Source organism: Lutra lutra, chromosome 1 (genome assembly GCF_902655055.1).
Source record: "Lutra lutra chromosome 1, mLutLut1.2, whole genome shotgun sequence".
NCBI classification, from domain to species: Eukaryota; Metazoa; Chordata; class Mammalia; order Carnivora; family Mustelidae; genus Lutra; species Lutra lutra.
The window spans coordinates 119,746,443-119,818,531 of NC_062278.1; the positions used below are offsets into that span (position 1 = coordinate 119,746,443).

The 72,089-nt window shown below is 40.7% G+C and overlaps 1 protein-coding gene across 2 annotated transcripts; it reads left to right on the forward strand.

The window, feature by feature from the left end:
- The first annotated feature begins 30,707 nt into the window (after positions 1-30,707).
- TFRC (transferrin receptor) lies at positions 30,708-59,773 on the forward strand. Of its 2 annotated transcripts, none has more exons than XM_047734276.1 (19): positions 30,708-30,823; positions 37,779-37,837; positions 38,408-38,618; positions 39,624-39,837; positions 41,032-41,181; positions 41,357-41,459; positions 43,402-43,515; positions 44,190-44,288; positions 44,664-44,803; positions 46,443-46,600; positions 47,562-47,681; positions 49,576-49,661; positions 50,242-50,305; positions 51,460-51,527; positions 52,983-53,041; positions 53,254-53,335; positions 54,834-55,055; positions 55,987-56,127; positions 56,716-59,773. In XM_047734276.1, exons 2-19 carry the CDS (start codon positions 37,802-37,804, stop codon positions 56,956-56,958), a joined length of 2,310 nt encoding a protein of 769 aa, XP_047590232.1. In that variant the 5' UTR covers positions 30,708-30,823; positions 37,779-37,801; the 3' UTR covers positions 56,959-59,773. The 2 variants fall into 2 exon arrangements, with proteins under 2 accessions (XP_047590232.1, XP_047590222.1); XM_047734266.1 differs by having other exon boundaries at positions 30,709-30,823; positions 41,354-41,459.
- Positions 59,774-72,089: the final 12,316 nt, after the last annotated feature.

Genomic DNA, 72,089 nt, shown 5'->3' on the forward strand with positions numbered 1-72,089 from the left:
ACCCCTCTTCAAGGGAACTCACTGGACCTCAGTTCGTGCATTTGTACATTATGGTGGGGGGGGGCGGATAAGATTGAGCACTAAGGATCTTTCTTCCTAAGTGGGCAAATGAATATAATTATGGACATAAATCTGAAGGTTTTCTTTTTTTTTTAAGATTTTATTTATTTATTTGACAGAGATCCCAAGCAGGCAGAGAAGCAGGGAAGCAGGCTCCCTGCTGAGCAAGGAACATGACTCAGGGCTCCATCCCAGGACCCTGGGATCATGACCTGACCTGAAGGCAGAGGCTTTAATCCCCTGAGCCACCCAGGCATCCCTGAAAGTTTTTTTTTAAACAACCAACAACAACAAAGTGAGATAGAGGCACTGCTGACCATTAAATTCTTAAAAAAGAAAGACCATGTTGATATGTAATAAAGTATGTAGTGCAGAGGAATGACTGATATGCTCTTCTACTTAAGGAGTAACACATTTGGGAGCATATACAAGAGTGAATGAATATTTGCTTCTGGTAAGAGTCAAAGCAAATAATAACGTTAAATTATGTCAAAATAAAACCAATGTGATCTCGATAACTAGAGTAGTTTTATGCATGGAACTTTGTAACTGTCATGAACAGTGTCAGTTGGAAATCTAGAACATCTCTTATCTGACAACAGATTATCGTGACAAGCTTGGTCAACAGACCCAAGACCAGGACACCTGGGTGGTTCAGCTGGTTAGGTGGCTGCCAGCGGCTCAGGTCATTCCTGGGATCGGGCCCCGAGTCAGTCTCCCTGCTCCATGGGGAGACTACTTCTTCCCTTCCTTATATTTCTGCCCCTTCCCCTGCTCATGCTCAGTCTCTCTCTCTCAAATACGTAAATATTTTTTTTAAACAACAGACCCAAGACCATGTCTCTCTAAAAATAAAGAAAGCTAAAACTGGCCACATAGATCACAGGACCAGAGGAAACAGCCGTTCCCAGTGAGAAGAGAGCTTCTCTTGGCTGCTCCTCCACTTACCAGCACCTGCTCTGCACCCCAATAACACACATTGGAGAGAATTTTGCCCAATTGAATTACTATTAATATGACTATGGCCCCCAAAGTAGTAAAATACACATTTATTTATTTATTTATTTATTTATTTATTTATTTATTTTTTAAAGATTTTATTTATTTATTTGACAGAGAGAAATCACAAGTAAGCAGAGAGGCAGGCAGAGAGAGAGGTGGAAGCAGGCTCCCTGCTGAGCAGAAAGCCTGATGTGGGGCTCGATCCCAGGACCTGGGATCATGACCTGAGCCGAAGGCAGCGGCCCAACCCACTGAGCCACCCAGGCGCCCCTCACATTTATTTATTTTTTAAAGAAGATTTTATTTATTTATTTGACAGAGAGAGGACAGGAGAGCACAGGCAGGGGGAGCAGTAGGCAGAGGAAGAGGGAGAAGCATCCCCACCCCCTCTTTGAGCAGGTAGCCTGATGCAGGGCTTGATCCCAGGACCCTGGGATCATGACCTGAGCCGAAGGCAGTTGCTTAACCAACTGAGCCTCCCAGGCTGCCCCTAAAGTACACATTTAAAAGATGTGTTGGCACTTTGTATGTGTACTCAGTTACAAACAGCATCAAGGACTTCTGAGGACCCTCCTTGAAAATATAGAATAGTCCTTCCTGAGTTCCATAGATTTACATGCATTCTTTCTAATCTCTGCAGCTGAATCAGTGACCTGCAAGTTACCCAGGAGTATGGGCATTAGTTCTCCTAGTGTTTTCAAGGCCTGAGCTTCACTTCACAACCTGGCATTTGACCCCTGTGTGTTTCCTTCTTTCCTTAAATCCCGGCAGTTAGGGCTCCATTAAGGAACTCATTATTACTAAAATTTAAAATTTGGGAGCAGCTGGCTGGCTCAGTAGGTGGAGCACATAACTCGTGGTCTCGGAGTTGTGAGTTCAAGCCCCACATTAGGTGTACAGATGACTTAAAAATAAAAAAAATCCAGATGTCTGGGTGGCTCAGTCTTTAAGCAACTGCCTTCCGCTCAGGTCATGATCCCACAGTCCTGGGATCGGCTCCCCGCGCAGCAGAAACCCTGCTCCTCCTGCTCCTCCTACTTATGTTCTGGCTCTTTCTGGGTCTTTCTCTCTGTCAAATAAATAAATAAAATCTTTAAAAAATAAAAATAAATAAACAAATAATCTTTAAAAAATATTTTAAAATTTTGATTAGTCTTGAAGATTTTTGCCCCTTTTTTTACTCAGCACAACCAGTGGGTTTTTCCTTTTTGCTTAACTTGAGATGTCAGGGCAAAAACAAAAACTCAGTTTTTACTAAGGAGCCTTACAGAATGAAGCAACTTTAATGGCAAATACTTCTGAGAAGCGTGATTTGGATTGTTCCTCTTCTGTGGTTTGTGGGATTATTAAAAAATTTTTTTCACTTGGGTAGGAGCGGAGGAAACATTAGGACTTTTGTATTTTTTCCCCGTCTCTAGCTTTGATCATTTTCTACAGATTACCGAGTCTGAAGGAGATGGTGTCCTATAGGGGACCCAGGAGGGTTCATGGCCAGTGTGAAGACAAACCCCTTAGACTGTCACAGACGGGGACATTTAATAATCAAACCATGCAGCTGTTGGAGGAAGGGGGTCCGGGAAGAAGACTAAGACAAAGATTTGCACATGGGACGTCATTAAAGATGTCCTCACAACTAACATCTGCAGGGAAGGGAGGGAAGGCAGCAGGGTGGGGAGACGTTGGCCTGGGCCACAGCTGGAGCACAGGCCTCAGCCAGTCCTACAACGAGAAGCTTCTGGAGCTGGGTGACCCTTTCCATGGGGATGACATGAGGCAGGTCTTTTCAGGCATGGGTAATCTCCAGAGAGAGACTTCCCTTGTCCTGAGTCCATTCTACCAAGCACCCTTCTGATTACACTTCCATTACCTCTGTAGTGTTTTTTGTTTGTTTGTTTGCTTGTGTTTTGATAGGAAAAGAATGTTCTGCGTAGCTGCACAGGGAAAGGTCTGGACTAGCTCAGAGTTTTATCTTTATTTTTATTTATTTATTTTTTAAAGATTATGTATTTATTTATTTATTTGACAGACAGAGATCACAAGTAGACAGAGAGGCAGGCAGAGAGAGAGGAGGAAGCAGGCTCCCTGCTGTGTAGAGAACCTGATGCGGGGCTCCATCCCAGGACCCTGGGATCATGACCTGAGCCAAAAGCAGAGGCTTTAACCCACTGAGCCACCCAGGCGCCCCGAGTTTTATCTTTATACTTGTTTTACCCCTATGTCATTCCAAAACAAGGATTTGTGGTGGCCATGGAGGTAAATACAACTTTTAAATTACTATATTAGCTACCACTTATTTAGTCCTACTCTAGGCTGTGTACCAAGCTAATTATTTCACATATTTTATTAACCCTCAGAACAACCCTGTGAACTAGGTCCTATTATCTTATAGGTGAGGACAACTGTTGCAGGTAGGGTGTCTGGGAAACAGACCAAGAGGGAGATATGCACACAGGAAGTTTATTGAAAAGGTCCTTGGGATTAGTACCTGCAGGGGGCGGGCAGCAGGATGGGGAGAGACTGGTGAACCACAACACAGAAGGTTGGACTGGTTCCGAGTCTGTTGTTTTAACCATTTGGTCCTATGGAGGATGAGGTGGACATAAAAAATGCACGCCTTACAGTCCTGCACAGTCACTGGCAGAGTGCCCCAGAATTGATTCTAACTTCCTGGGGCTATGTCAGAGAAAGAAACACAATCAGGCACCAGATTCCCAGCAGCACCCCTGTGGTAAAAGCAAACCCACAATGGAAGAAGTCAGAAGAGTGGTTATGTTTGTGGGAAGGCTACTTACTGACTGAGAGGTGGCGGGCAGGAGACTGTTCTGTGTTGTGAATCAGGAGCTGATTACACAAGTTCAAGTATGCATGAGCATTTTAATAGTCCTACACAGAAGGTCTGTGAAGTTTAGTATATGTATGTTATACTTGAGTAAAAAAAAAAAAAAAAGATAAAAAATCTGATTGACCCAGTTGATCAGAACAAAGTCAGTTTTTTCTGGTCCTGAAGCCCTAGCAAAATTCCCAGAGCCTCAAAAGATAGCCATTGTGTGAGAAGTGTTGAAGGCCATCTTCCTTCACAGCTCCTATGATAAGCTCAATCAGTATTGTTTCATGTGACTTTCCATTATTGTCCCTCAGTGAAGGCAGGGGCATGATGCTAAAAATTTAGTGGCAGTGCTACCAACCACCAGACCTGCAGGTAGCTCAGCTCCAGGGAGACCCACCCACAATGTTGTAAAAAGCACAGACCCCATCAGCCAAGGCTCCTCTTCCCCATTCTGTCTCTCTCTGTGGAAGAAGGGGGCTTTTGGCTGAGGAGGAAGGAAAGGCTCCACTCCAGTCCATAGCTCCACAGTGGTTGTGCCATGGTGGAGTGGGTGGGAGAGGACTAGGAAGCCCCCAAGTAGGCTGTGGCCTGTGTGGTTGCCAGGCAGAGACACTCCAGACCCGATAACCTACTCTTCTGCCATTCCAGTGAACCTTGAGTATTAGCCAGCTGGTCAACCATGCAGCCCTCAGGTCTTGTGCTTCATCTGAACCAAAGCCAACGTGGGCTCTGGAGTCAGTTGACCTGGATTTAAATTCTACCTTGTACACCTTACTCATTGGGCAAATTCCTAACCACTCTAAGTTTTCTCAGCTGTATGTTGGGCGTGATGATTACATGAGTACTTACCTTACCGCATCGTTGTGAGAATTGACTGACACGATGTACACGCAGTCCATGACAGAGTGTATGTGTTCAGCATGAGTTGGTTATTTGCAAGAATCTATAATCTGCATTATGATCAGCATAAGAGAATGATATGCCTCATTGTGTAGCAGAAATACACATAATATGGAAGTGAGAAAGCCAGGGTTTGTTTTTAAATAAATAATTGCTTTCTTTTTTCATGGTTAAAAAAATGTGGTGGAGGGAAACAGGAAGATGTTGGTCAAAGGGTACAGAATTTCAGTTCTGCAAGATGAATAAGCCCTGGAAATCTAATGTGCAGCAATATGACTATGGTTAGTAAGATTGTTTCATATATTTGAGAATTGCTAAGAGGGTAGAACAGAAGTATTTTCACTACCAAAAGAAGATGGCAACTACTGGAGGAGAGAGATATATTATGTAGCTTAATTGTGGAAACTATCTCACAGTGTATATGTATATCAAATTGTACTCCCTAAATATATGCAATTTTGAGTTGTCAGCTACACCTCAATAAAGCTGGAAAAAAATGATGGGCTTTTTTTTTTTTTTTCCACTGTTCAAAGGACTACACATTCATTAAAAAGCATTTAATGAAAAAGAAAAAAAAGTTTTAAAAATTACCTGCCATTCAGCAGACTTATTCACAGAGACCTGGCAGGTCAGAAAGAACTGGCATGATATATTCAGAGCACTAAATGAGAAAAACATGCAGCCAAGAATACTATATCCAGCTAGGTTATCATTGAAAATAGAAGGAGAGATAAAAAGCTTCCAGGACAAACAAAAACTAAAAGAGTTGTAAACACCAAACCAGCTCTACAGGAAATATTGAAAGCATCCTCTAAGCAAAGAGAGAGTCTAAAGTAGTAGACCAGAAAGGAACAGAGACAATATACAGTAACAGTCACCTTACAGGCAATACAATGGCACTCAACTCATATCTCTCAATAGTTACCCTGAATGTAAATGGGCTAAATGCCCCAATCAAAAGACACAGGGTATTAGAATGGATGAAAAAACAAAACCCATCAATATGCTGCTACAAGAAACTCATTTTAGACCCAAAGACACCTCCAGATTTAAAGTGAGGGGGTAGAAAACCATTTACCATGCTTATGGACATCAAAAGAAAGCTGGAGTGGCAATCCTTATATCAGATAAATTAGATTTTAGACCAAAGGCTATAATAAGAGATGAGGAAGGACATTATATCATACTCAAAGAGTCCATCCACAAGAATATATAACAATTTTAAATATCTATGCCCCAACATGGGAGCAGCCAACTACATAAACCAATTAATAACAAAATCAAAGAAACAGATTGACAATAATACAATAATAGTAGGGGACTTTAACACCCCCCCCCCCCACTGAAATGGACAGATCATCCAAGCAAAAGATCAACTAGGAAATAAAGGTCTTAAATGACACACTGGATCAGATGGACATCACACATCTATTCAGAACATTCCATCCCAAAGCAACAGAATACACATTCTTCTCTAGTGCACATGGAATGTTCTCCAGAATAGATCACATCCTGGGTCACAAATCAGGTCTCAATCAGTACCAAAAGATTGGGATCATTCCCTGCATGTTTGCAGACCACAATGCTCTGAAGCTAGAACTCAGTCACAGGAGGAAATTTGGAAAGAACCCAAATACATGGAGGCTAAAGAGTATCCTACTAAAGAATGAATGGGTCAACCAGGAAATTAAAGAAGAATTGAAAAAATTCATGGAAACAAATGATAATGAAAACACAACTGTTCAAAATCTGTGGGACATAGCAAAGGTGGTCCTGAGAGGAAAATATATAGTGATACAAGCCTTTCTCGAGAAACAAGAAAGATCTCAAATACACAACTTAACCCTACACCTAAAGAAGCTGGAGAAAGAACAACAAAGAAAGCCTAAACCCAGCAGGAGAAGAGAAATCATAAAGATCAGAGCAGAAATCAATGAAATAGAAACAAACAAACAAATAAACAAACAAAAAATAGAACAAATCAACAAAACTAAGAGCTGAAAGAATTAATAAGATTGATAAACCCCTGGCAGACTTATCAAAAAAAAACCCAAAAAACAGAAAGGACCCAAATAAATAAAACCATGAATGAAAGTGGAGAGGTCACAACCAACACCAAAGAAATACAAACAATTATAAGAACATATTATGAGCAACTCTACGCCAGCAAATTTGACAAACTGGAAGAAATGGATGCATTCCTAGAGACATAAAACCTACCAAAACTGAGCCAGGAAGAAATAGAAAACCCGAACAGACCCATAACCAGTAAAGAGATAGCAGTTATCAAAAATCTCCCAACAAACAAGAGCCCAGGGCCAGACGGATTCTCAGGGGAATTCTACCAAACATTTAAAGAAGAATTCCTATTCTTCTGAAACCGTTCCAAAAAATAGAAATGGAAGGAAAACTTCCAAACTCATTTTATGAAGGCAGCATTACCTTGATCCCAAAACCAGACAAGACCCCATCAAAAAAGAGAGTTAAAGACCAATATCCTTGATGAACACAGATATGAAAATTCTCACCAAAATACTAGCCAATAGAATCCACAGTACATTAAAAGGAGTATTCACGGGCACCTGGGTGGCTCAGTTGGTTAAGCATCTGCTTTCGGCTCAGGTCACGATCCTGGCGTCCAGGGATTGAATCCCACATCGGGCTCCCTGCTCAGCAGGGAGTCTGCTTCTCCCTCTGACCCTTACCCCTCTCATGCTCTCTCCCTTTCTCTCTCTCTCTCTCTCTCTCTCTCAGTCTCTCTCCAATAAATAAATAAATAAATAAATATTAAAAAAAAAAAAAAAAAGGAGTATTCACCACGACCAAGTGGGATTTATTCCTGGGCTGCAAGGTTGGTTCGACATCCATAAATCAATCAGTGTGGAACAATACATTAATAAAAGAAAGAACAAGAACCCTATGATACTCTCAATAGATGCTAAAAAAAGCATTTGACAAAGCACAGCATCCTTTCTTGATCAAAACTCTTCAAAGTGTAGGAATAGAGGATTCATACCTCAATATCATCAAAGCCATCTATGAAAAACCCACAATGAATATCATTCTCATGGAGAAAAACTGAGAGCTTTTCCGCTAAGGTCAGGAACACGACAAGGATGTCCATTATCACCACTGCTATTCAACATAGTACTAGAAGTCCTAGCCTCAGCAATCAGACAACAAAAAGAAATTAAAGGCATCCAAATCGGCAAAGAAGAAGTCAAACTATCACTCTTTGCAGATAATATGATACTTTATGTGGAAAACCCAAAAGACTCCACTCCGAATCTGCTAGTACTTGTACAGGAATTCAGTAAAGTGTCAGGATATCAAATCAATGCACAGAAATCAGTTGCAATTCTATACACCAACAACAAGACAGAAGAAAGAGAAATTAAGGAATTAACCTCATTTACAATTACACCCAAAACCATAAGATACCTAGGAATAAACCTAACCAAAGAGGCAAAGAATCTCTACTTAGAAAGCTATATAAAGTACTCATGAAAGAAATTGAGGAAGACACAAAGAAATGGAAAAATGTTCCATGCTCATGGATTGGAAGAACAAATATTATGAAAATATCTATGCTACCTAAAGCAATCTACACATTTAATGCAATCCCTATCAAAATACCATCCATTTTTCCCAAAGAAATGGAACAAATAATCCTAAAATTCATTTGGAACCAGAAAAGAACTCAAATAGCCAGAAGAATGTTGAAAAAGAAAGCCAAAGTTGGTGGCATCACAATTCCAGACTTCAAGCTCTATTACAAAGCTGTCATCATCAAGACAGCATGATACTGGCACAAAAACAGACACATAGATCAATGGAACAGAATAGAGAGCCCAGAAATAGACCCTCAACTCTATGGTCAACTCATCTTTGACAAAGCAGGAAAAAATGTCCAATGGAAAAAAGACAGCCTCTTCAACAAATGGTGTTGGGAAAATTTGACAGCCACACGCAGAAAAATGAAACTGGATCACTTCCTTACATCACACATGAAAATAGACTCAAAATGGATGAAAGACCTCAATGTGAGAAAGGAATCCATCAAAATCCTTGAGGAGAACACAGGCAGCAACCTCTTCGAGCTCAGCCGCAGCAACTTCTTCCTAGAAACATTGTCAAAGGCGAGGGAAGCAAGGGCAAAAATGAACTATTGGGACTTCATCAAGATCAAAAGCTTTTGCTCAGCAAAGGAAACAATCAACAAAACCAAAAGACAACTGACAGAATGGGAGAAGATATTTGCAAATGACATATTAGAGGGCTCGTATCCAAAATCTATAAAGAACTTAGCAAACTCAACCCCCAAAGAACAAATAATCCAATCAAGAACTGGGCAGAGGACATGAACAGACATTTCTGCAAAGAAGACATCCAGATGGCCAACAGACACATGAGAAAGTGCTCCATATCACTCGGCATTCAGGAAATACAAATCAAAGCCACAATGAGATACCACCTCACGCCAGTCAGAATGGCTAAAATTAACAAGTCAGGAAATGACAGATGCCGGCGAGGATGCGGAGAAAGGGGAACCCTCCTACACTGTTGGTGGGAATGCAAGCTGGTGCAGCCACTCTGGAAAACAGCATGGGGGTTCCTCAAAAAGTTGAAAATAGAGCTACCCTACGACCCAGCAATTGCACTACTGGATATTTACCCTAAAGGTACAAATGCAGTGATCCAAAGGGGCACATGCACCTGAATGTTTATAGCAGCAATGTCCACAATAGCCAAACTATGGAAAGAACCTGGATGTCCATCCACAGATGAATGGATAAAGATGTGGTATATATATATAATGGGATACTCTGCAGCCATCATAAGAAATGAAATCTTGCCATTTGTGATGACATGGATGGAACTGGAAGGTATTAGGCTGAGTGAAATAAGTCAATCAGAGAAAGACAATCATCATATGATCTCTCTTTTATGAAGAAGTTGAGAGGCAAAGTGGGGGGTTTGGGGAGGAGGGATGGAAAAAATGAACAAGATGGGATCGGGAGGGAGACAAACCATTAAGAGACTCTTAATCTCACAAAACAAACTGAGGGTTGCCGGGGGAGGGTGGTAGGGAGAGGGTGGTTAGGTTATGGACATTGGGGAAGGTATGTGCTATGGTGAGTGCTGTGATATGTTAATAAAAAAAATAGAAAATTAAAAAAATTACCTGCCATTAAATTTTTAGTATCTTTTTCTTCTATTCCTTATTAACAATTATGTGCATATGTATTTGTGTATTTTTGAGCAAATTTCAAATTATTATTATTGACTATAGTCATCATGTTGCACATTATATCCCCAGGACTAATTTATTTTATAACTAGAGGTTTATTTTTTTTATTTTTTAGTTTTTATTTTTATTTTATTTTTTTTTTTAAGATTTTACTCATTTATTTGACAGAGATCACAAGTAGACAGAGAGGCAGGCAGAGAGAGAGAGAGAGAGAGAGAGAGGGAAGCAGGCTCCCTGCTGAGCAGAGAGCCCAATGCGGGACTCGATCCCAAGACCCTGAGATCATGACCTGAGCCGAAGGCAGCGGCTTAACCCACTGAGCCACCCAGGTGCCCCTAGTTTTTATTTTTTAAAGATTTTATTTATTTACTTGACAGAGAGAGATACAGCAAGACAGAGAACACAAGCAGGGGGAGTGGAAGAGAGAGAGGCTTCCCGCTGAGCAGGGAGTCCATGCGGGGCTCAATCCAAGGACTCCAGGATCATGACCCGAGCTGAAGACAGATGCCCAACGACTAAGTCACCCAGGCTCCCCATAACTAGAGGCTTATATCTTTTGGTCCCCTTCACCCATATATGATTATTCATTTATTTATTTATTTTTATTTTTCTTAAAGATTTTATTTTATTTATCTGAGAGAGACCGAATATGAGTGGGAGGAAGGGAGAAGGAGCAGAAGGAGAGAGAGAAGCAGACTCCCCACTGAGCAGGGAGCCAGACACAGGTTGGATCCCAGACCTCTGAGATCATGACCTGAGCTGAAGGCAGACACCCAATCGACTGAGCCACCCAGGTGTCCCCCTCATATATGTTTTCTTAAATAAATTTTTTACTTTAAAAAAAATATATATATATATATTTTGGGTGGAGGGTTGGGTGAGTCTAGTGGTGGGTATTAAGGAAGGCACGTATTGCATGGAGCACTGGGTGTGATGCATAAACAATGAATCTTGGAACACTGAACAAATAAAATAAAGTTTAAATTAAAAAAATAAAAATAGGGACGCCTGGGTGGCTCAGTTGGTTAAGCAGCTGCCTTCGGCTCAGGTCATGATCCCAGAGTCCTGGGATCGAGTCCCACATCGGGCTCCTTGCTCGGCAGGGAGCCTGCTTCTCCCTCTGCCTCTGCCGGCCACTCTGTATGCCTGTGCTCGCTCTCTCTTCCTCTCTCTCTCTGATAAATAAATAAAAAAAAAAATCTTAAAAAAATAAAAATATATATATTTTTTGATTTACAGAAAAGTTACAAGGATAATAGAGAGAGTTTCCATATAGTTCACACCTAGTTTCTCCTACTCTTACTTTACATTGCTGTGGTACATTGTGGTACATAAATGCACCACTTATCACAACTAACGAACCAACGTTGACACATTATTTTTTTAATTAATTAATTAATTTTTAAAATAAACATATACTGTATTTTTATCCCCAGGGGTACAGGTCTGTGAATCGCCAGGTTTACACACTTCACAGCACTCACCATAGCACATACCCTCCCCAATGTCCATAACCCCACCCCCCTCTCCCAACTCCCCTCCCCTCAGCAACCCTCAGTTTGTTTTGTGAGATTAAGAGTCACTTATGGTTTGTCTCCCTCCCAATCCCATCTTGACACATTATTTTTTATAAGTAAGCTTTATGCCCTATGTAGATCTTGAATTCACAACCCCAAGATCAAGAGTCTTGTGTTCTACCAACTGAGCCAGCCAGGCGCCCCAATACATTACTCCTAACTGAAGTCCATACTGAATTTAGATTTCTTTGTTTTTATGTATATTCCACTTCTGTTCTAGGATTTCTTTTTTTTTTTTTTTTTAATTTATTTGACAGAGATCATAAGTAGGAAGAGAGAAAGAGGGGGAAACAAGCTCCCTGCTGAGAAGAGAGTCTGATCTGGGGCTCGATCCCAGGACCCTGGGATCATGACCTGAGCCAAAGGCAGAGACTTTAACCCATTGAGCCACCCACGTGCCCCTGTTCTAGGATTTCATCCAGGATACCACATTAGAAGTAGAAATCATGTCTTGTTAGGCTACTCTAGAATGTAAGAGTTTCTTAGACTTGTTTTTAGTGAACTTGACAGTGTTGAGGAGTCCTGGTTAAGTATTTCGTAATATCTTTCCTTTGGTATTTATGTCTTCCTCATGGTTAGACTGGGGTCATGGGTTTTGGGGAGGAAAACCACAGAGGTAAAGGGCCATTAAATCACATCATATTAATGGTACTATTGGTATATAGATGTTGACTTTGATCACCAGTTGAGGTATTATTTGCAATGTTTTCTTTTTTTCTGCCCTTTCATTCTATATTCTTTGGAAGAAAGTCACTATGCACATCCTGGACTTTGAGGGTAGGAAGTTTTGCTCCAACTCCTTAACGAAATAACATTGTTTGGAATTCTTCTGTATAAGAGGCTTGACTTTTTTCTACGTATTTATTTAGTCAATAATTTATTGAGATAAGAAGTAGGATCTCATGGGTATTTATTTAATACCTTGAGTTATAATCCAGTATTATGCTCTTTTGTTGTTGACATCATTCCAGTTTGGGCTATTGGGAGTTCTTTCAGTTGGCTCCTGTGCCATGGACATATTCTTGTAGGTTTTTCTTTGAGCACTTCCTTACTTTCTGGTACTAGAAGATGCTCCATATATATTGTATATTCCCTGCCCCAACCATTTCTCCAAGAAGCCTAATTTCTTTTTATTGAGGAATGGTATTAGAAACCAAGATCTGGGCACTGGGTGTGCTCAATGTACCTGGGTGTTGTTGCTTCTGGGCCCCTACAGTGTGCAGAACTGAGAAATATACATGTATATACTAATAGTTTTTTGAGTGGGTTCATGAGGATTTTCTACATACAAAATTATGTTTTACTTCTTCCTTTTCAATCTAGAGACTTTTTATGTATTTGTTTTTTTCTTGCCTAATCACATTCCAGCATGATGTTGACTAGAAGTAGTGAAAATGAACATCTTTGTTTTGTTCCTGATCTTAGGGGAAAGTATTCAGTGTTTCACCACTAAGTATGATGTTAGCTATGAGTTTTTAAAAAATGTTCTTTATCAAATCGAGGTAGTTTCCTTTAGTTTGTTGAGTGTTTTCTTATAAGGAAAGGGTGCTGGATTTTGTCAAATGCTTTTTCTGCATCTGTTGAGATGCTCATGTGGGCTTGGTCCTTCATTCTATTGTTATGGTGTATTACATTAATTGATTTTCAGATGTTAAGCCAACCTTGCATTACTGGGAGAAATCCTCCTTAGTCATGGTGTAGAATCCTTTTTATGTGTTGCTGATTTCAGTTTTCAAGTATTTTGTTGAGAATTTTTACATCTATATTCATACGAGATATTGCTCTGTTTTTTTCTTATAAAGTCTTTGGTTCTGGTATCAGGGTAATACAAACCTCATAGAGTGAGTTGGAAAGTGTTTCTTCCACTTTCATTTTTTGGAAGTGTTTGTGAAGAATTGTTATTCATCCTTTTTTTTTTTAAGATTTTATTTATTTATTTGACAGAGAGAAATCACAAGTAAGCAGAGAGGCAGGCAGAGAGAGGAGGAAGCAGGCTCCCTGCTGAGCAGAAAGCCTGATGCGGGGCTCGAACCCAGGACCTGGGATCATGACCTGAGCCGAAGGCAGCGGCTTAACCCACTGAGCCACCCAGGCGCCCCTTTATTCATCCTTTTTAAAATATGTGTTAGAATTCACCTGTGAAGCTACCTGGGCCTGAGCTTTTATTTGTGGGAAGTTTTAAAATAACTACTTCGATCTCTTGTTATAAGTTTATTTAGATTTTCTATTTCTTCTTCAGTCAGTTTCAGTAGTTTGTGTCTTTCTAGGAATTTGTCCATTTCACCTAAATTGTCTAATTTGTTGGCATATAGTTACTCCCAGTATAGCTTGATAATCTTTTTTATTTCTGTAATGTTGGTAGTGATTTTCTCTTACTCCTGACTTTCATATTTTGAGCGAGTTTTTTCTCTTTTTCAGTTTGGTCAGTTCAGCTGAAATTTTGTCAATCTTGCTGATCTTTTTCAAAGGACTAATTTTGGTTTGGTTAACTTTACTGTTTTATATGTATATACCAATCTGTGCATATCCATACGATCATAATTGTTACTATATTATATCCATCTGTATCTATATTAAGCTAAACATCTTTTGTAATGATGTCTCCAACTTCAAACTAGTAGTGCATGATTCATTCCAGCCTTTCCCCGTTTATCTGTAACTTCACACTCCGAGAGTGATAAATTTGGCTCCCATTATCTGCCACCCATTTACTTATTTGTTCAGTCCCAGTATATGTGTTTGTTGGCTTCAGAATTGTTAGCCCATATTCCCACGGGAAATAACTTTACCAATTAGACTACAGTACTTAGGTACAGTTCCTTTTGTCTTTAGTTTTCCAATCTCCACTCATTTTCAAAGTCACTGAGGTAAACATCCATTCTCTTCAGTTAAGTTATATCATATATTTTAATAACAATTAGATTCTTTTATCATAGTCTACATTCTGCTCTGGGATTTCCCTGACCTATTTTTTTTTTTTTAATTTGTGTACATTAAGGCTGACTTCTTGTGCTATAAAGTTCTATGAGTTTAAGGTTTAAAAAATGCATAGCCTCATATAACGTACAGAATAGTTTTACTGCCCTAACACATAATTCACTTATTCAACCCTCTCCACTCCCCTGAGCAGGGAGCCAGACGCGGGGTTCCATCCCAGGACCCTGGGATCATGACCTGAGCTGAAGGCAGACACTTAACTGACTGAGCCACCCAGGCATCTGAGACTATATTTAACTTTATAAGAAATTGCCAATCTGTCTTCCAGAGTGACTCTACCACTTTGCATTCCTGCCAGCACTGAATGAGAATTGTTATACACCATGCCAGAGGACTTTTCAGCTAAAACTACTCCAAATCCTAATTTATGGCCCTCTGTTAATCTTGCTCTTTACTGCTTTGATGGATTGAAAGCCGAGGGAAACCGCTGGAAAGTAAGGGTGTGCCTGAGAGGGAGATACTGTTCCTTTGATTAATTTTATCAATCTCTTGGCCAATGGCTAACCTTATAAATACCAGATGTCCAAGGATATCTCATTCTGCTAAGGGTAAAGGGCTATAGTCACAGAGAGGAAAAGTACTTTCTTCGCTAAACTGATAATCTCAACCTCTTGTGTGAGATTTCCCCCAGGCCATGTATATTTTGCACCCCTTCCAATAATTCAGATGGTACCATGTTATAGGGGACTACAGATAATATATTTCTCCAAAAAAATGCTTTAGCTAGCCCTTTTGATTTTGTTGTTTATAATAGGAGAAGTATACATTTGGGTTGAATGGCTTAAGATAAGATGGTCCCTGTCTTACTATCTTTGAATTCCAACTAGAGATGATTCTTATGATACAGGGGCAAATAAATATAGTATCCAGAGTACCTGACAGGTACTAGGACAAATTTGGGGGAAAGGGGATCAGGATAATCAGTGATGGGGAGAAACAAAAAGAATAAGTGCTTACCTGGGGAATAGGGAAGGAGCCCATGGAGGAGTGGGCCATCCCTGTGGTGGAGAGCCCCCTTGGCTTGAAATAAGGGGATAGAAAAGGAGAAAGACACAGGAAGTCAGTCTAGAAAGTCAGGAGGGGAGAACAAAATTGGGGTCTGACCTGAATGGAAGCTGAGAGTGAGAAGCTTGGGGAGAAGAACCTGGGGCTTCAGTTAGTTCAGGAGTGATTCTTTTTTTTTTTTAAAGATTTTATTTATTTATTTGACAGAGAGAGATCACAAGCAGGCAGAGAGGCAGGCAGAGAGAGAGGAGGAAGCAGGCTCCCTGCTGAGCAGAGAGCTCGATGCGGGGCTCGATCCCAGGACCCTGAGATCATGACCTGAGCCGAAGGCAGCGGCTTAACCCACTGAGCCACCCAGGCGCCCCTCAGGAGTGATTCTGACCTTAAGTTTTGACAGCAGCATCAGCAACAACTAACACACTAAAAGCCCTTCCAAGGTATCCATGCCTGTCATAAACATTTTACTTCACTATCTCATTTAAACCTGTGAGGTGAGAGGCGCCTGGGTGGCTCAGTCAGTTAAGCGTCTGCCCTGGTCTTGGGTCACGATCCTGGGGTCCTGGGATAGAGCCCCACACGGGGAGCCCTGCTTAGTGGGGAGTCTGTTTTTCCCTCTACCCCATCTCGTTCTTTCTCTCTCTCTGATAAATTAAATCTTTTTTTTTTTTTAAAGATTTTATTTATTTATTTGACAGAGAGAGATCACAAGCAGGCAGAGAGGCAGGTAGAGAGAGAGGAGGAAGCAGGCTCCCTGCAGAGCAGAGAGCCCGATGCGGGGCTCGATCCCAGGACCCTGAGATCATGACCTGAGCCGAAGGCAGCGGCTTAACCCACTGAGCCACCCAGGCGCCCCTGATAAATTAAATCTTAAAAAAAAAAAAAAAAAAAAAAGACCTGAGCTGAGATCAAGAGTCAGATGCTTCACCAACTGAGCCACCCAGGTGCCCCTAGACTTTATTTTTTAGAACAGTTCTGGCTTCACAGAAACATGGTGAAGACAGTACAGAGTTCCTGGCTAGCCCCCACTCTGTTTCCCCTATTATTACCTGTTAGTGCGGTGCATGTCCCCCTTGGCTATTTTCTATGCACTTACTTACACATCGGCATACTTCCAGAAACACGTTTGGTGTGTCTCAGCCTCTTCCCCACGGCTTACCTGGGCTCTGCTGAGAGAAACCATCACAAACGTAGGCCAAGCATGGTGGAGTCCGGCCAAGGTGAAATCCTTGCTCTTACTCTGGGGCTGTGGAGGCCAAGAAAAACAAGGCTGTACTCATCTCGAGTCTAGCCCTGACATAAGTACAGCCATCTTAACAAAGCAAAAGCTGGCACCTTGCACCCCTTCTCCACCCATTCCCCTCCCCTCGGTAATATGTGTGAACAAATAGTTAACTTGTAGAAATCACAATCCTGCAAGACAGGAGTCTCCCTCGGTTTACAAATGTCCCAATGCAAAACTCACTAACAAGGATGCTTGATAGGAGAGGAATGTGACATTCCACCAGGAAACTCCCAACTGTCTTCATGTTAGTGTCTGATTAGAGGGAAAAACAGCCTTGGCTTGATAATAACCAGGCCTCCAATATCCTGACAGTCTTCTTTACCCTGATAGCCCTTCTGAACACCCCATTTCTCCTCACCCACTGCAGAGTCCACCCCTACTCTGCCTTTAAAAACTCTCACTGTGGGCGCCTGGGTGGCTCAGTGGGTTAAGCCGCTGCCTTCGGCTCAGGTCATGATCTCAGGGTCCTGGGATCAAGTCCCGCATCGGGCTCTCTGCTCAGCCAAGAGCCTGCTTCCCTCTCTCTCTCTCTCTCTCTCTGTCTGCCTCTCTGCCTACTTGTGATCTCTGTCAAATAAATAAATAAAAAAAAATATTAAAAAAAAAAAACAAACTCTCACTGTAACCTGGTTCAGGGTCCAAGTCCCTACTCCGCTGCGTCGGGTATACTTGGGCCCAAGCTTAAGCTTGTCAAATAAATCCTCATGTGAGGGGCGCCTGGGTGGCTCGGTGGGTTAAAGCCTCTGCCTTCGGCTCAGGCCCTGATCCCAGGGTCCTGGGATTGAGCCCCGCATTGGGCTCTCTGCTCAGCAGGGAGCCTGCTTCCCTTCCTCTCTCTCTGCCTGCCTCTGCCTACTTGTGATCTCTGTCTGTCAAAAAAAAAAAACAAAAAAAACCAAAAAAAAAAACAAAAAAAAAACAAAAAAAAAAACCCTCATGTGATTACATCGGTGTTGGCTCCTTAGTGGTCTCTCAGACACAAAAACTCGGGCATAAGAGGGCAAGGATTTGGGTTACTCTGTGAAATTCCCAAGAGGTCATTCCTCTCATTCAGTTTCAGAAACTCAATTTTACCAGCTCACCTACAAGTGGTAAGGAAATCCTTACTGAGCCACCGGGCCCATTTATTAGTTTGCTCAGAGCTGGCAAGGTCGAATCTTCGAACTTAAGTCTCATGTTCATTCAGGAATTCGGATGAACAGGTTGTTTGGCAATCGTGGCATCCCAGCAAAGGAGCTGAATGGTCTTCAGGGCTGTTTTATGGAAGCTGTGGTAGCCCCAGAAACTGCCCTTGCCCACTGACAAGCTTTGTAAAATACAGGCCACTACAGTAACCAGAAGAGCTGCCAAGCAGAAACCATGTTCAAGCCATCTGGCCACACAGTGTGGCCTGCCTGTGGGGCGTGCTGGGGAAGCAGTTAATGAAAACCTTTCTTTCCTCTACCATCTACTCCAATGTGCTCTAAAACCCTGCGCCTGGGCATCATTAGGGAGTTTGTTAGAAATACACAGCCAAGTCACGGGCCCCCACTGGGACCTTCTGAGTCAGAATCTGCATTTTAAAAGACCCTCGGGAGGAGACTTCTGTGCACTTTAAGGTTTCAGAAGCCCCAGGATAGAGTTTAAATTCACAGCAGTTTGATTCATCTCAGCACCTGCAGGGAACCTGCCTTTTCCTTTCATAAAGTCAAGGCAGGACCTTGGATCTCTGCCTGAAATGTGGACGGCCCTGGGCTCAGCAGGAATGCCTCCTGTTCCCCAGCTTCTCTTTGCTTTCGGAGCTCTCCGCTGCCATTGCTTACCTTGGAGTCCTGTGTTGGACTTTATTACACAAACTACTGGGTCCCTTCAAATGCTTCTTTGTCTGAATTCCATCTCAGAAGCAGTGATCTGGGCACCTGGGTGGCTCAGATAATTAAGTATCGGCCTTCGGCTCAGGTCATGATCCCAGGATCCTGGGATCAAGTCTCACATCGGGCTCCCTGCTCAGTGGGAAGCCTGCTTTTCCCTCTGTCTCTTTCTCTCTCTCTCTCTCATTAATAAATAAATAAAATCTGGGGCACCTGGGTGGCTCAGTCGGTTAAGCGTCTGCCTTCGGCTCAGGTCATGATTCCAAAGTCCTGGGATCAAGCCCCACGTCCTGCTCCCCGCTCAGCAGGGAACCTGCTTCTCCCTCTCCTGCTCCCCCTGCTTGTGCTCTCTCTCTCTCTCTCTGTGTGTCAAATAAATAAATAAATAAATAAATAAATAAAATCTTAAAAAAAAAAAAAAAAAAAAGGCAGTGACCTGAAGAAGTTTAGAGGTGGTTTCTCATGACTACATTTTAGCTTGGCTGCTTTCTGCTTACCTGGTTGTGGGCTGTGGACCTTCCTGTCATCAGTTCATTCAAAATCTCACTCTAGCATAGATTACTTCTAGGAAGCCTTCTGAGAGATAGTTACCCCAGATACCCTGCATCTAGTGAGCTTCTCTTTACATTGTGGGGTCTTTTAGGGGCACCTGGGTGGCTCAGTTGGTTGAATGTCTGCCTTTGGCTCAGGTCATGATCTCAGGGTCCTGGGATGGAGTCCCATTGCCCACATGGGGCTTCCTGCTCAGTGGGGAGCCTGCTTCTCCCTCTCCCTGTTTGCGCTCTTTCACTATCGATCTCTCTCAAATAAATAAATAAATAAATAAATAAAATCTTCAAAAAAAATTTTGGGGGTCTTTTATTTTGTGCCAGTAACATCAAATGCAATTATAAACTGGACTCAAACCTTCTAAAGATGGGTATGGTTGTAAAGTCCAGGCTGGAGCCTGGCAATAAATAATTCGGGGCACAAAGCTTCAACCAGCTCCCTGCTGGACTGTATTTCAAAATTCCAACCTGAGATGTAGTGAAAGGTGGTTTTAAGCTGGCAGACCTCAAAGATCTCAAGCTAAGCTATGCCATTTAAACACTGGGGCACTCTGGGGCGCCTGAGTCTAGGGATCATGCGACTCTTGATCTTGGGGTGGTGAGTCTGAGCCCCGAGTTGGGTGTAGAGCATTACTTAAAAATAAAATCTTAAGTAATAATAATGATAATATGTGTGGCACTTGAAGACAGTTGTTCTGTATTCTTTGCACTTCCGCTTGTTCACCAACAAAATGGGTTTGGTGTGTATTTCACAGGATCCTTGGGAGGCTGAGATACGGTGACACAACATAAGCCCCCAGCCCAGCTCCTGGACGGGCCCTGGGCTCAGTGAATGTCGGTAGACTGACAGACACGTGGAGCTCTGGAGTCCTGGCTCCGGGACACAGCTTCCCTTCCATTTAGGAGACTGTGAGATGAACTGGGGGAAGCCAGGCCAGACCTCACAGATGTAACTGTTGTGGGATTTCTCTTCCTTAGTTCCCACGGTTCTTGGTCACGCCACTTGAAGAATGAAGAGGTAGACCCGACAAAGACTGGTGGGCAGGAAAGCAGAGTTTACTGGGTGATAGTGCAAAGCTCCTGTACAGGGAGGGGACCCCCTGAGGGCTGCCAATTTGGCACTTAGGTTTCATGGGCTCTTTGTGTGGCTGTTTTAATCTGATTAACCCTCCCTGAGCCTGTCACTCCATCAGCTTTTTGTCATCTACCCCTAGGTGGGGAAGGGGGAAGGGTGGAAGGCTTCTTTCTGGGTGGTGTTTTGCAGGGGGATATAAAGGGCGGTGGCTGCCATGCCTTAAGGCATGCCCGCAGGCCACCAGATCAAGCTCTTTGTTTGTTTTTTAAATATAATTCCTTTTTTTTAATTTTAAAAGGTTTTATTTATCTATTTGACAAATCACAAGTAGGCCGAGAGTCAGGCAGAGAGAGAGAAGGGGCAGAGAGGAAGCAATGGCTGGATCCCAGGACCCTGGGATCTTGACCTGAGCCGCAGGCAGAGGCTTTAACACACTGAGCCACCCAGGCGGCCCAAAGCTCTTTGTTTAAAGATGCCACTGGCTGTTGAGCTCTCCAAACCCCCCACCCCCACCCCAAACCCCGCCCCCCCAGCGCCCCCCCTAGGTTAGGACGCCCAAGACCATTCCATTCCTTTCTGTCACATTCAAGTTTTCTGTAAGTCTTCCCAGGAAGAAGGCTTAAAGCTGGGGCACTGAGTAAAGCCTAGAATAACAGGATGGGCTCTTTTTCCTTTTAAGGGTAGTTTCCTCTTAGGACAGGGGGCTATTGTCCCTGCCTGCCTTTCTCCCGAAGATCCTTCATTATAACCACCAAGAGGTTACCTCCTTGACCACATTTCCATGTACGAAAAATAAAAATTTTGGAAGAGACATTTTCCAAACCAAGGGCACACTTGTCTACTTGTGTCTATTAGGCTGAAGAAACCAAAGAGTTTCTGATGATATGGCACTTTTTCTGAACTCTGGGTTTGCTGACTTGGGACTTAGACTGAACCGTCTGATTGCAAGTGCTTTCTTTACACACATGTTCATCCCCCCTGTTTACGTCAGCCGCCAGCGAGCACACATGATGTTCTTTCAGAGAACTCTTTTTAGCCTTTTTAAAAAAAAAAAAAAAATCCTCAATTTAGGCAAGGTTGGCCCTATGGGATACAGTTTATCAGAAGTATTATCGTTCAAGATGCCAGATGTATGCAGAGAGGAAGAGAAACTCAAACACACGTGAAAGAACTGCAAACTACAGATGCGAAAGGAGGAAGATGGAAATAAAAACTAAACTAACTCACTGATATTTTGGAAACAAAGTTAATATAATTCTTTTAATTCTCTCACTCTCCTCATTGAAGGCAGTATACGTTGGGAGAATGTAAAGAAACCAGGATTGGGGCGCCTGGGTGGCTTAGTCAGTTAAGCGTCCATCTTCTGCTCAGGTCATGATCCCAGGGTCCTGGGATGGAGCCCCACATCGCATCAGGCTCCCTGCTTAGCCAGGAGTCTGCTTCTCCCTCTGCCTGCTGCTCCCCCTGCTTGTGCTCTCTCTCGGTCAAATGAATAAATAAAATCTTAGAAAGGAAGGAAGAAAGGAGGGAAGTAGGAAGGAAGAAGGGAAAAAAGGAAGAAAGAAAGAATAAGGAAGGAAGGAAGAAAGAGAAAAAAGAGAGAAAGAAAGAAGGAAGGAGGGAAGAAAGGAAAGAAGGAAAGAGGAGAAGGAAGAAAGAAAGAAAGAGAAAGGAAAGAAGTAAGGAAGGAAAGGGGGAAGAAAGAAACCAGGATCTTGGAAGGACAATGCTAGCACACTGCTGTTCTATTAAACATGTACCTGATTGTCTGGAGAATCAGTTATACTACAAAATATCATGTTTAGAATATCTGAGATTATTTTCTCAACCTGAATATGAATCCAAATTTTGAAATGTAATTAAAGCTGAAATGAAAAATAAATGGATCCCCCCTCAACTGAATCTTCTCAAATTGTGCTACTTGGACAGTCTCAGAACTTTTTTTTTTTTTTTTTTTAATTTATTTGACAGAGAGAGATCACAAGTAGATGGAGAGGCAGGCAGAGAGAGAGAGAGAGAGGGAAGCAGGCTCCCCGCCGGGCAGAGAGCCCGACGTGGGACTCGATCCCAGGACCCTGAGATCATGACCCGAGCCGAAGGCAGCGGCTCAACCCACTGAGCCACCCAGGTGCCCCCAGTCTCAGAACTTTTATTTCATTCTGAGATTTTATTTACTGGGGGGCCTCGGTGGCTCAGTCAGTTAAGCGGCTGCCTTCGGCTTAGGTCATGATCCCAGGATCCTGGGATCAAGCCCCGCATCACGCTCCCTGCTCAGTAAGGAGCCTGCTTCTCCCGCTGCCTGCCACTCCTCCTGCTCGAGCTCTCTCTCTCTGTCAAATAAATAAATAAAATCTTTTTTTAAAAGATTTTATTTATTTGACAGAGAGATGGAGAGAGAACACAAGTAGACAGAGAGGCAGGCAGCGGGCGAAGTAGGCTTCCTGCTGAGCAGGGAGCCTGATGCAGGGCTCGATCCCAGGACCCCCCAGATTATGACCTGAGCTGAAGGCAGACGCTTAACCAACTGAGCCACCCAGGCGCCCCTCTGAACTTCTTTTAATAAAGATTCTGCCTTAAGTAGAAGTCTGCAGTGCCACATGATAGTATGTGCCATGATTAGATTCATAAAGAGATAGTAGAGTGGGGTTTTTAGGGCTGGATTCAGAAGTTAGATTGGCCAGGTTATCACCACTTATTAGCCATTATGATCTAGGGCAAATTTTTAAACTTCTGTATAATGCCAATTTTCACACCTGGAAAATAAGGATAATATTAATTCTTATTTTTAAGGATTGTTGTGAGGATCACATGAGCTAATACTGTAAAGGGACTAGAATTGTTCCCAGCCTGGGTAGATGCTCAGTAAATCTTAGCGGTTATCTTCTGTTATCATTTAGTGCTAATGGCAAGGGTGTTCCCAGCCAAGCAGGTGAGACTCTTTTCCATCACGAGCTGGCTAGCCTGGTGATAACCTGGGACACAGTCTATGCACAGTGTCAGACTGCAACAACATCTGGATATCACATTATCCATGGAAATACGGCCTACTAGTACAATCAGCTAGTATATGGCAAACCTAGATTTTGAACTCAGGTCTTCCTGCTCCAATGGCCAATCCGTTCCCATTGAACCCTGTTGAAAGTTCAACATTAGGTGACAATGTGCGGTGACTGTTAGGGTAGTGGATGGAGTGGCAGACAGATGGCATTTGTAAAGGCTGGAGCCTCCAGAACAGAAGAATGTGACCAAGTTCCACCTAGATTGAGCAAACCACGCTTCCAAAAGTGACCAGTGGGTGGGGAGATGTGGAATTGTCCTGTGGTAGTCCTTACAAGGGATTAGCACGTTTAGTCAAAGAAGAGAAGACAGCTGTGGACAGGAGCACAATCTTCAAGCAATAACAAACTTATAAAGGAGAGGTAGAAAGAATTCAGCTTAATAATACAAGGAAAAGCTTTCTAACCATCTGAACTATTCAAAGCTCTCTGCTTTGGAGAGCGATTGATTTGCTCTCCTTGGAAAGCTTAAGGAGAAGTTAGATAAGCACTTGGTAGGGTGAAGTAGAGGGATTTTGTTCAGTGAATTCAACATAAATTTACTGAACATCTGTTATAGGCCAGGGATGGTATAAGAGTTGAAGTTCCTTCCAAACTTTGAGATAGATAGATAGATATATATATATATATATATATATATATATATATATATATATATATATATACTTTGAGGTTTATTTTGTCCAGATGAAACGAAATAGAACCTCATATCCTGCTCAAAACTCCAACTAAGACAATTGAACTCATTGGCATAAGGATCCTTACTTATTAATTTTAATATTAATGTTTAATGTTTCTTTCCTTGCCATGAGTAACTTTTGCCAACTTGCTATAAATTAGGGGCAAACTCTTCCAACTTCTTTCAATATTGCTCCTTTTCAATGTTCTCCGGTGTAAGCTTCCTTTTAGTGTTCTCCGGTGTAAGCTTCCTTTTAGTACAGGGGAAACCAAAAATAATTTAGTCAGCAGTATTAGGACAGGAAACTGAAGGTTCCCAAGTACATTTTTAAAAGAAAAAAAATGCAAAAGAAAAGGGAAAATAGTATCAACCTCAAATATGTGAGCTGACAGTCCACCTCCATTCTGTGGAAAGCATCCTGTTCCAGTGTGCAGAGGTCTACATGTTTATTTTATGATTCTGGTCCTAAAGTGATCGCCCTAGCCTTAGGGATTCCAAGGTAAAGAAAATGGATACAGTTTGTCAAATGGGAGTTGTGGTCAGAGTTGAATGTGGGGTCCAGTGGCTTCTGTGGCGGTTGCTGTGAGGACCTACTATGTGACAGGCAGAGTTCTGCTGTGACTGACCGAAGTGTGTGCCAGGATTGGCCAGCATGTGAAAAAACGTTATCTGTGTTTTCTAACTCTACCTCCCAACTCATAAAACCTCAATCAATATTCGCTGAAGTGCAGGGTGTTAGAAAGTTGAAACAGTGGGCAAAGTAACAGGGAGAAGCCTTGGGAGTTGAAATTTAACTTTGAGCAAGTCATTTGTCCTGTTCACTAATGAGAATTGTGCTCTGAGACAGGAGATGGCCTCGACTGTAGTTTTCCAACACAGTTCACAGCCCATTGAGAAATCAATTGAATGGGTTGAAATCAGCATTTTAAAAATTAAATGGAAAATTCCAGAGTGTTTTGCACATAGCAAATATATTATTTCATGAAACTCTTTTTTCATGTGAATACACACACACACACACACACACACATATGCATATACACACATATATTGAGTTGTGGAGTAAAATAGATGTTTTACCATCGAGTGCTATCAAAAATATGTGACCTTAAGAGACCCCATTTAGCATTTGGACCACAGATAGGACTCCGGGAAGAGCAAATGATTTTCGATCTTCTATTACCGAGTTGGCATATTAATGTGTGTTTTTTAATTGTGACAAAATATACATAACATAAACAGATCAATGTTTTTATTTTTATTTATTTATTTTTTTAAAGATTTTATTTATTTATTTGACAGAGAGAGATCACAAGTAGGCAGAGAGGCAGGCAAAGTGAAAGGAGGGAAGCAGGCTCTCCGCTGAGCAGAGAGCCCGATGTGGGGCTCCATCCCAGTACTCTGGGATCATGACCCGAGCTGAAGGCAGAGGTTTTAACCCACTGAGCCACCCAGCTCACCCACCCAGCCACTCAGATCAATGTTTTTAAATGGAAGGAACAAAATACAAAAACTAAAAAGCTCCCACCTCCAAATTGTATCGTCTTGTAGGTTTAGGTTTCCAATGCCTTCCCCACTTCCCTACTCATCTTTTTTTTTTTTCTTCTTCCTAGGATCCTCATCTGTAAATAAGGTGAGAGGTGTATGTTTTGACTTTGATCTTGTGGGCCAAGCAGCCTAAAGTTAGGGAGGAGAATGTGTTTACATGCAATTGTAATTTTACATTAAAAATTGATTATTAAAATTAATTAATTAATGTGATTATTTATATATTTATATATAATTATAAATAAATACAATTGATTATTAAAAAACAGTTCTACTTTTATTTTTACTTGTATTTAACATTTGCATACTTGTTCTCTGTCCTTTAAGTATAAACTGTTCCCCCAGCTACCTTGTCTTTTCAAGGGTATAGATTTGTTTCCTATCTACCTACACGCCTTTGCCTGACACACAACACTACAATAAATGTCAATAATGACAATAATTAATGACTTTTCTTCTCAACCATTATTAATAATGAGTCATTTTTTTCCTGGAATCAGGGCACTGAAAACCGTTAAAGACAGTTTTCCTTTTCTTAAGCAATAGCTACTTAGAACTTTACCGTATCCAGGCTTCTCCCCCTCTAGCCACATTTACTCACTTGGCTTGGGCTCTGAACTAGCTGCACCTTATATTTGCCTAACTATATGGGTGCAGGAACTTTTCTACTTTTTCATTTACTGGCGAAGGAAATAAAAGGTTGTTATCTCCATGTAGCCAGTGGGGAAACTGAGGCAATTAAGCCCACGTTTCTGCATTACAATTAGTAATTACCCCGAGGCCAGTTGCTGACTTCTAGGCGGGGATGGGTTTTCTGGTTTCTTTTTGCCTGCAGTTTCTCCCTCACCAAATAGCACAACTTTGGCTTTTATCTCCAGGTGAAGAATAAAGGGAAAGGGGGAGACTTTTATAGCCAATGACTCCTGTACCCCTTCTTCCACCAGTAACTTGCTGGAAGTAGCTGTCAGGTATTTCTGTAGAGTAGACTATTTTAACTATGGCATGCCACAGGCTCATTCTCATTTCGGAGTCTTCAGGCAAGCCATTCTCCTAGGGTGAAGGTCTTATTTCTTCCTCTTCATTAACCTAAAATCCTACACTGGTCTGCAGACATCTTCCATGTTACTTTCCTGCCAGGCCAGACTCTGCTCCATTCCATCCAGGCTGACTCAACCAAGGTGCCAGTTTCCTGTGTGTTTTTAGGGGTTTGCAACTGTCCTTTTTTTTTTTTTTTTTTTTTTTACGATTTTATTTGAGCTAGAGAGAGAATGAGAGTGAGAACATGGGCTAGTAGACAGAGGGAGAGAGAGCTGAGCAGGGAGCCCGATGCGGGGCTCCATGCGGGGCTCAATCCCTGGGACCCTGGGATCTTGAGGTGATCCAAAGGCAGACGCTTAACGACTGAGCCACCTAGGCGCCCTGGGGCTTGCAACTGTCTTACTGCACTTAAACCCACAGAAAATCTGCAAGATAGGTATTTTTAATCCCATTTTAAAGATTTATTTATTTATTAAAAAGAGAGAGAGAGAGCAGGGGAGGGGCAAAGGGAGAAGGAGAGAAGTAGACTCCCTACTGATTGCAGAGTCTGACATGAGGTTCAATCCCACAAGCCCGAGATCGCTGCTTCAGCAGAAATCAAGAGTCGGTCACTTAACCAATTGGCACCCCAATTCCATTTAATACTGATACCCAGGCTCATGAAAGTTGAAAACTCCTGTTCCTTGACTCTGTGCTCTTCCCCCCAGACCCCAAGGGTTTGTTTTTTTTTTGTTTTTTTTTTTGTTTTGTTTTGTTTTTAAGATTTTATTTATTTATTTGACAGAGAGAGATCACAAGTAGACGGAGAGGAAGGCAGAGAGAGAGAGAGAGGAAAGCAGGCTTCTTGCTGAGCAGAGAGCCCGATGTGGGACTCGATCCCAGGACTCTGAGATCATGACCTGAGCCGAAGGCAGCGGCTTAACCCACTGAGCCACCCAGGCGCCCTGTTTTTTTTTTTTTTTTTTTTTTTTAAACTACATTGTACATTCTTCTCCAACCTCCAGTTTCCTTTATACAAAATTCTCATATACACGACTTAAGAAAAAATTTCTACGTACCTTTTGGAAGAATGTGAAGGGGAGCAGATATGTGACCCCAAAATATACTATTTGGGCTTGTGGATTATTTTGAGCTGAAGGCAACTGAGACCTGCAAGCTCAAGAGATAGGTTTGCCGCTCCCCTAACTACCGTGAATAATCTAAACTGGGGCTCTTACCCAGAATAGGAGTTTTGGTTTTGTTTTGTTTTTTAAGATTTTATTTATTTATTTGACAGGAGGAGATTACAAGCAGGCTGCAGAGAGGCAGACAGACAGAGGCGGGGAAGCAGGCTCCCTGCTGAGCAGAGAGCCCAATGCAGGGCTCAATCCCAGGACCCTGGGATCATGACCTGAGCCGAAGGCAGAGGCTTTATATAGTCCTGTGAATTATCCTTCTCCCTTTTAAAGCCCCAGGCCCCTATCCTATTCCCTAGCTCCGGATGGTAAATAAGCCTCAATTGTCCAGCTTGCCCTTGGGTCTCAAATTCTTATGGGGCGACCGTATATCTGTAATTACATTTGTTTTTTCTCTGGTTAAACTGTTTTATATCAACTTACCAGCCAAAGAACCTAGAAGGATAGAGGAAAAAAATGTTCCTTCCCCCAAGCAGCAAGAATGTTAGTTCTAGTGTGAGTTTTATGAAACAGTCTGAGGAAGGTTGAAACTTGAATAATAGCCATTTCAGTTGTGCCAGAGAGTTTAAATAAAGGTTAGTTACCAAAACCGTATTTCATTGCAAGCATCCAAATTATTGGGTCTCCAGAAGTGGGAGATAATGCTATGTAATAATGGTAATAACAATGACCACAATGAAGATCAGAATAAAAAAATAAAATATTTGAACACTAATATGGAATAGCAGACAAAGCAGAATGGTCTCTCAGTAAATTTTTTTTCATTTTAGTTTTTTTTTATTTTATTTTTTTCATCATGGTGAGTGTACGCTTTAATCCCCATCCGCTGCCCCCCCTGCCCCACCTTCCCTCTGGTAACTGACAGTTTGTTCTCTATAGTTAAGAGACCTGGTTTGTCTCTTTTTTCCTTCGCTCATTCATTTTGTATTTAAATTTCACATATGAGTGAGATCAGATGGTATTTGTCTTTCTCTGACTTATTTTGCTTAGCATTATACTCTCTAGCTCAATCAGTGTTGTTGTAAATGGCAAGATTCCACTTTATAGCTGAAAAATATCCCATTGTATATATACACCACATCTTCCTTACTCATTTAACTATCAGTGGACACTTGGACTGCTTCCATAATATGGCTATTGTAAATAATGTAAATAATGCTGCAATAAACATAGGGGTGGGTGTAGCCCTTTGAATTAATATTTTTATAGTTTTTGGTAAATAACAGTGCCATTACTGGGCCCTAGGGTAGTTCTATTTTTAATTTTTTGAGGAACCCCCATACTCTTTTCTACGTGGCTGCACGGGTAAATGTAAATTCTTTTTTTTTTTTTTTAAGATTTTATTTATTTATTTATTTGACAGACAGAGATCACAAGTAGTCAGAGAGGCAGGCAGAGAGAGAGGGGGAAGCAGGCTCCCTGCTGAGCAGAGAGCCCAATGTGGGGTTTGATCCCAGGACCCTGGGATCATGACCTGAGCGGAAGGCAGAGGCTTTAACCCACTGAACCACCCAGGCGCCCCAAATGTAAATTCTTTAATTTGAATTTTCATAGGTTTCCTCCTGACCCTGTTCTCCTAAGCCCATTTCTTCATATGGTTATAAGATTTTCACCTGGATCCTAGCATTGTTAAGGTCCCATCAGTCCAGGAAAAGAAGAGACTCAGCTCCCCCACTGTCTGAATTTCAAGACCCTCCACAGCTAATCCATATCCACCCCGCTCCTCGATTTCACTTTTTCCTGTGTGGATCCACTGAGATGCAGCGAAGCTCCTGATTACAAGATTTAAGAATATTTCTCCCTGCGGAGAGATTTTAAAAGAACGGGGGCCAAAGTAAAGGGCGGCGTGCAAACCCCGTGTTATTTCCTCTAAAATATCGCAGAGTAGGGGAAAGAGCGGGATCCCGAAGCCAGAAAACAGATTTGCATTTTAAAAGGACTGCCCAGTTTCCCTCGGGACTGACCTGGAAAGCGCCTTATCTATAACCCTTTTATGGCCCTAGCTCCCTTTCTGGCGTTGTAGCAGTTTGTAAACTCCTCTAATCTCCCTCCGCGGGTTGCAAATTACCGCCTAGAGGTGGGGAGAGGTTGTGGATGTGACGAGTTTAAAAAGCGACCAGAATCCTACCTTGTTATACACTCCACAAGTCTGTAATAATAATGGCGATGAGTATAAAAGTTCATCTACAACCCTATCCCCTAATAAATCTCACTTGTTTCTGTTTTCCCTTTTGTTTCTTCTTGCATTAAACATTATGCAAAGCACTGTGGCAGTTTGGGTCCATGTGCAGCTTTTACACATCCTAAGTACAAATTTGGATTTTGCTTTTAAATGTTCTTCCTTTTTGCTCATCCTAAATATTTCTGAGGTTGCAAAATATATACAATATGGCGTTAGTGGCTCCCTAATATTTCAACAAGAACATACACTTTAAGGAATTATTTCCGCGTGTGTATCCAGCATTTAGGAGTGAACGCCAACACCATTTGCCTTTGCACTGCAAGGCCTGGAGGTCGGTCAAGGTTAGATTGCTGGATCCACCGAGCAGGGCTGCGGTCCGCGTGTGCCGCAGCAGAAAGCGGCGAGTAAGAAAGAAGCCAGTACGCGCGGATCCCACCGCTCCTCCCCGCACCTGCAGTCTTGGCGCCTTTTCTCTCCGACCACGCCCCGCCCCTCCCCTCCCCGCCCCGCCCCTCCCCTCCCCGCCCCGCCTCGCCTCGCACACTAGCCAAGGGTCCGCGATCTGGTGCGTGCGCACCGCTCGCCTCAGGCAGTCCACAGCCAGGGCACCTCTTGGGTGTACGTGAGACAGGAAGTGACGCAAAGCCGGGGGAGGGGTTGGAAGAGGGTGGAGCCAAGCTATAAACAGCCGGTTGGGGGCGAACGTCCCCCAGAGAGCGTCAGCTTCGGCCTGTGGCGGCTGTGCAGGTAGCGGCCGGAGGGGGTGTCCGTGTGAGTGTCGCGCCGATGCTAGAACACTGCAGCTCTCCGGGCCTCTCCTCAGCCTGCAGGGCTGGTCCTAGCGGACTCCGCGGCGGCCCCCTGGGGTGCTGTCCAGCAGTGTCCGGGAGACGCAGGGGGCGCGGGGAGGCTGCGGCGGCTTCTGAGAGGGGCGAGGGGGATGGAGCGGGGTCCGCGAGCGGGTCAGGAAGGGGCCGCGGCGGCGCGGGGAGCGGGCTGCAGGTGCAGCGAGCTGGAGCCGCTGGGCGAAAGGCTGTCCTCTTTGCCTTCCTGTGCCTTGTCTCGGTCACGGAGCGGCAAATGGTTTTTCCGTTAGGGTATGGAGGGCGAGATGAGGGGTACCCACTGTAGCTCTGAGCCCCGCCATTCTGCTTCCGGTTCCTCGGGCCACCCGGATCCCTTGTCCTCCGGCTCATCCTTAAAAGATGCGGGACCTCGTGGGACAGCCTTAGGCCGCGGGCGCGGGAGTGCGAGCCACGCTGCCGCAGCGGCGACCCGCTCTGCTGAGAGCACGTGGCTGCTCCGAGAAGTGTCCTCGGGGAACTGCTGTCGCGGTGCATGGGTGACCTTGAGCTTGTAGCCCTTCGATCCCAGGGCCTACTCGGGCCCTGGTCTCACTGCTGAAAGGGTCAGAGCTGTCCTCGACTCGGTTACGAGTGTGTCCTGGGAATTTGATGGGAGTTTCTGTAAGCCCTGAGTGTGAACCCTGGTACACCCTGATCTTCTAGCGTTGCCGCTGGCCTTGTGTATAGGTTCTCAGTGTTCCCCAGGCAGAAGCCGCTTGAACACCGCGGGTATTGACTGAAAGAATATTGATTGCTAGGCTCTCCTTGTTGGAAGGTGGGAGACGCAGGGATGACTTCTGGTTTGTGAAGCTATGGTCTGGAGGCTAAGTGAAAGCTGTTGGGATTGGAATTGGCTTTTGCTTTCAGGAAATTAGTGATATGGGTAAAAGGCTGTGCTATATTGATGAATGCCTTAGAGACCCATTGTATTACTGCTTCTGGTGGATGGCTTTCTAAGGTAGTAGTGGGTAGGGTGAGTAAGAATAATGTTTTGTGACTTGGCTCTTCGGTTAACATTTTTCCTTTGCTTTCAGCGACCTTGGGTAGACCAGGGAACTTAACTGCTTCTGCTTTCTTTTCTGGGAGGTTGGGTAAGAGAATTGAAGTAGGAAATAGTTGTCCTCTTAAAGAAGTACTGGGATACCTGATATCTTTATTCTAGGCTTAGATAGGAGTTGGAATACTAGATGATTGATTATTCAGTTGCTGCTGAGCTGAGGGATTTGACCTTATTGACAGAGACATTTAAGGTGATTTCCAGAAGTTGTTTTCTATTGAAAAACTCAAGTGAGACTATCTACAGTACTTGTTGGCCCTGCTGGGCTTTTTTCCTCCCTTTTGGATTATAATAAACTCCATATACTTCACAAGAAGATGTAGAATTTAAAACATTTCATCGATGACGAAATATTTTCTAAAGGTTTATATAGCATAGCACCCTTGAACTTTCTTTAATGGAATGTTTTTGGGAAGTAATGGTTGTGAAATTAGCCTGTGCTGAAGATTGTTGGGAAGAGACAATAACTCCACTAACTCTGCCCTAAGTTGGTGGCTGTTAATTGCCTCTGATAATGTACTTATCTATAATGGAGCATGGTTCCTGGTGGAACTTGAATCAGACAACAGTGAAAGCTAGTTAAAAGTGATGCACATTTTGGAGCTCTTCTCTGTGCTGCTTGTGTGCTCTCTCAGATAAACACCGTACAGGTAGATAGCAATGACTTCAAGTAGTCCTGACCTTTGAGTAGGGCAGTCTTTTTACAGAAAGCTGAATGGGAATGAAGATTCTCCTTGTTTTCCGCCAGGGCCTTTTCATTTTTGTATTTTTTGAAAAGATTTATTTGAGGGGAGGGGCAGAGGGAGAGAATTTTCAAGCAGCTTCCGGCTGAGTGCTGAGTCTGTCCTTGACTGGATCTCCTCACCCTTGAGATCATGACCTGAGCTGAAACTAAGACTGAGCCACCATCCAGGCACTTCACAGCCCTTTCATTTTAGACCCTTAATGCTAGGAAAGACTTTGACCATCTCTTTACAAGTCATACTAGGTGGACACAGTTATGTGTCCTGAGGGCTCTACAGAAGTTTTGTATTCATGTAACCTTTTCATTTTCCCCTGCAAATGAGTAGGGAAAGAGTTTGCAAAACGGGAATCCATAATCAATTGCTTAAGAACTTGGAGCCCTACCAGGTAACCTCTTAAAGGTTTTCTGCCTTATTTTTTTTAAAGATTTTATTTATTTGAGAAAGAATGCACATGAGTGGGGGCAGGGGCAGAGGGAGGAGGAGGAAAGAATCTCAAGCCAGCTCTTTGGCAGAGGTCAAGAGATCCACTGCTGGATGTTCTTTGCAATCCCCGGACTCTGAGGTCATGACCTTAGCCGAAACCAAGTGTCAGAGGCCCAACTGACTGAGCCACCAGGCGCCCCTAAAGTTTTTCTGCTTTTTAAAATCTCCCTACTGTCCATGCTTTGCCCAGTGATTCCAGGATAAACCAGAAAAGTGCCAGGGATGGGAGAAGATTCTAGGTCTAAGGTATTCATTATATTCTCTATGTAATTTCCAAATGATAAGAAAAATGAACTTCATACACATTAAGCATGTCCCACTACAGTTAAGAAATATAATGTCTTTATTCCTAATTATTCCTTGTAAATTCCTTATTTTAAAAGATTTTCTTTATTTGAGAGAGACAGCATGAGCAAAAGAGAGAACACAAGTCAAGAGAACACAAGCCAAGGGGAGGAGGTAGAGGGAGAAGCAGACTTCCTGCCGAGCAGGGAGCTAGATGGGGGACTTGATCCCTGGACCTTGAGATCATGACCTGAGCCAAAGGCAGATACTTAACTGACTGAGTCACCCAGGCGTCCCTTATCCTTCATACATTCTGTATTAAGTGTAGGGCAGGGAAATGAGAGAAGGCTCCAAAAAGATGTTCCCTGAACTGAGTCAGGAAGAAAAGAGTCAAAACAAGAACAAAGGAAGAATGTTAGTCCCATTTTGGAGAAAGAGGACAGTAGTTATTAGGTAGTGAAGTCCCCTAGAACAGAGCCTCAAAAACAGGTAGAGGTAGAGGAAATTCCTTTTATGTGAACTCTAAGGACTTAAAACTGTGGTCCATTTTCTAAGTGGAATTGAGCTTGTCAATAATAAAAAAGTGGCTTATTGTTACTTCAGGTAAAATGGAGTAGCATCCTTGGGCATCTTAGACATAGATGACAGTTTTTGGTACATGATCTGTTCAGCCCTACTTAGCTATATGTATTGTGTACAGATTCTTGGTTTTGAGACACTCCAAAGTAGCTTAAGACCTCAAGTATTGCTGTTTTAAAAAATTAAATAAAAATCAATGCCACATTTCCAGAAAGTAGGAATAAAATGATTTGAATTATAAAGTTTAGGACCGTAGTCTAGCTAGTACCTTTGCCTACCCTCCTGTCTTCTATCCCATGGCTCAATTAGAAGACATTTCAAATCCTTCCATTTCATGTTCCCAAACATGAACGGGCTCTGTTTTACTTACCTTGATTTTCTCTCATTATTAATGTGAGAAACTGAATAGGTTTTCCAGTTATCTGAGAGCACTAAATATATACAAGGTACTAATACGTATAAAAATCAAGGTGATGTTTGGTTTGTCTCATTATAAATTATCAGCAGTGGTGATATCTTGAAATAAGCCGTATAAAAGTTGTTTGGCGTTGAGATGCTGTCTTTTAACATAACAACCTGCTTATAGACAGTTATAACTGGTATGGAAAGTTTCTCCCATGCTTTTAGAGCACATAAATTAGAGTGATTTCAATTGGAAGAAAATTTATTAAGGGGTTCTTTTACATACAGAGCTTTACTGTGTGTGAGGCCATTTTGAAAGAATGATTCAAATTTGTTATATATAAAACTTAAGGAATAACACAGATATCTACAATTGTATTCTTTATAGATGTGGGGTTAAATTATGAGATTAAAATGGGAATTGCCTAGGTCACAGTTTTTCCTCCAACTTTCTTTCTTTTGTGTTATAATATTTTGTGTCTGGGTATTGAAATAGAAATACTGGTTTTCTCAATAAAAATGTATTTAGATTTTAATTATATAATTACATATTCTATTAATATCTTTGTTTATGCAGACTTGGAATCATGTAATCTCGTTGTTTATTTAAATCCTTTACTTGGATCATTATTTAAAAGTGTTGTCCCTTTAGTCTCAAAATTAATTTAAAACTAGAAACCTTGAGGAATGGCTGGTTCAGAAGAATATTAAACTTGAAAGCTGCTCTTTCCTAGAAAAGGGTGATTAAAATTGGTTCAGGGTGGAGTCTTCTAGTTCTGGTTTTAGTGATTGGGTTTGTACCGTTCTGGTGCAGTGATAGTGATAAACTTTTTGTACCAGATGGGGCAAGAGACTGCTTCTTAGAAAACGATCTCATACTTCTTAGCTCTGTTGTTTAAGGCTTGGGAATGAAATTTTTGTTGTTAATAGGTTTTGATAGACTTTTCTAATGCCAGTTTATATAATGTCTTTTACAATCTTCATATATCTCACAGTTTGCTTTGTGGTATGTGGGTGTTAAATACGCTTTAAGTGTAATTATAATATAGGAAAAGCCTTAAAATAGATAGTATGAATTAAGTGACCATTTTATTTATTTCAACATATCATTTTCAAACACCTAGATGCATTCAAACCAAATTAATTAGGAAATCCAGATTTCAGTTAATACCTGTACTGTAACTTAACATAGGATTCTCTTGGTTAAGGAGGTGTTTTTTACTCTTTTTTTCAGAGAGGCAGGCAGAGAGAGAGGAAGGGGAAGCAGGCTCCCCGCTGAGCAGAGAGCCCGAGCTCAGCCCGATGCTCAGCCCGATGCGGGACTCGATCCCAGGACCCTGAGATCATGACCTGAGCCGAAGGCAGCGGCTTAACCCACTGAGCCACTCAGGCGCCCCTGTTTTTTACTCTTGAAGTGGCTGTCAGAGGGCCTAGCTGGCTAAGTCACTTGGTAGAGCATGTAACTCTTGACCCTCAGGGTGGGTGTAAGTTCAAGCCCCATGTTGGCTGTAGAGATTACTGGGGGGGGGACTTAAAAAAAAAAAAACTACTGAACTGGTTGTCATTGAATTATTTTAAAATTTATTTTAATTGATATACTGATGTATAGTGGACATACCATATTATATTAGTTTTAGGCATGCAACATAGTGATTCAAGGGTTAAGATTAATTTTTTAAATTTCTGGAGATGAGAACACAATTTTTATAACCCAGTAACCCATTGAACTTCAGTTTTAGATGATCAGTTTTCAGCCTTGAACAAGACACTTAACATCTCAGATAATTGGCTTCTTTGTCTGCGTACTGTGTTTTTCTTTGTCTATTCTTTTTCCATCAAAGATCTGCTAGATAATTTGTAAGAACTGTTCATTTAATCAGAAGGATCGGGTTTTTGGTCATTTTTATTGCAAATGCTTTGTTATGGGTCTTTGTAGCATGACCATTCTTGGCTTAATTCTGTTTTAGTTTTTTTTTTTTTCCAGGTGCTAGTCTGTTGTCTTATATTTGTTCTTTTGACTACTAAATTCAGCTACTTAAATCTACTTAACATGGGTGACATTCTAACTGATTTTCCCCACATGCTTTTTAAGATTTACTTATTTATTTTTGGTGGGGAGATGAGGAGCAGAGCGAGAGGAAGAGAATCTCAAGCAGACTGTCTGCAGAGCATAGATCTTGCCATGGAGCTCAATCACATGACCCTGAGATCATGACCTGAGCTGAAACCGAGTCAGACGCTTTACCAACTGAGCCACCCAAGTGCCCCCCTCACATTTTTAAGTTTGAAAATCTTCAAGCCTACAGGAAAAATTGAACAGTACAGTATATATCCATGTACCCTTTACTCTGATTCACCAGTTGCTAATAGTTGCCACATTTGCTTTATTTCTTAACACTTTTTAAAACTGAACTGTTCAAGAGTAAATTATACAAGTTATGATGTGGGGTATCTGGGTGGTTCAGATAGTTGAGCATCTGGCTTTGGCTCAGGTCAGGATCCCAGGGTCCTGGGATTGAGCGCTGGGTTGAGGTCCCTGCTTAGCAGGAAACCTGCTTCTCCCTCTACTGCTCCGCCTGCTTGTGTGCTTTTTCTATCAAATAAGTAAATAAAAATCTTTAAAAAATGAAATAGGGACGCCTGGGTGGCTCAGTTGGTTAAGCAGCTGCCTTCGGCTCAGGTCATGATCCCAGCGTCCTGGGATCGAGTCCCACATCGGGCTCCTTGCTCATCAGGAAGCCTGCTTCTCCCTCTGCCTGCCACTCTGTCGGCCTGTGCTCATGCTCTCTCTCTCTCTCTAACAAATAAATAAATAAAATCTTAAAAAAAAAAAAGATTTAAAAAAAAATGAAATAAACATAGACATTATGATACTTCATTCTTAAGTTTATTATTATTTTAGTAATTTTTACATCCAACATAGGTCTTGAACTCACAACCCTGAGATCAAGAGTTGCATGCTCTTCCAACTGAGCCAGCCAGGCTCCCTGATACTTCATTCTTAAAATCTTCAGTATTAATTTCCTAAAAACAAGGGCTTTCTCCTCCAAAAACAGAATACCATTATTGCACTCTCCAAATCTAACACTGATACAGTATTGTTATCCAGTATATAGTCTGTATTTAGATTTATTTCTCCCAATGATATAGTTTGTCCCCCCCCACCTCACTTCAGGATCTAATCAAGGATTACACTAAATTTAGCTGTCATATAAACTAAATGTCTTTGTTAAAGACCCTTTCTAGAAAGGTGATAATATATTTAAAAGTAAATTTGTATAATAATACAGTGGTATCTATCTCACATTAATTTTCTGTTTTAATACTAGGCTCTTCTGTGTAGCAGCTCAGAATGATGGATCAAGCCAGATCAGCATTCTCTACTTTGGTAAGATATTTTAAGTTGTATTTCTTGTCACCAGTTTGTGAGAATATGAAGTATATAAGAATGACTCTTACCCAGTAATCATGAAGTCCTATCCAAAGGTATCATAAAGTATTTGTTTATCTTGAAGTGGTAGTCTTGAGATATAACTGTTCCCACAGAGGAAGGGTATATTCAATCTTGAGTAGAGTGAACTTGAAAATTCCTTTAAGAACTTTCAAGGTATTTTTTGGGTGTGGTGCGAGGGGGACAGCCAAGTAGATAAGAGGAACTGAAGAAAGCACTGTATAACATGTATACCTATGTTATACATACATAACAGACACCCCGAATGAAAAGGCTGAATGAGATAAAGGCCAGTGTGTGATCTAGCCCTCATCTGACATGGACAGAACAGGGCATAGGGAAGAATGTTGCTTTGAAAGAGGAACTTCTTTTTCCTTAAGAATATATAGCAAGTCCCAATAATGGCCCAATAGTAAGTATAGTACCTAACCAAACTTTTTATAAATGTTCCTCTTCCCTTTCTTCTCTTTCATAATGCTTTTTTTCCCTCTTTTTTTCAAATCTCAGTTTGGTGGAGAACCATTGTCCTATACCCGGTTTAGTCTGGCACGGCAAGTAGATGGTGATAACAGTCATGTGGAGATGAAACTAGCTGCAGATGAAGAAGAAAATGTTGAAAATAACGTGAGGGGTAATCATGCCAGTGTCACAAAACCAAAAAGGTTGAATGGATTTATCTGCTATGGGACTATTGCTGTAGTCCTCTTTTTCTTGATCGGTAAGAGTGGCCATTCTAAACTTAAATGTTCCTTGTCACTGACTCTAGGAGGTCTGTTAATTCAGCTAAGCAAACATATATTTTGTACCTTTTTGTGTGCCATTATGCTAGGCACTAGGAATATAATGATGATTGAGATTCTAAGCCTGCCTTGAGTTGAGCCTTGTGTGGGGGGAGAGACACAGGAATCATTGCATTAAAATGTGCCAATGTTATATTAGAAATACACACAGAATATTTGTAGCATACAAGCTTGCCGTAAGGATTTAAGGAAGGCTTCTGGGAAGAAAAGTTGCCTATGTCTTAAAAATTATTGAGGGACATGTGGCTGGCTCAGTAAAGCATGTGACTTGATTTTGGGGTGATGAGTTCAAGCCCTATGTTGGGTGTGGAGATTAGTTAAATGAAAAAAAAAGGTAACTATTTAAAGTTCTTACACATTTGACTCTTTGAACAACATGGGCTTGAACCTACACAGTCCACTTACATGCAGATTTTTTTCAATGAATATATTGGAAAATCTTTTGGAGATTTGTGACAGTTTGAAAGAATTTACCAACTGCATAGCCTAGAAATACTGAAAAAGTTAAGAAAAAGATAGGTATTGTTGTAAGAATATACTGTATTCACATATGTATGCATGTAAGTAACCTGTGTATGTACAAAATACGTGTTAATTGATTATGTCATCATAAGGCTTCTGGGCAACAATATGCTATTAGTAATTAACGTTTTTGGAGAGTCAAAAGTTAAATGCAGATTTTTCACTATGTGGGGTTTATACCCTAAAACCACCCCCAACATTGTTCAAGAGTCAACTGTATGATTTATTAGATTCACTGGTTTAACACATAAAAAACTGAGATTTTATTATTTACTTTCAAAATGTTTGCTTACAGTTTGAATAAACCTGTATTTTCAAGGCTTAGCTAAAAATATTAACAGTTCCTATAGGAATATATTATAAAGGAAATTCTGAGTTCAGCTGTGAAACTTTATCTGTAGGATTTATGATTGGCTACTTGGGCTATTGTAAGCGTGTGGAACCAAAAGCTGAATGTGAGAGACCATCAGGAACGGAGTCTCTGGAGACAGAGGGAACAGAACCTTCAGAAACAGAAGAGTACTTCCCTGAAACACCTTCTCGCTTATTTTGGGCAGACCTCAAAAAAAAGTTGTTAGAGAGACTGCACAACACAGAGTTCCTCACCACCATGAGGTAAGCTTGAGCTACTTCACAAATTCACAAATTTAATCTCCGTATTTAAACAAATATCAATTACTCAGAACAGTTCCACAAAACAAATGTGGCAGTCTGGAGGAAAGCGTTAGAGTTAGGGCAGGCCTCCCCCTGTGTTCAGCTGGAGGGAAAGCAATTAGTAAGGAATTCAAACCCTCAGATGGGAAAAAGAACTTGGGGACACTCCCTTTCCTTTAAAAAAAAATTCATAGGTCTTTGATCTTTTTGTCATCTAGCTCCCTTTAGAGTCTGTTCCCTGTGTCAGACTCTCTTCTGCTTTGATTTTGCATCTTAACCCCCCTTGTAAGTCATGCTGTGCTTTGCTACTATCCACAAAGGTATTAGTAAGTAGCCTTTATTTTTGAGATCAGGACTAATTTGACTGCCTGACTTGATGCAGAGACATATCATGTCTTTAGTACTCCTTGATTTCTTCTGGTTCTCATTAATCCATACCCTAAGAAGTGTCCTTAAGGTTCCTGTCCTTTAGTTTTTAAGATCTTCCTTAGAAACTTACCTAACTCTGTGTAAAGGATGTATTCTTCCTTTACCTTTTAGCTGGCTTCCTACAGTTTCAGTGATAGAGTAATTCTCTTAATCTTAGGTTAGGAATCTTGGCATTTTTACTTCATCTAGTGAATACTTTATTGTATACTATATATATACCAGGCCTTATAGATAAAGTGAGAGTGTAGTTTACAAAAGAAAAAAATCTATATGATCTACATATATTTACAATGAGACATAGGAGACCAGAACAAGCAGTAGTTTTGCTTCAAAGTAGGTGAAAATTAAAGCTCTACTTGAGTTCACCAACAGTACACTATCTTTCATTTTGCTTACAACAGATTTCTTGGAAACTACTCATTTCCCCTAAAGCTCTACCCTAAGCAGGTACCCCCTTAGGATGGAGCTCTTGAAGGACCACTTTACTAGGATAAAGAGGTTTTTAACAAGCTGAAGACCTGAAGACCTAAATACCTTCAGATAGTTGGCCATTTTTTCCCCTTAAGTTTGCCTTCAGTCAGTCCAGAAATTTTGGGTCACAGTTAATTTATCTTAGCTATGACTAGTATTGAGTTATGCTTTTAAAACAATTTGCTTGATATTTGAGTTCACTGTTTATTTTAAATTAAATTTCAGTTCATTTAACAGTGATGGTTTTTCCTCTAGGCTGCTGAATGAAAACACCTATGTCCCTCGTGAGGCGGGATCTCAAAAAGATGAAAGCCTTGCTTTTTTCATTGAGAATCAATTCCGTGCATTTCTACTTAGCAAAATTTGGCGTGATGAACATTTTGTTAAGATTCAGGTCAAAAGCAGGTATGTTGAAAGATGGTAAACTGATTTTTATGTAAGTAGCTATTTTCAGGTCTGCTAACACAGCACTTTCATAGTAAATAATGCATGTCAAATACTAAATGTATTAAAACAATTTAATTTTTTCCCCAAGGTTGTCCTTAACTTTAGTTTCACTTTAACTTAATCTTTTTAGCAGTGCTCAGAACTCGGTGACCATAGTGGGCACGGACAGTCGTGTGGTATACCTGGTAGAGAGTCCTGAGGGTTACGTGGCATACAGTAAGGCAGCGACCGTTACAGTAAGTAAGGCAAAACAGTACATGAAATTGTTTTCCCTGCTGAATAGCTCAGAAACTCATTGTTACTTTTCGTAGGAATTTTGGTGTAAATTTACTTGTAAAATGTCCCTGATCGTGAGATACTATTGTTCTCAACCCTTCTATACCACAGTGAAAGTAAAATCCCAGGTTCTCAAATAGGACAGCAAGGGCCCTAAGTCATCCGCCTGCTCTTTTCCTCCTTCACTGTGCTCTGGCCACCCCAGCTTCCCTGGTGTTCTCAAACTCTAAAACACAGGCATGCTTCCACGTCAAGGCCTTTATAAAACTTACTTTTCCTTCTGCCAGCCCCACGCTTCCCTTAAAAACCAACATGGTCTCTTCTTCATTTTGTGTAAGTCTCTTCTCCGCTGTTACCTCTTTAGGGGGAAGTGTCTTCCTTAATTATCTTGGTAAAAATGGCCTTCCTTCAAATCAATTCCCCTTATCCTGCTTTATTTTTCTTCATGGAACTTAACATACCTGACATTTGTTTCCACACTAGAATGTAAGCTACACGGAGAGCTAGAGGTTGGCTTTCTGTACTGCTATGTTACAGAGCCCTGCACAGTGCCTGACATAGTGGTGTATGCTGAAAGTGGATAATCAAGATGCTATGTGGGGACAGATAGAAGTAACCATTTTGGCTAGAGTCTAGTCTTAGCTTGACTCTTTAATGCTTGATCATTTTTTAAATTTAGGCAAATATGGCCTAACTACTACAGAAATTAAACAGATCTATCTAGGTTTTTCAGGTGAGAAAACATGTTTGTATGTCAGGGGTCTATCTAGTGGGTGCTTTCCAAGCCAGATGAAGTCTTACCTGTGCCGTATCACTTTCCCTGGCTACCTACAAGCTCTAGGGGTTGGAGATGGGTGCACTTCGGGCAAAGAACATTGAGAGTTTGGGGTTACAGTCAGTTAAGCATCCAACTCTTGGTTTCAGCTCAGGTCTTAATCTCAGACTGGTGAAATTGAGCCCCATGTGGGGTTTCACACTGAGCATGGAGTCTGCTTGTCACTCTCTCTCCCTCTCCCCCTCCTCCCACATCCCCCTTCTCTCTCTCTCTCAAATTAATTAGAAAGAGAAAAGAACATTGAGGGTTTTAGTGGATATTTGGTTGTCAGAGTCAGTTGATAGCTCTAATAGAATTTAGGAACATTATGAGACAGCTTTTATAGACACCTAAAAGTTGATCTATGCAAGTCACTTTATTATTGTAATAGTATTTAATAGTTTTCACACAGGTTTATTATCAGAACTTTTGGTTAAGACCCATTCCTGTGTATGTCCTTAATTATCTAGCATTCACTTGTTAGGAACTTTATGTAATTGGTGCTGCCAGGACTGGCCTACAGTATTTATATTGATTGTCTCTTTGTTTATCATATTCTTTTTTTTTTTTTTTTTTTAATTTTTTTTAAAGATTTTTTTTTTTTTTTTATCTGACAGACAGAGATTATAAGTAGGCAGAGAGGCAGGCAGAGGGAGAGAGAGGAGAAAGCAGGCTCCCTGCTGAGCAGAGAGCCCGATGCGGGGCTCGATCCCAGGACTCTGGGATCATGACCTGAGCCGAAGGCAGAGGCTTTAACCCACTGAGCCACCCAGGCGCCCCGTGTTTATCATATTCTGTTAGCTTTTCTCTTCCCCCAGATATTAGAAGCAATGTAAAAGAGATTAAATGTCAGTAAGTCAGTGCAAATTAAAGGCAGCATTCGATGATACAAGACATGAATATAGGGGACCAGAAGTCTTGATTCTGACCAGTTCAAATAGAAATCTCTTATATCCTTTCTAGGCTTGGGCATCCTTTTTTGTCTCTTGTTTTCTCTCTTGGGTTTCATCTGTAAAACCATCCTGTCTTAGACTCTGTGGTTGTTCTAGTTACCCTAATGCTCGTTAACTCTGATGTTTTTATTCTAGGGTAGACTGGTCCATGCTAATTTTGGCACAAAAAAAGACTTTGAAAATTTAAACTCTCGTGTGAATGGATCTTTAGTGATTGTTAGAGCAGGGAAAATCACTTTTGCTGAAAAGGTGAGTTTAAGTTCTTGAATACATACTGGTTTTCATTTAAATAGTATTGATTTTTTTTTTTTTACATTCTGAAAACTCAGTCTTAAACTCATACCTAATAATTAAAGTGTTCAACAAATTAAATAAGTTGTAATTCTCTAAACTGTAGGTCACTTGTAAAACTATGGCATAGACATTTGGAGTATTCTGCAGTCATTGTCTTTCAGTGAAAAAGAAGTAATCAGAAATGCTTAAGTGAAGGGAGTTTAAATTTAAAATAACAATATTCTGTCATATAGGATTGTTAAATTGTTAAATTAAGGTGCTTTGTTACATTCTATATAACTGAGTTTTATGTATATAGAGAATTCAGTTAAAACTATGTTTTATGAAAAGGAGAATTAAAAGTCAAAGCTCCGTTAGAGCCTAGAATGGAACATAGCAAAAGATAGTGGTTGTGTTGGATAGGTTTTTTTTATTATTTGTCTTTGAAACTCCTTGATGAAAAAGAAAAGAAACTCCTTGATGAGTTAGTTAAGGCAAGAATTTTGTCTCAATGTATAAGGTCTTTGAAACGTTGGGGAGTTCTGGTGCTGTCCTCTGTAACCCTTTGTCTTAGCATAAAGCCCAATACATATCTTCTGATTTTGTGTGATTACCTCTTCATTTTCTGATCTTTACATGTTTTCCTTCAGGTTGCAAATGCTCAAAGATTCAATGCAATTGGGGTCTTGATATACATGGACCAGTCTAGATTTCCCATTATTAATGCAGAGACTCCAGTATTTGGCCATGTGAGTTTTTTCTTAAGTAAATGAGTTTTTGGTTCTACAAATTGTTGCTGAGTTCTGTCTGCATTAGAAGTACAACATGCCTTCCTTAAATGCCTTTTTTTTCTGTGAGAGTCTAGCACTCACAAGAAGATGGATGTGACTTTTGAGACCTAGTTATTTATTGCTAATGGAACCTTCTCAACAGTGACTTGAATTGGGAATTTCTGCACATGCCATATAAAGATAAGAGTCACGTGTTGTAGGCCACTCAGACCATTAGGCTTTGAGGCACTAAACTAAATTTAAGCTTTACCCTCATACTAAATCTGAATCTTCTGGGGATTTCTTGAACATATGCCTGACCTGACAGAGCGCATTATTCTTCTATTTTACCAGGCTCACTTGGGAACAGGTGACCCGTACACACCTGGATTCCCTTCTTTCAATCACACTCAGTTTCCACCATCCCAGTCATCAGGATTGCCCAGCATTCCTGTCCAAACAATTTCCAGAGCTGCTGCAGAAAAGTTGTTTGAGTAAGTTCTTATTGGAAAGCTCTCTTATTTGAAAACCAGTTTTATAAATAAAAAGGAATAATAATCATTTTAATTTGATAACATTGAAAACAATTGGCTATAATTTTCCCTATTTGGCATATTGTGGGGTGGGTAGCTGTTAACTTGAAGATAAACATGAATGTTTTCCTCCATAAAGTGATCTTAATAATTAGACATTGGATTTATAAACTCAGCCAGTCCTTGTTTAGTGTACCCAGTGAATTCCTTGTGTACTATTCCTGGCCTGCCTTCTGCTTGAGGACTTCCTGAGGTAAAGCACTTTGCTGCCTGTGGCAACCCATTCACTTATTGGAGTAGATCTGTTAAAATTGTTGTTGAGCTGAAGTCTTACTCCCTGTAACATGCATTACTTCTGGATTTTCTTCTTAGCAACAGAACAGTTCCAGTTTTCTAGTCTGTAGATTGATTATCTTCAGTTCTCATGACAGTTTCCAGATGCTTTATAGTCATGAGTAGTTCTGGATATCCTCCCTAATGTAGTAGTATCCCTCTTTAATAATAGAACCCAGTCTGATTAGAGTACTTGGCATTAATTTTTATCTTGAGCTGGACATATTTCCCACCTGGTATTGGCATAGGATATAGATCTAGTCTCAGACACTTATGTGAGCATTTATTTGCTGTGTGACGTAGAACAAGTTACTCTAACCCCACTGATCATGTTTCTCTGACTTAGATAGTTGAAATATATTAAGCTTAACAGGGTGATGAAGAGCATCTACATGTAAGGGTACCGGTATAATACTATGTGACTATTAACAATGCTATCTGCGAGGCATTTTTATTTTTTATTTATTTATTTATTTTTTAAAGATTTTATTTATTTATTTATTTGGCAGACAGAGATCACAAGTAGGCAGAGAGGCAGGCAGAGAGAGAGAGGAAGGGAAGCAGGCTCTCTGCTGAGCAGAGAGCCCAACGCGGGGCCCGATCCCAGGACCCTGGGATCACGACCTGAGCCGAAGGCAGAGGCTTCAACCCACTGAGCCACCCAGGCGCCCCGTGCGAGGCATTTTTAATAGGCGATTTTTATCGTTCTTACTACCACTTACAAGTCTTCCCTAACCTATCAAGCCAGCTCCCTATCTTATCCTTGTGTAGTGGGGGGAAATAATGTTTTGACATACTTCTATAAGTAGAGATTGTTTGGATAACATGAGGAACTCAATATAGGAAGATTCCTCTCAGCAGCATGAAAATATTCTTTTATAACTAAGATAAGAATGTATACTGGTTAGTAGAGAGAGTGAGGAAACATGGGAATCTATTAATGGGCTTGTATGTAAGAACTTCATTCTGAGTCCATCTTGGTATCTACTTAAAATGTAAGTTATAACTGTCTCTGGCAGAAAGGCATGGGTCGGATGAGAATAGATAGAGAAAATTTTAAACATTGGTTAAACTTGGAGATAACTGATTTTTCAAATGATTGCCTACAGGTCCGAGTAAGACAGAAGTGGTTGGCCACCAAGGAGCAAATTTTGTATATGTTTTCTTCGTATGTCCTCTTAGCCTAGACTTGCCCTGGCAGTAAGGAAGACTGATTTTGAAAGCCTGCGGGAAGCAACAGTAACTCTGATGTCCGTGTTTCTTCCAGAAATATGGAAGGAGACTGTCCTTCTGCCTGGGAAACAGACTCTTCGTGCAGGCTGGAGACTTCCCAGAACAGGAACGTGAAGCTCACTGTGAATAATGTGCTGAAAGAGATAAGAATTCTTAACGTTTTTGGAGTTATTAAAGGTTTTGAAGAACCTGGTAAAGACCCTTGTTTTTGTTTTGGTTGTGTTTTCCTAGTTCTTCAGAATGTGGCCAGAAGAGGCAATGCAGGAAGGCTGGCTTTGGCTTGATTTTGTAGAGTGCTAACTCCTGTCTGTCTTTAAGCTGTTTATTTAAGGTGACAGTTTTATTGGGAGATAATAAGACCCTAGGAAACTAACTTGTCAAAACTGACATTATGACTAGAAAATCTCTTTTTTTTTTTTTTTTAAAGATTTTATTTATTTGTCAGAGAGAGAGTGGAGAGTGAGCGAGCACAGGCAGACAGAATGGCAGGCAGAGGCAGAGGGAGAAGCAGGCTCCCTGCCAAGCAAGGAGCCCGATGTGGGACTCGATCCCAGGACGCTGGGATCATGACCCGAGCTGAAGGCAGCTGCTTAACCAACTGAGCCACCCAGGCGTCCCTAGAAAATCTCTTTTAAGTTACTGAATAGATCGGCCATAAGCACATTTCTTCCTGAAGGGGGTAGATAATAAACATGTTGCAGGCTATCAGTCTCTGTGGCAACTACTTAATTCCAACAACATTGCAGCATGAAACCAGCCATAAATGATATGTAATAAATGTGCACATAGGCTGTGATTTACTACTGACCCCTTGAATAGGCCATCTAGTTAAGTGAAATCTAATAGTACTATCATTTAGTAAGGAAAGCCTTTGGACTTTGGTTGCTTATTAAACAGTTAGTGGGCACTAATAGGTGGCTGATGAGTAAACTTAATTGGTAATGTGGAAAGAGTAGCAATACTAATAAGGAAAAAGATTAGTTTTGTCACGTGAACTTTTAATTCCCAGAGTCCTAAGTCAGAGATGAAATAGCTTACCCTTAGAGCATATATTGCGTTTTTACCCTTTTGACTAACATGATTATTTTAGAGTTCAATATTAGAAAACAGTTTAAAAGTTGATTGTATAATTTATCTTTTTTTTTTCTTTAAGATCGCTATGTTGTAATAGGGGCTCAGAGGGATGCCTGGGGTCCTGGAGCTGCGAAGTCTAGTGTGGGAACAACTCTCCTATTGGAGCTTGCCCAGATATTTTCTGATATGGTCTTAAAAGGTACAGTACAAATTTTGAGAACTTGAATATCTATGTGCTATATATATTTCTAAATATTTTATGCTTTCTCACTTTTGCCTATATTATTATGGTTCACTTATGCCAGACTCTTGAGTTCTTAGGTGCAAAGCAGGATTGGCTTTTATTGGATCTGCCTTTGACTTTGAAACAGCTTTCCATGCAGTGTCATCATCGCACTGGGAATCAATTCTTTTGAGACACCAAAAAAATGTATTGGATCCTAATTTTTAGTTTGACATATTCAGAATGGTACGGCAAATCTAGCATGGTCCCTAAGGAATCCTATTTTATTTTATTTTATTTTATTTTATTTTTTTTTAAAGATTTTATTTATTTGTCAGAGAGAGAGGGAGAGAGAGCAAGCACAGGCAGACAGAATGGCAGGCAGAGGCAGAGGGAGAAGCAGGCTCCTGCTGAGCAAGGAGCCCGATGTGGGACTCGATCCCAGGACGCTGGAATCATGACCTGAGCCGAAGGCAGCTGCCCAACCAACTGAGCCACCCAGGTGTCCCAGGCTTCCTATTTTAAAGGAAGCAGTGGTATATGGTGTACCTCTGTACTAATTTCTCTAATTTTGTTATAAAATTTTAGGGGTGCCTGGATTGCTCAGTGGGTTAAGCCTCTGCTTTCGGCTCAGGTCATGATCTCAGCATCCTGGGATAGAGCCCCACATGGGGCTCTTTGCTCAGCAGAGAGCCTGCTCCCCCCCCCCCCCCCCCCCCGCCTCTCTGCCTACTTGTGATCTCTCTGTCTGTCAAAATAATAAAATAAAATTATAATATGTAGGGGTGCCTGGGTGGCTCAGTCATCAGCCTCTGCCTTTGGCTCAGGTCATGATCCCAGCGTCCTGGGATTGAGCCCTGTATTGGGCTCCCTGCTCAGTGGGAAGCCTGCTTCTTCCTCTCCCACTCCCCTTGCCTGTGTTCCCTTTCTTGCTGTCTCTTTCTGTCAAATAAAATCTTTTTTTTTAAAGATCTTATTTATTTATTTGACAGAGATCACAAGTAGACAGAGGGAGGCAGAGAGAGAAAGGGGATACAAGCTTCCCACCGAGCAGAGAGCCTGATGTCGGGCTCGATCCCAGGACCCTGAGATCATGACCTGAACCGAAGGCAGAGGCTTTGACCCACTGAGACCCCCAGGTGCCCCCAAATAAATAAAATCTTTAAAAAAGTTATAATATGTAATTTTGTATTATACTTAGAATACTAGATATGTTCCTATATGTTTATATTATGTAAATACTTTCAAGCCTTTCTCCCTTGGTACTTGCTGCCATTTCTCTGCACACACCCCCACACAAACTCCCATTACCTTGAATCTTTGGGTCATAGGGCAAGTTGCAATGCTTAACTTTATGCAGAAGTACATAATACAGAAAAATACATACATAAGGAAAGGGGAGGAATGGAGGGCAGCAGCACATAGTCACTAATGTAATTTCTCTGAAAACTCTCTAACTTAAATGTGTCAATTTTTCTATTTCGTAAGTGGTTTGTAAAGTAACCCAGTGTTTTAAGTGACTGACCTCTATGCAGATTGTTTTCAGAGAAGGTACACATTATAGCTACACCATAATCTCAAGTATTCTTTGGTCCAGAAGTTAAGGGGCTCAAAGAATAGAGTTGGAAAAAAGTGACTTCCTATAAAAATTGGTACCTGCCATGTATTTGAAATCTTGCCAGTGATCTCCTACCCTGTTCCTTGTAGATTACTTTTAAAAAATTGTTATTTTTGTTCCTTGACTTGGGGCCTCAGAAGAGAAATATTTTTTAATCTGCTATCTTGAATTAGAAATTTCTGGTTTCATCTTAGGTCAGTTGCCTACCTATAACCTGTCCCAAGGTTAAACTAACTTTTTGTTATCTTTTAGATGGCTTTAGACCCAGCAGAAGCATTGTCTTTGCCAGCTGGAGTGGTGGAGACTTTGGAGCAATTGGTGCCACTGAATGGCTAGAGGTATTACTGTACATCACCCATAACCCAGAATGGGCAGCTGAACTCATCGGGCTTAATTTATCCTCCAGAAACCATGCTTTTTAGTTTGATTACAGTTGATCCTGAACAACACAGGTTTGAGCTGTGCAGGTTCACATATATGTGGCTTTAAAAAAAATAAATCCAATGTATTTATAAATACAATATATGTAAATATATACAAGTACATCCTCTAAGTATTTTCTTATGGTTTTCTTAGCATTTTCTTTACTCTAGCTTACTTTATTGTAAGAACACAATATATGATGCATAGAACCTACAAAATATGTGTTAATCAACTGTTTGTTATTGGTAAAGCTTCCTGTAGCTTTAAGTTAGGTAGTTCAGTTTTGGGGGGTCAAAAATTATAGGTGGGTTTTCAGTTGTGTGGGAGGAGGTCAGTGCCCCAACCCCCACGTTAGGGGAGTCAACTGTATATCATTTTTGCCTTTGTATTTTTAGTCTCAAAATACTAAATTTAAAAAGGTATCCCTAATAATAGCTGCTCCATGTGACAGATTAATACATGTTAGTACATTTAGTATTTTTCCTTCTCTTCTAGGGATACCTTTCCTCCTTGCATTTAAAGGCTTTCACCTACATTAATCTAGATAAAGCTGTTCTTGGTAAGTATCCTTTTTATTAGCTGTTTATGAATGAATTTAGATAAACTTGTAAAATAGAAGAAAGTCTTTCACAGCAACATTCATTATTTTTTACAATTTACATCATTCCCTAATCAAGACTGGCTGCAGCTTTCTCTTAGTAATCCATTAAATTATAGAATGGGTACAGATTGCCTTTTTCAGTGCAATGGTTCCCAGTGTAGCCCTCAATTAGCAGCATTAGGATCACCTGGGAACTGTTAGCAATGTAAAATTTTAGACCTTTTGAGTCTGAAATTGAAGCCTAAGTTCAGCATACTTTGTTTTTTAAAGATTTATTTATTTATTTATTTGGTAGACAGAGATTATAAGTAGGCAGGCAGAGAGAGAGGAAGGGAAGCAGGCTCCCTGCTGAGCAGAGAGCCCAATGTGGGGCTCGATCCCAGGACCCTGGGATCATGAACTGAGCCAAGGCAGAGGCTTTAACCCACTGAGCCACCCAGGCGCCCCGGGCATACTTTGTTTTAACAAGCACTCTGGGTGATTCAGATGCACTAAAGTCTGAGAACCATGAGTCTGGACTATTTTTTAGACCAAAAGGAACCAAACCGTACTGTCTATATAGAATGGTACTTCTAGAGACTAATTCACATCAAGCTAGATGGTGGCATCACGAATAGAAATACCAGATGATCAAATTCTAAAAGAGTTTGAGTGTTGTTAAAAGTGCAGATGTAGCCAGTAGATGAATTGAATAGTAAAGTATCTCATTGGAAAGAGGAAGGAGTTAAAATTGAACTAAATTTTTAATTAGATTCATCATTATTATTGCTGTCTTATCTGTAGACAGGCAGAATGTTTTGGAGTGTAGGAAGTAGATGGTAGCTAGCAGATGACTGTCCTAATTAGGTGAACTAGAAAGGTACCAAAAACCAAATAATTAACTCTTGCCAGCTGAGGGGGTATGAGCATCAGTTGAGTCAAATTAGGGTTTCAGTTACTAAAGAAGTTGACTCTTAATCACCTTTTGTCTAGTTCTTAAAGGGGGTAGTTGTATTTGGCCACTTACCTAGGTTACTGTCTTCCTTTTATGTCAAGTACTTTTGGTTGTAGAAGTAGCCGTGTAAAAATTACTTGACTAGAGAAGGGGCAATGTTAAAATAATCTCTCTGCAGGTACCAACAGCTTCAAGGTTTCTGCCAGCCCACTGTTGTATTCGCTTATTGAGAAAACGATGAAAGATGTGAGTGTATACCTAATTACAAAATCTATAACTTAATTTTTTATCTAATTTACAGTAAGATGGAAAATAATATTTAAATCATCATAAGTAGCCAATTAGAGGAATTTAGAATAAATTCTATAGCAGTATTATTTAAGTTCTGCTCCTGGCTTATTTGCTCTGCCTATTGAACATGTGAGGTGAGGGTAAACTATTTACTTAGTAAATATAAGGGATGTGTGGTATATGAAAGGCTCTGATCTCAAAAAATAGGTAGTCTCTTTGGGAATACTGCAGAATTTCCTGAGGCCTAAGCTGTACTATGGGTGTCCAGTGGGGGTTGTCTGTAGAGGCAGAATGTTAAGGAAGCTTTAAATGAACTGGAGGGGGCACCTGGCTGGCTCACCTGGTAGAGTGTGCAACTCTTGATCTCAGGGTTGTGAGTTCGAGCCCCATGTTGGATGTAGAGATTACTTAAAATATAAACTCTTTTAAAAATTAAAAAAAAATGAACTTGAACTATACCTAATATGTAAATAAAGACCAAATGAAATATTCATTGAGTAAATACAGACATGTGAATGCCCATAGTTTTGCAATAGGGAGGAATAAGATTTGGCTAATGGGCTTAGAGGCCATATATATCAGAAAAAAATTTTTTTTTTTTAATAATTTTTTTTAAGATTTTATTTATTTATTTGTTAGAGAGAGAGAGAGAGAGAGCGAGCATGAGCACAGGCAGACAGAGTGGTAGGCAGAGGCAGAGGCAGAGGGAGAAGCAGGCTCCCCGCCGAGCAAGGAGCCCGATGTGGGACTCGATCCCAGGACCCTGGGATCATGACCTGAGCCGAAGGCAGCCGCTTAACCAACTGAGCCACCCAGGCGTCCCATATATCAGAAAAAATTTTTAAAGATTCTATTTTACTTGAAAGAGAGCACAGAGGGAGAGAGAGAATCAAACTCCCTTCTGAGGACCCTGAGATCATGACCTGAGCCGAAGGTAGACGCTTAACCAGCTGAACCACTCAGGCTCAGAATGATTAAAGATGGAAAGAACAAGGGTCAGAGACCTTGGCCTTGATCCTATGGGAAACTGGGAATTGTTTTAGAGTCTCCAGCAAGGCAGTAATGTCTTTACAGGTTAGGCAGCAGTAGTATAAAATGAGCTAGAAGGACCAGAAACAAGGCAGGCCTATCATGAAGGTAGAAAGGGCTTTTAAAATTGTGGCAAAGCCACCTTTAAAATGGTTTAAGAATATTTTTTTCTCGTAGTAACTGAAGGAACTCTATGACCGCATGAGCCTAGTAGGAATAACCTTTTAGAAATTTGAGATTGTTTTACCAGTCTTAAATTTTTTCAAGAAGATAACAATAAAGCTTTTTAAATAAATGTATATAGATCTAAATGTTTGTGACCAGGCTGAATAACTATGTTCAGAAAGATTCATTTTAGTGACATTAACTTTTATTTTACAGGTAAAACATCCAGTTACTGGGCAGTCTCTTTATCGGGACAGCAACTGGTTCAACAAAGTGTAAGTTGAGAAAAGTTAATGAACAGCTTATAGAAAAGCAGAATTATCCAGTGACACCTACTATGGTAGAAATGTAAACCTAACCTTGCAGTGAGCTTACCTATACTTAGGGTCAATTTAAGAATTTATTTGGGGGTAGGGGTAGGGTTGCATGATAGCACAGTCTGCTCTTTAGAAAACTTTCTAGAGACACATTCTTGCTTTCCTTTCAGCGAGGAATTTTCTTTGGATAATGCTGCTTTCCCTTTCCTTGCGTATTCTGGAATCCCAGCAGTTTCTTTCTGTTTTTGTGAGGTAAGTCTGAACTCTGAAGTCATATTTTTTATCTTCTTTCATCAATTTTGAGGCCTAGAGTACTTAAAATATTTTCAGAAGTTCTACACATGCAGTTATTGCATACTCCCTTATTATCAGATAGAATTGTTCTCAATTAGCTTAATTAGCAGTTGAATTTATTTGCTAAAACATCTTCAATTTGATATGAGTTTTAGTAACAAGGCTACCTATTGGACAGTGCAGGTAAGAAAATTTCCACCAAACAGAAGGTTCACCTGGACATTGCTATACTTGATACCTGTTAAGATACGGTTCTAGACGTTTGTCTAGAGATGTTAATCTCTTAAACAGGGATTATGGGTAAAAGCACAAAACCAACAGATGTCAGGTTGTTATGAGACTGAACTTTGAACAGACCAAGTTGTAGGAAGGCAAGATTGACTTGTTTCAGGAGCCAGTTAAAAGGCACTGAAGGCTACTCTGAGTAAATAAGAAGGATGAAGGCCTCTGTGCTGAAGTGGTGAAGTTGGAAAACCAGCCCTGGAATGGGCTCTCCAAGGGATGAAAAGATCCTAGAGTCAGCTGGGAGCTGTTGACTTTGACATCAAATTATTGATCCCACGGAGGACAGGTCCTCACATGACTTTTTATCCCTGGATGTTTGGCCTGGGACTAGGAGGGGAAAGGTCTGAAGCAAGGGACTGATGTAAGTAAGATCTGGATTTGGAGGTTAACCTAGCTGGAATTCTCTTGACCTTCTGCTAGAACAGTGGTATGGATAGCATTGAAATAGTTGGTCACAGTATTTGTTTAGTACATTAGAAATAACTGAATGTCTGGTTCTAGGGTTGAGATTTAAGGATGATTTCTGTTGACCTCCAGAAGGTTTTTAAAAAACTTCTTACTGACTTCTTAAGATACTAGAAACCTAGCGGGTAATACAGAATTGTATAGTCCAGAAGTAAAGAATGCGGTCAGATCAAAGGAATGTCAGTGAGATTATCACCAAGGACAGTGGTAGGAAATAGAGTTGAAAAAATAGTTAACTTAAATTGTCTAATGAAGGTAGAGGGAACTTTTGTTAGAAAGGGTAGCATGTATGAATGGATTGAGTGCTGAATCATTAGAAAGGAGGTCAGTTTTAGTCTTAAGTGTGACACTTTATATCAAAAGCACACTTCATGCATGCTGTCCTTATCTAATGGGTCAAACTTCCCAGAGAGGAAAATAAGGATACAACCTCAAGAAATCTGGCTAGACTTCTCTTCAGGGTATATGATGCAATAGAACAGGGATTCTCTAAGACCTAGAAGAAAGCAGTTATTCAAGGAGGTTAGGTTCAGAGGAAGTAGCAAAAGCGGTACCAAATTAGTGGATGGGAGATAAAATCGGAGTAGAAATACATTAGAAGCAAGGGAAGAATTGGTACTACTGTTAACCTTGATTGTAAAATGAATGCGTGGCTCCTGCTCTTAGGATCCACTGGTGAGTACATTTACCTAGCTTTGTTTTTCAGGACACATATTATCCTTATTTGGGTACTACCATGGATGTCTATGAGGAACTGGAAAAGAAAATTCCTCGGTTGAGCGAAATGGCACGTGGAGCAGCAGAATTCGCTGCTCAGCTCATAATGAAACTTACCTATGATCTTGAATTGAACCTGAACTATGAGATGTATAATGACAAAATACTTTCATTTGTGAGGGATATGAACCGATTCAGAACAGACATAAAGGTGAGTACTAATTAATATCAGGTTCTTACTACTGAAATAGCTTGAATAATTAACTGTTCCTAAGGGACATGATTGGTAGCCAAAGTACATTTTAAAGTGAACTAATGTATAATTTTTCTTAGATTTTATTACTTATTTGAAAGGAAAGTTGAGAGGCTATGGGTTATAAAGCTAGGATACAACAGAGCAAGTATTTCAGAATATAATTAGCCTAAGGTATGTTACATTTATGTAATTCCAAGCAACCTGTAAAGAGGTCTCAGAGAATATAAAGATCTCAGCCATGACTCTGGTTGGACCTGGTGAGTTTGTGCTGTATGTCATATATGCCTTTCAGGGATGTCAAGGATGGAGAGAGAGCATAGCCGGTAGTCTTACTTAGTGTTCCTGCGTGTCTAGTATTCAAATGCTTGATAAAGTCAAATTAATATGTGGTTTCTAATTGGTGTTGTGGTACTAGAAGTCAACAGATCACTTAAATGAAATAAGTCACTGATAAATCTTAATGATTATGGCTTTCTCAAAACTTGAAACTAATTATAACTGATCAGAAAATGGGACTTTTGAGAAAAATCTCTAGACTTAAGTTCATTGAGCCAAAATGGTTAAGATTTTCCATCAGCAGATTGGCCTGGAAACTGGATACTACACAGGACTGTTAATCTCGTTAAATTCTCAAGGAGGATGGCTTCCTTGGGAGACTAAGAATGTGTAACTGCCATCTGCTGGTTTCAGATATGAGTGTATTACTCTAGTTCATAAAGCCAGGGACCTCCTGGGCAAGGTGCCTAAGTCTAGCATTTCTCTGTCCACGAGTCACCTCCTTTTATCAGAACCATCTCATCTGCTACCACTAAATTAGAAAGAAATATAGAGTAATATCCTTAGAAATAGAACGTCTAATAGGGAGTTTCATGTCTTTCTACTTCAGGAGATGGGTCTGAACCTACAGTGGCTGTATTCTGCTCGTGGGGACTTTTTCCGCGCCACTTCCAGACTAACAACAGATTATAAGAATGCGGAGAGAACGAACAGATATGTTATGAGGGAGATCAATGACCGTATCATGAAAGTAAGTACATGTCTGAAAAAGAACTGAAGTATGTTACTTTTGTTGGTAAAACTTCTAAAAAGTAAAGTAGTAATTCCAGGAGCCTAGAATCCTTTGCTGCTTTAGAATTGAGCCCAGAGTTTCAACTCTCATTAGCAAGACCTAGAACTGGTGTATCCAAACTGGAAGTTCTAAAGGCTTTTGACCTGGTATTAACACTTTTAGGTTTTAAAAACATTTTAGGAAGGGATCATTAATGATTTGTAGCTGTCATTTTCTCTGTATTCCCTTTCCTAATTCAGCCCTTAACTGCTTTTATCTTAATCTGCTTGGAAGAAGTAGGAGACTTGATCACAGTGGGAACTTACTAATCTTCCATAACCAGGCTGCAACTAAAAAAGACCAATACCACTTTTACAAAGGAATTGACAGTTTACTTTATAATGTTAACGTTAGAAGATTATAGCCTGGTTCTCCATATTCTTAAATTTGGGGGAATTTTAACATTTCAAGTGAGAGAATGACAGTTGTTTGACTACATCAGGTCCTCCCCTCAAAGCGAAAGTTCCAGCAGTGTGTGTAAGTTCTCGTATGTTTTTGTTTCCATAGGTGGAATATCACTTCCTCTCACCCTATGTATCTCCAAGAGATTCTCCTTTCCGGCATATCTTCTGGGGCTCTGGCTCTCACACTCTGTCAGCTTTACTAGAGCATTTGAAGCTGCGTCAGAAAAATAACAGTGCTTTTAATGAAACACTGTTGAGAAACCAGTTGGCTCTAGCAACTTGGACTATTCAAGGAGCTGCAAATGCTCTCTCTGGTGACATATGGGACATTGACAATGAGCTTTAAATGTGATGTCCATAACTCCTGTAAGATCATCAGGGTAGTGTGATTTCTAGACTTGTGCTGGTTGTGCTAAATTTCTCGTAGGGCTACAAAACCTAATATTGTTAAAATTCTACCCAACCGTCTTGGTACGCCTAGATGTCTTTAGGCAGCAGCTTTTAATACAGGGTAGGTACCTGCACTTCAAGTTAAAGTGAATAACCATTTAAAAATGTTCATGATAGAATCTTTTCAGATCATTTCTAAAATTTTAAATGCTTTGTATGGTAACTGCCTCTTTCTTGTTAGTTATGAAAAAGTTAGAACCAGTTACATGAATTACTGCTCTAAACCCTAAGGACATGAACTGGTATCTTCTGAGAGGGAGGAGGGGGGGCGCTTATCTGCTGAAGGTTGAAAGTAGTAGCTTTGTGCAAACCTCTGCTTTCAGTTGATGCTGCATAGGAGATAGCAGGTAGCAAGACCTCATTCTCCAAATGAGATGCATGCCTTCTTTAAGGATTTAGCTGGTTTCCACATCCCTGAATGAAACAGTTAACTTTCGGAAGGGACTTGTTTTCTTGCTCATGAGGTCTGAAACCGGTCCTTCAGCTGGATAAAACGAGGTTCAACTGTTTATCGCAGGAGTAAGGCCTTAATGTGTTAACCTCAAGATTATTTATGAAAAGAGGAGACCAGAAGCCAAAGACCTATGTTTTCTTTTAATCTGCCCCTTCCCCATAAGCCTTTGTTTATTAGTTTTTTGTCGTTCTTGTGTTTCCCAAAGTATTTTGAAAGAGAACCAGCTTCAGGTGTTTAATTTCAAACTCAGTTTGTCAGATGTTAAAGAACACACAGCCAAATTTTGGCCAGTGTTACTTTTTTGGAAAAGCTTTCTATCATTTTGGCACTGAGATATTTATTGTTTATTTATCAGTGACAGAGTTCACTATAAATGGTGTTTTTTTTATAGAAGATAATTATCGGAAGCAGTGCCTTCCATAATTATGACAGTTATACTGTCGTTTTTTTTTAATAAAAGCAGCATCTGCTAATAAAACCCAACAGATACTGGAAGTTTTGCATTTATGGCCAACACTCGAGGGTTTTAGAAAACAGCCACAAGCCAAATAAAAATTTAAAGCTAAATATCTGAAGAATTCCATGTAATTGGGGGTTGCAAATGAAGTTAGACTTTTGTTTAGCCAACCAGATAAAAATGGCAGTTCTCCTAAAGGGAAGAAATTGCGACCAAATTATAATAAATTAATGTCACTTAAAGGCTGTGATAGTACTCATGTGTGTGAAGTTTTACAGCTCAGTTTACCCAAGGTGTAACTCTAATTCGAATTTTGCAAAATTTCCAGTACCTTTGTCACAAACCTAACGCACATTATCGGGAGCAGTGTCTTCCATAATGTATAAAGAACAAGGTAGTTTTTGCCTACCACAGTGTCTATATCGGAGACAGTGATCTCCATATGTTACACTAAGGGTGTACGTAATTATCGGGAACAGTGTTTCCCATAATTTTCTTCATGCAATGACATCTTCAAAGCTTGAAGATCGTTAGTATCTAACATGTATTCCCAGCTCCCTATAATTCTCTTTTAGTTTTAGTTGCAGAAACATTTTATGGTCATTAGGCATTTGGTGGGTGCATTCAACCACTACAAAATAAAATTACTTCTTCAAGATTCTTTGTTTTTAAACCTAATGTAGTATTTTGTTATATTTGTGGTTTCTCCAGGTCTTCTGTTTAGTGGGATAGTAGTATACATTTATAATGTTTGCCATTGACAGATGAATTTCACTTTATCCCCTTATTTGCATGTTCTCTCCTGTAAACTTAATTCTACAAGTTTGAATCCAGAATTGACCTTTTAGCTTAAATCAGGGAAACTTGCCTAGGAGCCTCGGGGAGGGGCGAGTGAAAGGTGTAGCAAAGCGAAGCTTGCAGAAAGGATCTTTGATCATGTCTACCAACCCATTAGTATGTGGTAGTTTTCTGTTAAATATAGATGGGAACAAATAAGTTTGAAGTTACATGAATAAATACTTTTATTTTCTTGTCAGCCATCATTATAAACCTGATAATCAGCTGTTTGTCATAGGGTAATTCACCCTAAAACCATCACCTAAGAAAAAGTCCATAGGGTCTTTTAAGGTTCTTAAACTTAGTGTCACCTGCCTAAGTTAACCTAGATCTAGATGATTACAGCCTCACTGAATTGCTTCACTGCTCAATCTGTTTAGTCTTCACAGCATTTTCTCTTCAACTGGTATTTAGTGTAGCTGAGTGAAAAGGTCATAGCTGGATTCCTGGTTCGGGTATCACACTTAATCATATTTAAGTGAAAGCTCAAGTAACTTCAAGACATAATATAAATAATTTACAGCAGTAAATCTTCCATTTACAGCAGTAAATCTCTTCAAAAACCTCTTCTATGGTGGGGATTCAGTTACTTCTAATCAAAAAAGCCAGTAAGGCGTAAGAGGCTTGCTATTCCTGAATGAAATGTGTGTCTGACTAGCAACAGCCTGCTGGACTTACTAAGATTCTGTCTGGTTAAAGATGTCAAGCACATTTTGAAGGTAAAGGATAAAAGAAGTGAGCTCTATCATGACTCACTGTTTTAGAACTTGCATGACCTTTACTGTTTTCTCTTTGAATGTTCTTAAAATTTCAGTTGGCTAAACATGGCTTATTAGACTTGCCAACTTACTGTTCATCTTTATCGTTGTAAATAAGTGATATGCCCTTAAAATTGTGTCCAAGCTGGTATGTGCAACAGGGTGGAAGTTCCTCATCTGATTTAATAAAATGCTTGAACACTGAGTTGTTATTTTTTTAATAGATACTATTTTATTTTATTTTTTTAAGATTTTATTTGTTTGACAGAGATCACAAGGAGGCAAAGAGGCAGGCAGGCAGGGGGCGGTGGGAAGCAGGCTCCCCACTGAGCAGAGAGCCCAATGTGGACCTCAATCCCAGGACCCCGAGATCATGACCTGAGCTGAAGGCAGAGGCTTAACCCACTGAGCCACCCAGGTGCCCAGATACTATTTTTTGAGAGCAGTTTTGGGTTCATAGCAAAATTGAGCAGAATGTATGGAGTTCCCATATACTCTGCCTGTTTCCCACTGGCCCAACTTCCCCCACGACCAATATCCCCCACCGATCAATATCCCCCACCGGAGTAGGACACAAGTTAGAGTTGATGAATATACATTGATACCACATTACTGCCCAAAGCCCATAGTTTACATCAAAGTTTACTTGCAGTGTTATAGATTCTGTGAGTTTAGACGAATCTGTAATGAAAGTTATCCACCATTTTTAATACAATACGGTATAGTTTTACTGCCTTGAAAATCCCCTGTTCTCCTCTCCATCGTCCCTCTCCCTAATCCCTGGGGAGCACTGGTCTTTTTAACGGTCTCCATACTTTTGCCTTTTCAAGTTGGCTACTTTCACTTAGTAGTAATATGCACATAAGATTTCTCCATGTATTTTTATGGCTTGACAGCTCACTTCTGTTGAGTGCTGAATTTTACATTGTCTGGATGTAACTTATAACTTGTTTATCCAGTCATCTACTGAATGACCTCTTCATTGCTCCCAAATTTTGGCAATTGATGAATAAGGCTCCTATAAAGATATGTGGACAGGTTTTTCAGTTCACTTGGGTAAACAGCAAGGAGTACAGATCCTGGATCATAGAAGTAATAGTATGTTTAGCTTTTTTTTTTTCTCCAAGATTTTATTTACTTATTTGACAGATCACAAGTAGGCAGAGAGGCAGGCAGAGAGAGAGGAAGAGAAGCAAGCTCCCCGCTGAGCAGAGAGCCCAATGCAGGGCTGGATCCCAGGACCCTGGGATCATGACCTGAACCAAAGGCAGAGGCTTTAACCCACTGAGCCACCCAGGTGCCCCCAGTATGTTTAGTTTTGTAGGAAACTGTCAAATTCTATTCCAAAGTGGCTGTCCCATTTGAATTCCTATAGCAACGAATGAGTTGCAGTTGCCTTGCATACTTGCCAGCATCTGGTGGTGTCAAGTGTATCCCAATAGGTGTACTTGTAGTGGTATCTTGTTCTAATTTCCATTTCGCTGATGACATGTTGAACATCTTTTCATGTGTTTTATACCTTTGGTGACGTGTCTGTTAGGTCTTTTGCCCCTTTTACTAATTGGGTATTGTTTTAAGAAATTTTTTTATATTTTGGATAACTGTCTTATGTTAGATACGTGTTTTTATAAATATTTTTGCCTGGTGTCTGGCTTGTCATATTTTCTTGACAATGTCTTTTGCAGAGCAGAAATTTTTAATTTTAATGAAGTCCAACTTATCTTTCTCTTACGGATCGTGCTTTTGAAAGTCACCACCAAACCAAGCATCATCTAGATTTTCTCCTGCATTATCTTGTAAGAGTTTTCTAATAAGTTTTGCATTTTACATTTAGGTCTGTGATCCATTTTGAGCTCATTTTTGTAAAGGGCGTATGGTCTGTGTCTAGATTTCATTTTTTTTTACATGTGGATGTCCAAATGGTCTTGAGTTTTTGTTAATACTCTAGTAGGACACTCCCCCCAGAAATATGAGCCATGTATGTAATTTTTAATGTCCTTAAAGCCACATTAAAAAACTAAGAGGAGACAGGTGAAATTTTTCTATATTTAACTCCATATACCCCAAATACTATCATTCAACATGTATGCTTTAAAAATTGTTGCCAAGATATTTTGTATTCCTTTTTTCAGGGTAAAGCTTCAAAATCTATTGTATTTCTAGCACATCTCAGTTTGGAATACCCACATTTCAAGTGGTTCATAGCTACTTATGGTTAGTGGACCCTGCCGCTATATAATGAAAGGCATGATTGGTAAAGTTTGTTTTTGTTTTTTGGTTTTTTAAAGATTTTATTTTTCAGAGAGAGAGAGAGCACAGGCAGGCAGAAGGAGAAGCAGGCTCCCCACCTAGTAAGGAGGCTGATGTGGGACTTGATCCTAGGGTGCTGGGATCATGACCCGATCTGAAGGCAGCTGCTTAACCCACTGAGCCACCCAGGTGTCCCTTTTTTTTTTTTTTTTAAAGATTTTATTTATTTGTCAGCACAAGCAGGCAGAAGCAGACTCCCCACTGAGCAAGGAGCTGGATGCAAGACTTGATCCCAGGACCCTAGGATCATGACATGAGCTGAAGGCAGATGCTTAATGGACCGAGCTACCCAGGAGCCCCGTGTTTCATTTTTTCAAACAGGTTTTCTGTGCAATACCAAAATTATATTATTTAATCTCACTACAAGTGCCAACTAGGGTTCTTCAGTAGGATTACAGGAATTGCCCTCCCTAGAATAGGAAGCTTTTTAATTGCTTTACCTGTACCCAAGCTTGCTCCTGTGAGAATGAGTAGCTGCACGCCCACTCTTGAGAAGCATGACAAAAATTAAATTGCTTGGGTTCCTGGGTGGCTCAGTCAGTTAAGCATCTGCCTTCGGCTCAGGTCATGATCTCCGTCCTGGGATTGAGCCCCGCATCGGGCTCTCTGCTCAGCAGGAGCCTACTTCCCCCTCTCTCTGCCTGCCTCTTCGCCTACTTGTGATCTCTCTCTGTCCTATAAATAAAAATCTTTAAAAAAAAAAATTGTATTGCTGTATTCTACAGAGGATAGTGCCTATGTGAAAGATGGGCCAGGCGGCAACCCTAAACAAATATTTGAAGACCTGTTTATTTGTAAGAACACTTTCACTTGGAATACAACACATGAGGTACCAATATCTTCCTTGTGGCTACCAATAGGTTTACTTCTTTAGGGGATCAGGTTAGAGCCTTTGCTGTTTGCTACATCTGTCCTTTAAACTGTCTAATGTTTAATCCATCCCACATGGACTGCTTTGACTAGTTAATACATTTTTTGAAAATATGTGCATGCTAATGGTCAAAGTGCAGAGGGGTCTGTATTGAAAAAAGTAAGCTTTTCCTCTTGTTTTTCACAATTTCTCCCTATATCCACAATAACCAATTTCTTTTTTTCCCCTCAGCCACCAATTTCTTATGTATACTTTCAATTTCTTATGTATATTTTCATAAGTGAAAATGTCCGTGAAACCTTCATGAAAGCACTCAGGGAGTTTGGTTCCATTATCACAATGCAAGCCCTACAACCCAACCCTCCCACTGCTTACAATGATAAAACTGGTTAAAATAGAAAAAAAAAAAAAAAGAAAGAAAACCACTCAGGGACTTTTAAAAGTAAACAAAGGCTAACGGACTGGAGGAAGTAAAACCTGAAGTGTTTGGCAAGAACAAATAGAAGGGACAAAAAACTGATTGAATAATGGTATACCAAAGTCCAACCATATCGATAATTATGTATTATTGACCTAGGAACATTCTAATTTAAAAAATTGACAGTGGGTTAGGGAAAAGCTCATTTATATGCTATCTAAAAGAAACACTTTACAGAGGAGTTTAAAGTCAAAAGATGGAAAAAATAGAATATGCAAATTAGCAAAAGACTAGAGGGGCTATATAAATCCCAAATAAAATGGATTTCAAAGGTTACTGCCATAGGTAAAAATAAGGAGAATTTCACAATGGTAGCGGACAATTCCTTGGGACGATAGTATAAGTATAAATGTGTATGTTCCTAACAGCCTTAAAGTACATGAAGAAACTGAATAAACTGACAATTATGCCATAAATTTAAAAATTTTTTAAAATAGGCTCTACACCCAATGTGTGACCCTGAGATCAGGAGTCACAAGCTCTACTGATGGGACGCAGCCAGCACCCTGCTGTGGTAGATTTTTAACACCCACTGAACAATTAATAGAACAACTAAACAAATCAGGACAAAAGACTTAAATCACTTTATCAGCTGTCTCAATCTACTTGACATTAATAGAGTACTACCTCCAACAACCGCAAAATACTTTTTTTTCAGGTATGCATGGCATATTCATCAAGATAGAACATATCCTGGGCTGTAAAGCAAGTGTTAACAAAAATATTAAAATTAAACACAGTGTATTTTCTGACCACAGTGGAATAAGGAATCTGTTACAGGATAGCCAGGAACCCCCAAAACATTAGGATATTAAACCACATATTAGACCCACATAAGTAATGTATGGGCCAAAGATGAGATCACAAGAGGAATTAGACAAATTTGAATTTAATGATACAATATAAGATTTGTTGATGCAGGTGAAGCTATGCTTAGAGATGCACTGCCCAATATAGTAGCCACTAGGCACATGTGATTCAATTTAATTAGAATTAAAAGTTCCAATTCCTGGGGCACCTGGGTAGCTCAGTGCTTAAGCCTCTGCCTTCAGCTCGGGTCATGATCTCAGGGTCCTGGGATCGAGTCCCGCATGGGGCTCTCTGCTCTGCAGGGAGCCTGCTTCCTCCTCTCTCTCTCTGCCTGCCTCTCTGCCCACTTGTGATCTCTCTCTGTCAAATAAATAAATAAATAATCTTAAAAAAAAAAGTTCCAATTCCTCAGACACATTGGCCACATTTCAAGTGCCCAGTAGGCACGTGTGGCTAGCAGCCACTGAACTGGACAGCAGAAGATAGGATATTTCCATCACTGTAGAAACTCCTATTAGTCATGGCTTAGAGCGAAAATTAGTTTTACATATTTATTAAAAAAGAAAAAAAGAGGGGCACCTGGGTGGCTCAGTGGGTTAAGCCTCTGCCTTCGGCTCAGGTCATGATCCCAGGGTCCCACGTGGGGCTCTCTGCTCAGCGGGGAGCCTGCTTCCCCCCCTCTCTCTCTCCCTCCCTCTCTGCCTACTTGTGATCTCTCTCACTGTGTCAAATGAACAAAATCTTAAAAAAAAAAAAAAATCTTAAATCAATGACTTCCGTTTCTATCTGAACAAGGTAGAGAAGGAAAAGCAAAGTAAGCCCAAATGAAATAGAAAAAAAAAAAAAGATATAGCAAAATCAAAGTAGAAATCAGACAACAGTTATTTGGAATGAAAATCACAACTGAAAAACCCCTAGCTAGAATGATCAAGAAAAACATATGAAACAACCATGCTATCAGAAATGAAAAAGAGGTTATCACAACAGGTCCTATGGACATTAAAGGAAAATAAAGGTATACCATGAACAACTTATGCCAACAAATTAGACCACTTACACAAAGTCAGCAAATTTATAATTCAATTTAACCAAAACATAAGAAAAATCAGGAAATTTGAATGGCCCTATAGCAAATAAAAGTATCAAAACTTTTTCCAAAAAGGAAACTTAAGACTCAGTTTCACTGGTGAATCCTACCAAACATTCAAGGAAGGAATACCACCAATCTTACACAAACTTTCAGGAAACAGGAAAAGAAACTGTTGAGGCTAATACAACATAGCAAAGGCTAACATGTTACAAAAACTGCAGACCAATATTATAATGAATACAGACACTAAAATCCTCATCAATATCAGCAAATTGAAAACAATGTATAAAAGGATAATATATCATGACCAAGTAAGATTTATTCCAAGAATGTAGGGTTAATACTCCAATGTATGCAGCAGTGTCATGAAATGAAAACATATGTCCACGCAAAAATTTATACATGAAAGATCATAGCATTATTCATAATAGTCAAAAAATAAAAACCCAAGTGTTCATTACCTGATGAATGAATAAACTAAATGTGGTATAAGCATACAATGGGATATTATTTGGCAATAAAAAGGACTGGAATGAAGTAATAGCCCAGAAGGTGGCAGGGTTGGAAGCCATTCCTTCACCTCAGTAGCTATCGAACTGGCAAGAACTCTCTAAAGTAACTTTTGGAACTCAAATCTAGTTGAACATTCACAATGGCCAGGGTAGACTTTGATGAAGAGGCTAGTAAATTTCAGTAAATTCTAGTTAATATTGGCCTTTCACATAGTGGCTACCATCCCCTACTTCCCAGCCTCAGCAAGCAGTTGGAAGGAGAGACAGTGGCCCACATTCCTTGTGAAGCTTCCTGGAGACAGAGTTAGCAATAAGGATCTTGTCCTCTAAACTAAAGATTTTATTTATTTGTCAGAGAGAGAGAGAGCGAGAGCACACAAGTACAAGCAGGGCGAATGGCAGGCAGGGAGAAGCAGGCTCCCTGCTCACAGTAGGACTGATGATGCAGGATGCCGTCCCAGGACCCTGAGATCATGACCTGAGCTGAAGGCAGATGCTTAACTGACTGAGCCACCCAGGTGTGGCTCAGTCAACCACTTTTTAAAAAAGATTTATTTATTTTAGACCACTTTTAAAAAAGATTTATTTATTTTAGAGAGAGCATGTGCACGGGGATGCAGAGGGAGAGAATCTCAAGCAGACTCCCTGCTGAGCATGGAGCTCAATCCCGTGATCCATGAGATCATGACCTGAGCTGTAACCAAGAGTTAGTCACTTAACTGAGTCACCCAGGCACCCCTGCTCCTGATCACTTTTGATTGTTTGCACCCCTATGGGCTGAAGTGACTTACAAGGGATTCAAAAAGACAATATTTCTCTTTGGGAGCCAGACATTTAAGGAAATTTATATCAGGTCACTGGCTGGCTGCAGAGATAACAGAAACTTGAATGACACAACAAGCAATTCACACTTTGCAAAACTAATTTGGAAACATCACAAACACACAGCTCTAGTTCTCAACAAGCAAGATTTAACAATCCTTGAGGAGAATTAGATTTTCAGAATCACTACATCATGCTTGGTATGTCGAGTTCTCAATTAAAAAAAAAAAAAAGAGGAAAAAGAAAGTACAGCCACACTGGGGGATAATGATTTGAAAAATGACTACTTTAAATATGTTGAATGAGCTAAAGAAACCATGGTCAAAGACCTAAAGGAAATCAGGAAAACTGTAGAACAAATGAGAGTATCAGTAAAGAGATAGAAATTATAAAAAGGAACTAAACATTCTGGAGCTGAGAGGTAAAATAACTGAAATGAAAAACTCATGAGAGGTATTCAGTGGCAAATTTGAGCAGGTAGAAGAAAGAATCTGTGAACTTAAAAGACAAGACAATTGAAATTATCCAGTATGAGGAGCAGGAAGAAAAAAGAGGAAGAAAAATGAACAGTGCCTGAGGTACCCATGGGACACCATCAAATGTACCAACATAGGCATTATTAGAGTCCCAGAAGAGAGACATATGGAGCAGAAAAAACATTTGAAGAAATGATGGTTTAAAACTTACCAAGCCTGGGGTGCCTGGCAGACTCAGTTGGTAGACCATGTGACTCTTGAACTCTGGGTTCTAAGTTTGAGCCCCACGCTGGGTGTAGAAATTACTTAAAAATCTTAAACACACAAACAAAAAACAAAACAAAACAACAAAAACAAAAACCTTTTCCAAATTTGAGGAAAGACATAAATCTCCATATCCAAGTTCAGTGAACTCCAAAAAAGATAAACTCCAAAAGATGACACATTATATTTAAATTTTCACAACCAGAAGAAAAAGGGAGAAATCTGAAAGCAAGAGAAGTTAACTCCTCTCATACCAGAAAACCTAAATAAAATTAACAGCTGATTACCCTCTGGAAGCTATGAAGGCCAGAAGGTAATGGGATGGCATATTTAAAGTCCTGAAAGAACTATCAACCAAGAATTCTGTCTGGCAAGACTTTCCCCGCCCCCCCCCCAAGAATGAAAGAGAAATTAACACATTGCAGGTAAGGTGCCTGGGTGGCTCAGTTGGTTAAGTGTCTGCTCAGGTCATGATCCCCAGGTCCTGGGATGGAGCCCTGCATTAGACTCCTGCACAGCAGATAGTCTGCTTCTCCTTCTACCCCTTCCCCTGCTCATGGTCTCTCTCTCTCTCTGAACAAGTAATTATTTATTCTCTCTATAAATAATTATTTATAAATAATAAATTATTATTCTCTCTTAATAAATAATTAAATCTTTAAAAAAAAGATATCACATGTGAAAACTGAGGGACTTCATTATCAATAGACCTGATGTTCAAGAAACGCTAAAGGGAGACACAGAGACTGAAATGATAGAACACTAGAAAATAACAAAGAGACATGAGGAAAAATATAGGACCCTGGTAAAGGTAACTAAGTAAACATGAACGCCAGTATTCTTGTGCTTCTGGTATGGTATGTAATTTCTCTCCCTATATGTTTTAATATGCAAATGCATAAAACAATAATTATATATCTATGTTAATGGACATACAATATATAAAGGTGTAATCTGTGTCAACAACAGTATAAAGAGGGAAGGATGGAAATGTATAGGAGCAGAGTGTTTGTATCCTATTGAAACTAAATTGGTATTCAAACTAGGTTGCCCTAAATTTAAGATGTTAATTGTAATCCCTAAGGTAACCATTAAGAAAATAATTTAAAGGGCGCCTGCGTGGCTCAGTTGGTTAAGCATCTACCTTGGCTCAGGTCATGAACTCAGGGTCCTGGGATCTCATGTCAGACTCCCTGCTCAGTGAGGACTCTCTCTATGCCCCTACACCCACTTGTGCGTGCCCTCTCTTTCAAATAAATAGATAACATTTTAAACAAATAATTTAAAAATATACAGAAAAGGAAAGAAGGGAATTAGAATGTCACAGTACAGAAAATAAATACAAAAAGGGGCAGAAATAGGGGAATTGAGGAACAAAAAACTATAAAACACATATAGAAACCAAATACAGGATACATGGCAGAAGAAAATCCTATTTTATCAGTAATAACATGAAACGTAAATGGATTAAACTCTCATCAAAAGGCAGGATTGGTAGATTGGAATAAAAAAACAGGATCCATCTATATGCCATCTACAAAAGACTTCCTTTAGATGTAAAGACACAAAAAAGTTGAAAGTAAAAGAATGGGGAAAGATAATCTACGTAAATAGTAACCAAAAGAAAACTGGGTGGCTATATTATTATCAGACAAAACGGACTTTAAATAAAAAACAAAGCCAAAACAGGTGCATTGTGGGCAAAGATGGATAAATCAATTTTATACAAATTATGGTTGCATGGCCAAGAAACAGCACAAACCAATCCTAAGGTAATTGACAAACTGATAAAAAGTATTTTCTCCTTGGGGCGCCTGGGTGGCTCAGTGGGTTAAGCCGCTGCCTTCGGCTCAGGTCATGATCTCAGAGTCCTGGAATCGAGCCCCGCATCGGGCTCTCTGCTCAGCAGGGAGCCTGCTTCCTCCTTTCTCTCTGCCTGCCTCTCTGCCTGCTTGTGACCTCTCTGTCAAATAAATAAATAAAATCTTTAAAAAAAAAAAAAAAAGTATTTTCTCCACACATGAAAGGCTTCCTTAATACCTAAAGAGGCTCTATAGTAGCTTTTGATACAGCATCACTCCCCTGTCTCCTCCTTTTCTCTGTACTTGCTGCCTGTTTTCCTGTTCCTCTCCCTGCTGAATAGTCTGTCCTACACAAGTGCCCACACCAAGGACCAGGAACCTCATCAGCTCAAACTGTGACTCTTATCTATGTCAGCTACCAGTATTCAAGAAGAGAGTGTATGTGGGTATGTTCATGTATGTGTAAGTTGGAGGGCAACAGGGAGGTCCTAATGGTCTAACCAGTCCCTGTGCTAGAATCCAGTCCTAGCCTCTCTTGATATCCAGCTGGTCCCTTCAACAAATCCCTTAAAGTGCTTTCTCAACACTCCCAACCAAGTGTATAGAGACCAGGCCACCATATTTAATCCTTATATATAAGTCCTCAACTCCATTAAAATATTTTTATTTTATTTTATTTATTTTTTATTTTTTATATATTTTAGAAGGAGAGAGAGCACACAAGCCAGTGGTGGGGGGTCAAGGAGTGTAGAGGGAAAAGGAGAGAATCATAAGTGTGGAGCCTGACGCAGGGCTCGATCTCACGACCCTGAGATCATAACCTGAGCCAAAATCAGGAGTCAGGTGCCTACCAGGTGCTCCTCCACTAAAATATTTTCACTCTCTTAGCTTTGTTTTTGCAACTCAGATTTGGCATGGCATACATATATGTGCTAGAGGGGCTAGGGAGTCAGGTGAAAGAAAATTAGAGTTGGTATCTGGGTCATGAAGATTCTAATCCAAGTGGAATCACCACTCTTAAATTGTTGGGTGTCCTTGGGTGACCTACTATGCCCCTCAGTTCCCTCACTTTGGGGGTGAGGCCTGATGTTCTCTGATAGCCTTTCTAGCTCTCACATAAAATCCTTCTCCCACTGAGAATGTGCATTTCCTCTTTTTTTTTTTTTAAGATTTTATTTATTTATTTGACAGAGAGAAATCACAAGTAGGCAGAGAGGCAGGCAGAGAGAGAGGAGGAAGCAGGCTCCCCGCTGAGCAGAAAGCCCGATGTGGGGCTCAAACCCAGGACCTGGGATCATGACCTGAGCCGAAGGCAGCGGCTTAACCCACTGAGCCACCCAGGCGCCCCTGCATTTCCTCTTTTAACCCCAGATTTAGTTTTTTCCTTTAAGGGTACCATTATAATCCTTTCTTCCCCTTCCCAAGAGTACAGTTGTGCTATTGATGGGACTGTGTTAATCTGAACTTATCTTGTAGGCAATCTCAGGCACTTGTCCAGGTGTGTTGGGGGTTCCCCTTGGCCTCACCATCTGATCACCTCCTTTGAGGCTGTTGATACTGAGGTGTCTTAGACAACTAAAACTAATGTTTCTAGAACTTGCCTTTTTACTATGGACAAGCCCACTGTTGTAGGAGTTATAGGTTAGTGTTTTAGCTGGCTGGTGACTTGTATCTGCTGTTCTAGCTGCACCTCTCATTTCCAACATACTGACCACCTTGTCTTCTGGAAACAGAATTTTCTTGTTTTCTAACCCGCAGAACTGTCTTGACCTCTAGTTTCAGCCTGTTGGCCCATCTGGACCCAATTTCTCATTGTTACCAGGATGAATCACCTGCTGTGATTTGCAGACTACTTAGGGGGAACTGGGGAGCAATGAAAAGTTCTTGAGTAAGGGAGTAATATGATTAACAGGTATTTTAGAAATATTAATAGAGAATTAACAAGGAGGCAAAGAGACAAGTCGGTAAAGTCATGAAAGGACATTTGCGGTAAAACACCATCCACGGGATACACATATCACAGTATCATCTTGTCAAATCCATACCCTCTTCTAGGGAAGGGAGAAACAGAGGCCCACTGAGGAAAGCATTTGTTCACCTCACAGGGAATTCAATGTGTAGGTAGATGTCTGGGTCTTTGATTACCACTTAAATGAAGAAGGTGGGCTCTGGGCCCAGATTCTCCCTAACAACACTGAGGTGGTGGCTGAGAGGACGCTAGGAGAGGAGGCAGGAGGGATGGTGGAACCCTACAATGTTTGGGGTCTGCAGAGAGTGGTGACAGACCAGATGAGTAAAGAGGTTGCCAAAGACCTGAGTCCGGTTTCTGGGCAAGTTTCTAGGGGAGTAAGGGAGACAGAGCTGGATTTGAGTTTGGATTCCGTTGCTACTTCCTTGGATCAGTGTAACCAAATCTAAGTGTCTGGGAGTCAATGAACATCGTCACTTGTCACTCCCGCGGTGGCCGCAGATGCGGGAGGCTCTGTCCATACAGGCCTCATTAACCCGAATGTGTGCGGGTTAGTGGATGTGAGCTTACCAAGCTGAGAGGGTGTCTCAAAAAGCAGCCAGAAGGGGCTTCTCCGGGATGGTCATCGTTGGAGCAGAAGGAGAGAAGAACAGGCAGCAAAGGACTGTGCTGTGTCTACACTACCATTGGGGCGATCTGAACAAAGAAGGAGAGATGCAAAAGTGATAAAATATCTTGCCATTTAAGGGTAAGCCCTGACAGCTTCTCATATCTAAACTTAGGACAGTGAATTCCAGGGGTGGAATTCAGATTTCAGGCGTAAAGGAGTAGTAGAGCATAAAAGGAGCTAGTCTTTCATATGCCCAGTCAGTAGCAGTTTCTGGATTATGCCATGGGGCCATGTCTTACACAACTGTGCGGGGCACTGGCTGGGCACAGGATAAATTGTGAGAGACCTGTACCCACGGGTCCGTTTGTTGGTTACTAAACTTTAATTCTAGGTGTCCACCAGGGGGCGTCAGAACCCAGGGCTGCGGTGCTCCGTTGTGAATAGCCACTCTTGATGGAGGGTTTGAAATCTGTTGGCTCATTTGGCCTTTTCTGTAGCTGGGCAGAA

Bases quoted from the DNA above. Each gene is read 5' to 3' on its own strand.
- TFRC (XM_047734266.1), top strand. From the start codon at position 37,802: ATGATGGATCAAGCCAGATCAGCATTCTCTACTTTG. The intron at 46,601-47,561 runs GTAAAGACCCTT...TTTTTCTTTAAG, and splicing joins TAAAGGTTTTGAAGAACCTG to ATCGCTATGTTGTAATAGGG. The intron at 55,056-55,986 runs GTGAGTACTAAT...TTTCTACTTCAG, and splicing joins GATTCAGAACAGACATAAAG to GAGATGGGTCTGAACCTACA.